Source organism: Haliotis rubra, unplaced genomic scaffold, assembly GCF_003918875.1.
Source record: "Haliotis rubra isolate DU_JTF1 unplaced genomic scaffold, ASM391887v1 Scf55, whole genome shotgun sequence".
Lineage (NCBI taxonomy): Eukaryota > Metazoa > Mollusca > Gastropoda > Lepetellida > Haliotidae > Haliotis > Haliotis rubra.
Genome location: NW_025767246.1, coordinates 312,577 through 384,665, shown reverse-complemented (window position 1 = coordinate 384,665; position 72,089 = coordinate 312,577). Strand labels below are relative to the sequence as shown.

The window sequence follows — 72,089 nt, the reverse complement described above, 5'->3', positions numbered from 1 at the left end:
GTGTAGGGTGGGAGAACAGTGTCCATATGTCCTGTATGACGGTTGTAGTGAGTGTAGGGTGGGAGAACAGTGTCCATATGTCCTGTATGACTGTTGTTGTGAGTGAAGGGTGGGAGAACAGTGTCCATATGTCCTGTATGACGGTTGTAGTGAGTTTAGGGTCGGGGAACAGTGTCCATATTTCCTGTATAACGGTTGATGTGAGTGTAGGGTGGGAGAACAGTGTCCATATGTCCCGTATGACGGTTGTAGTGAGTGTAGGGTGGGGGAACAGTCTCCATATTTCCTGTATAACGGTTGTTGTGAGTGTAGGGTGGGAGAACAGTGTCCATGTGTCCTGTATGACTGTTGTTGTGAGTGTAGGGTGGGGGAACAGTGTCCATATTTCCTGTATAACGGTTGATGTGAGTGTAGGGTGGGAGAACAGTGTCCATATGTCCTGTATGACGGTTGTTGTGAGTGTAGGGTGGGGGAACAGTGTCCATATTTCCTGTATAACGGTTGATGTGAGTGTAGGGTGGGAGAACAGTGTCCATATGTCCTGTATGACGGTTGTTGTGAGTGTAGGGTGGGAGAACAGTGTCCATATGTCCTGTATGACGGTTGTTGTGAGTGTATAATGGGAGAACAGTGTCCATATGTCCTATATGACGGTTGTAGAGAGTGTCGGGGAGAACAGTTTCCATATGTCCTGTATGACGGTTGTAATGAGTAAGGGTGGGAGAACAGTGTCCATATGTCCTGTATGACAGTTGTAGTGAGCGACGGGTGAGAGAACAGTGTCCATATGTCCTATATGACGGTTGTAATCAGTAAGGGTGGGAGAACAGTGTCCATATGTCCTATATGACGGTTGTAGTGAGCGAAGGGTGGGAGAACAGTGTCCATATGTCCTGTATGACGGTTGTAGTTAGTGTAGGGAGGGAGAACAGTGTCCATATGTCCTGTATGACTGCTGTTGTTAGTGTAGGGTGGGAGAACAGTGTCCATATGTCCTGTATGACGGTTGTAGTGAGTGTAGGGCGGGAGAACAGTGTCCATATGTCCTGTATGACAGGTGTAGTGAGTGTAGGGTGGGAGAACAGTGTCCATATGTCCTGTATGACGGTTGTAGTGAGTGTAGGGTGGGAGAACAGTGTCCATATGTCCTGTATGACTGTTGTAGTGAATGAAGGGTGGGAGAACAGTGTCCATATGTCCTGTATGACGGTTGTTGTGAGTGTAGGGTGGGGGAACAGTGTCCATATTTCCTGTATCACGGTTGTTGTGAGTGTAGGGTGGGAGAACAGTGTCCATATGTCCTGTATGACAGTTGTAGTGAGTGTAGGGTGGGGGAACAGTGTCCATATTTCCTGTATAACGGTTGATGTGAGTGTAGGGTGGGAGAACAGTGTCCATATGTCCTGTATGACGGTTGTAGTGAGTGTAGGGTGGGAGAACAGTGTCCATATGTCCTGTATGACTGTTGTAGTGAGCGAAGGGTGGGAGAACAGTGTCCATATGTCCTGTATCACGGTTGTTGTGAGTGTAGGGTGGGGAACAGTGTCCATATGTCCTGTATGACGGTTGTAGTGAGTGTAGGGTGGGAGAACAGTGTCCATATGTCCTGTATGACGGTTGTTGTGAGTGTAGGGTGGTGGAACAGTGTCCATATGTCCTGTATGACGGTTGTTGTGAGTGTAGGGAGGGGGAACAGTGTCCATATTTCCTGTATGACGGTTGTAGTGAGTGTAGGGTGGGAGAACAGTGTCCATATGTCCTGTATGACGGTTGTTGTTAGTGTAGGGTATGAGAACAGTGTCCATATGTCCTGTATGACGGTTGTTGTGAGTGTAGGGTGGGAGAACAGTGTCAATATGTCCTGTATGACGGTTGTAGTGAGTGTAGGGTGGGAGAACAGTGTCCATATGTCCTGTATGACGGTTGTTGTTAGTGTAGGGTGGGAGAACAGTGTCAATATGTCCTGTATGACGGTTGTTGTGAGTGTAGGGTGGGAGAACAGTGTCAATATGTCCTGTATGACGGTTGTTGTTAGTGTAGGGTGGGAGAACAGTGTCCATATGTCCTGTATGACGGTTGTAGTGAGTGTAGGGTGGGAGAACAGTGTCCATATGTCCTGTATGACTGTTGTTGTGAGTGAAGGGTGGGAGAACAGTGTCCATATGTCCTGTATGACAGTTGTAGTGAGTGTAGGGTGGGGGAACAGTGTCCATATTTCCTGTATAACGGTTGATGTGAGTGTAGGGTGGGAGAACAGTGTCCATATGTCCTGTATGACGGTTGTAGTGAGTGTAGGGGGGAACAGTGTCCATATTTCCTGTATAACGGTTGTTGTGAGTGTAGGGTGGGAAAACAGTGTCCATATGTCCTGTATGACTGTTGTTGTGAGTGTAGGGTGGGGGAACAGTGCCCATATTTCCTGTATAACGGTTGATGTGAGTGCAGGGTGGGAGAACAGTGTCCATATGTCCTGTATGACGGTTGTAGTGAGTGTAGGGTGGGAGAACAGTGTCCATATGTCCTGTATGACGGTTGTTGTGAGTGAAGGGTGGGAGAACTGTGTCCATATGTCCTGTATGACGGTTGTTGTGAGTGAAGGGTTGTAGAACAGTGTCCATATGTCCTGTATGACGGTTGTAGTGAGTGTAGGGTGGGAGAACAGTGTCCATATGTCCTGTATGACGGTTGTAGTTAGTGTAGGGTGGGAGAACAGTGTCCATATGTCCTGTATGACGGTTGTTGTGAGTGTAGGGTGGGAGAACTGTGTCCATATGTCCTGTATGACGGTTGTAATTAGTGTAGGGTGGGAGAACAGTGTCCATATGTCCTGTATGACGGTTGTTGTGAGTGTAGGGTGGGAGAACAGTGTCCATATGTCCTGTATGACGGTTGTTGTGAGTGTAGGGTGGGAGAACTGTGTCCATATGTCCTGTATGACGGTTGTAGTTAGTGTAGGGTGGGAGAACAGTGTCCATATGTCCTGTATGACGGTTGTTGTGAGTGTAGGGTGGGAGAACAGTGTCCATATGTCCTGTATGACAGTTGTAGTGAGTGTAGGGTGGGGGAACAGTGTCCATATTTCCTGTATAACGGTTGATGTGAGTGTAGGGTGGGAGAACAGTGTCCATATGTCCTGTATGACGGTTGTAGTGAGTGTAGGGTGGGAGAACAGTGTCCATATGTCCTGTATGACTGTTGTAGTGAGCGAAGGGTGGGAGAACAGTGTCCATATGTCCTGTATGACGGTTGTAGTGAGTGTAGGGTGGGAGAACAGTGTCCATATGTCCTGTATGACGGTTGTTGTGAGTGTAGGGTGGGGGAACAGTGTCCATATTTCCTGTATAACGGTTGATGTGAGTGTAGGGTGGGAGAACAGTGTCCATATGTCCTGTATGACGGTTGTAGTGAGTGTAGGGTGGGAGAACAGTGTCCATATGTCCTGTATGACTGTTGTAGTGAGCGAAGGGTGGGAGAACAGTGTCCATATGTCCTGTATGACGGTTGTTGTGAGTGTAGGGTGGGGGAACAGTGTCCATATGTCCTGTATGACGGTTGTAGTGAGTGTAGGGTGGGAGAACAGTGTCCATATGTCCTGTATGACGGTTGTTGTGAGTGTAGGGTGGTGGAACAGTGTCCATATGTCCTGTATGACGGTTGTTGTTAGTGTAGGGTATGAGAACAGTGTCCACATGTCCTGTATGACGGTTGTTGTGAGTGTAGGGTGGGAGAACAGTGTCAATATGTCCTGTATGACGGTTGTAGTGAGTGTAGGGTGGGAGAACAGTGTCCATATGTCCTGTATGACGGTTGTTGTTAGTGTAGGGTGGGAGAACAGTGTCAATATGTCCTGTATGACGGTTGTTGTGAGTGTAGGGTGGGAGAACAGTGTCAATATGTCCTGTATGACGGTTGTTGTTAGTGTAGGGTGGGAGAACAGTGTCCATATGTCCTGTATGACGGTTGTAGTGAGTGTAGGGTGGGAGAACAGTGTCCATATGTCCTGTATGACTGTTGTTGTGAGTGAAGGGTGGGAGAACAGTGTCCATATGTCCTGTATGACAGCCAGTTGTAGTGAGTGTAGGGTGGGGAACAGTGTCCATATTTCCTGTATGACGGTTGATGTGGGAGTGTAGGGTGGGAGAACAGTGTCCATATGTCCTGTATGACGGTTGTAGTGAGTGTAGGGGGAACAGTGTCCATATTTCCTGTATAACGGTTGTTGTGGAGTGTAGGGTGGGAAAACAGTGTCCATATGTCCTGTATGACTGTTGTTGTGTAGTGTAGGGTGGGGAACAGTGCCCATATTTCCTGTATAACGGTTGATGTGAGTGGGGGAGAACAGTGTCCATATGTCCTGTATGACGGTTGTAGTGAGTGTAGGGTGGAGAGAACAGTGTCCATATGTCCTGTATGACGGTTGTTGTGAGTGTAGGGTGGGAGAACTGTGTCCATATGTCCTGTATGACGGTTGTTGTGAGTGAAGGGTTGTAGAACAGTGTCCATATGTCCTGTATGACGGTTGTAGTGAGTGTAGGGTGGGAGAACAGTGTCCATATGTCCTGTATGACGGTTGTAGTTAGTGTAGGGTGGGAGAACAGTGTCCATATGTCCTGTATGACGGTTGTTGTGGGAGTGTAGGGTGGGAGAACTGTTCCATATGTCCTGTATGACGGTTAGAAGTTAGTGTAGGGTGGAGAACAGTGTCCATATGTCCTGTATGACGGTTGTTGTGAGTGTAGGGTGGGAGAACAGTGTCCATATGTCCTGTATGACGGTTGTAGTGAGTGTAGGGTGGGAGAACAGTGTCCATATGTCCTGTATGACGGTTGTTGTTAGTGTAGGGTGGGAGAACAGTGTCCATATGTCCTGTATGAGGGTTGTAGTGAGTGTAGGGTGGGAGAACAGTGTCAATATGTCCTGTATGACGGTTGTTGTTAGTGTAGGGTGAGAGAACAGTGTCCATATGTCCTGTATGACGGTTGTTGTTAATGTAGGGTGGGAGAACAGTGTCAATATGTCCTGTATGACGGTTGTAGTGAGTGTAGGGTGGGAGAACAGTGTCAATATGTCCTGTATGACGGTTGTTGTTAGTGTAGGGTGGGAGAACAGTGTCCATATGTCCTGTATGACGGTTGTAGTGAGTGTAGGGTGGGAGAACAGTGTCCATATGTCCTGTATGACTGTTGTTGTGAGTGAAGGGTGGGAGAACAGTGTCCATATGTCCTGTATGACGGTTGTAGTAAGTGAGTGTAGGGTGGGGAACAGTGTCCATATTTCCTGTATAACGGTTGATGTGGAGTGTAGGTGGGAGAACAGTGTCCATATGTCCCGTATGACGGTTGTAGTGAGTGTAGGGTGGGGAACAGTGTCCATATTTCCTGTATCACGGTTGTTGTGAGTGTAGGTGGGAGAACAGTGTCCATATGTCCTGTATGACTGTTGTTGTGGAGTGTAGGGTGTGGGGAACAGTGTCCATATTTCCTGTATAACGGTTGATGTGGAGTGTAGGGTGGGAGAACAGTGTCCATATGTCCTGTATGACGGTTGTTGTGAGTGTAGGGTGGGGGAACAGTGTCCATATTTCCTGTATAACGGTTGATGTGAGTGTAGGGTGGGAGAACAGTGTCCATATGTCCTGTATGACGGTTGTTGTGAGTGAAGGGTGGGAGGACAGTGTCCATATGTCCTATATGACGGTTGTAGTGAGTGTCGGGGGGGGGGGGAGAACAGTGTCCATATGTCCTGTATGACGGTTGTAATGAGTAAGGGTGGGAGAACAGTGTCCATATGTCCTGTATGACAGTTGTAGTGAGCGACGGGTGAGAGAACAGTGTCCATATGTCCTATATGACGGTTGTAATCAGTAAGGGTGGGAGAACAGTGTCCATATGTCCTATATGACGGTTGTAGTGAGCGAAGGGTGGGAGAACAGTGTCCATATGTCCTGTATGATGGTTGTACTGAGTGTAGGGTGGGAGAACAGTGTCCATATGTCCTGTAAGGACGGTTGTGGTTAGTGTAGGGTGGGAGAACAGTGTCCATATGTCCTGTATGACTGCTGTTGTTAGTGTAGGGTGGGAGAACAGTGTCCATATGTCCTGTATGACGGTTGTAGTGAGTGTAGGGCGGGAGAACAGTGTCCATATGTCCTGTATGACAGTTGTAGTGAGTGTAGGGTGGGAGAACAGTGTCCATATGTCCTGTATGACGGTTGTAGTTAGTGTAGGGTGGGAGAACAGTGTCCATATGTCCTGTATGACTGTTGTTGTGACTGTAGGGTGGGAGAACAGTGTCCATGTGTCCTGTATGACGGTTGTTGTGAGTGTAGGGTTGGAGAACAGTGTCCATATCTCCTGTATGACGGTTGTTGTGACTGTAGGGTGGGAGAACAGTGTCCATGTGTCCTGTATGACGGTTGTTGTGAGAGTAGGGTGGGAGAACTGTGTCCATATGTCCTGTATGACGGTTGTTGTGAGTGAAGGGTTGTAGAACAGTGTCCATATGTCCTGTATGACGGTTGTTGTTAGTGTAGGGTGGGAGAACAGTGTCCATATATCCTGTATGACGGTTGTAGTGAGTGTAGGGTGGGAGAACAGTGTCCATATGTCCTGTATGACTGTTGTTGTGAGTGAAGGGTGGGAGAACAGTGTCCAAATGTCCTGTATGACAGTTGTAGTGAGTGTAGGGTGGGGAACAGTGTCCATATTTCCTGTATAACGGTTGATGTGAGTGTAGGTGGGAGAACAGTCCATATGTCCTGTATGACGGTTGTAGTGAGTGTAGGGGGGGAACAGTGTCCATATTTCCTGTATAACGGTTGTTGTGAGTGTAGGTGTGGGAAAACAGTGTCCATATGTCCCAGTAAGACTGTTGTTGTGAGTGTAGGGTGGGGAACAGTGCCCATATTTCCCCTGTATAACGGTTGATGTGAGTGCAGGGTGGGAGAAACAGTCCATATGTCCCGTATGACGGTTGTAGTGAGTGTAGGGTGGGAGAACAGTGTCCATATGTCCTGTATGACGGTTGTTGTGAGTGTAGGGTGGGAGAACTGTGTCCATATGTCCTGTATGACGGTTAGTTGTGGAGTGAAGGGTTGTAGAACAGTGTCCATATGTCCTGTATGACGGTTGTAGTGAGTGTAGGGTGGGGAGAACAGTGTCCATATGTCCTGTATGACGGTTGTAGTTAGTGTGCTAGGGGTGGGAGAACAGTGTCCATATGTCCTGTATGACGGTTGTTGTGAGTGTAGGGTGGGAGAACTGTGTCCATATGTCCCTGTATGACGGTTGTAGTTAGTGTAGGGTGGGGAGAACAGTGTCCATATGTCCTGTATGACGGTTGTTGTGAGTGTAGGGTGGGAGAACAGTGTCCATATGTCCTGTATGACGGTTGTAGTGAGTGTAGGGTGGGAGAACAGTGTCCATATGTCCCTGTATGACGGTTGTTGTTAGTGGGTGGGGTGGGGAGAACAGTGTCCATATGTCCTGTATGAGGGTTGTAGTGAGTGTAGGGTGGGGAGAACAGTGTCAATATGTCCTGTATGACGGTTGTTGTTAGTGTAGGGTGAGAGAACAGTGTCCATATGTCCTGTATGACGGTTGTTGTTAATGTAGGGTGGGAGAACAGTGTCAATATGTCCTGTATGACGGTTGTAGTGAGTGTAGGGTGGGAGAACAGTGTCAATATGTCCTGTATGACGGTTGTTGTTAGTGTAGGGTGGGAGAACAGTGTCCATATGTCCTGTATGACGGTAGTGAGTGTAGGGTGGGAAACAGTGTCCATATCCTGTATGACTGTTGTTGTGAGTGAAGGGTGGGAGAACAGTGTCCATATGTCCTGTATGATGGTTGTAGTGAGTGTAGGGTGGGGAACAGTGTCCATATTTCCTGTATAACCTGGGAGAACAGTGTCCATATGTCCCGTATGACGGTTGTGTGAGTGTAGGGTGGGAGAACAGTGTCCATATTTCCTGTATCACGGTTGTTGTGAGTGTAGGGTGGGAGAACAGTGTCCATATGTCCTGTATGACTGTTGTTGTGAGTGTAGGGTGGGAGGGAACAGTGTCCATATTTCCTGTATGACGGTTGATGTGGAGTGTAGGGTGGGGAGAACAGTGTCCATATGTCCTGTATGACGGTTGTTGTGAGTGTAGGGTGGGAGAACAGTGTCCATATTCCTGTATAACGGTTGATGTGTGAGTGTAGGGTGGGAGAACAGTGTCCATATGTCCTGTATGACGCATTGTTGTGAGTGAAGTGGGAGGACAGTCCATATGTCCCATATGACGGTTGTAGTGAGTGTCGGGGAGAACAGTGTCCATATGTCCTGTATGACGGTTGTAATGAGTGTAGGGTGGGAGAACAGTGTCCATATGTCCTGTATGACAGTTGTAGTGAGCGACGGGTGAGAGAACAGTGTCCATATGTCCTATATGACGGTTGTAATCAGTAAGGGTGGGAGAACAGTGTCCATATGTCCTATATGACGGTTGTAGTGAGCGAAGGGTGGGAGAACAGTGTCCATATGTCCTGTATGATGGTTGTACTGAGTGTAGGGTGGGAGAACAGTGTCCATATGTCCTGTATGACGGTTGTAGTTAGTGTAGGGTGGGAGAACAGTGTCCATATGTCCTGTATGACTGCTGTTGTTAGTGTAGGGTGGGAGAACAGTGTCCATATGTCCTGTATGACGGTTGTAGTGAGTGTAGGGCGGGAGAACAGTGTCCATATGTCCTGTATGACAGTTGTAGTGAGTGTAGGGTGGGAGAACAGTGTCCATATGTCCTGTATGACGGTTGTAGTTAGTGTAGGGTGGGAGAACAGTGTCCATATGTCCTGTATGACTGTTGTTGTGACTGTAGGGTGGGAGAACAGTGTCCATGTGTCCTGTATGACGGTTGTTGTGAGTGTAGGGTTGGAGAACAGTGTCCATATCTCCTGTATGACGGTTGTTGTGACTGTAGGGTGGGAGAACAGTGTCCATATGTCCTGTATGACGGTTGTTGTGGTGAGTGTAGGGTGGAGAACCAGTGTCCATATGTCCTGTATGACGGTTGTAGTGAAGTGAAGGGTGGAGAACAGCGTCCATATGTCCTTGTATGACGGTTGTAGTGAGTGTAGGGTTGGAGAACAGTGTCCATATGTCCTGTATGACGGTTGTAGTGTAGTGTAGGGTGGGAGAACAGTGTCCATATGTCCTGTATGACGGTTGTAGTGAGTGTTGGGCGGGAGAACAGTGTCCATATGTCCTGTATGACGGTTGTAGTTAGTGTAGGGTGGGGAGAACAGTGTCCATATGTCCTGTATGACGGTTGTTGTGAGTGTAGGGTGGGAGAACAGTGTCCATATGTCCTGTATGACGATTGTTGTGAGAGTGTAGGGTGGGAGAACAGTGTCCATATGTCCTGTATGACGGTTGTTGTTAGTGTAGGGTGGGAGAACAGTGTCCATATGTCCTGTATGACGGTTGTTGTGAGTGTAGGGTGGGAGAACAGTGTCCATATGTCCTGTATGACGGTTGTTGTGAGTGTAGGGTGGGAGAACAGTGTCCATATGTCCTGTATGACGGTTGTTGTGAGTGTAGGGTGGGAGAACAGTGTCCATATGTCCTGTATGACGGTTGTTGTTAGTGTAGGGTGGGAGAACAGTGTCCATATGTCCTGTATGACGGTTGTTGTGGTAGTGTAGGGTGGGAGAACAGTGTCATATGTCCTGTATGACGGTTGTAGTGAGTGTAGGGTGGGAGAACAGTGTCCATATGTCCTGTATGACGGTTGTTGTTAGTGTAGGGTGGGAGAACAGTGTCCATATGTCCTGTATGACGGTTGTTGTGAGGAGTGTAGGGTGGGAGAACAGTGTCCATATGTCCTGTATGACTGTTGTTGTGAGTGTAGGGTGGGAGAACAGTGTCCATATGTCCTGTATGACGGTTGTAGTGAGTGTAGGGTGGGAGAACAGTGTCCATATGTCCTGTATGACGGTTGATAGTGAGTGTAGGGTGGGAGAACAGTGTCCATATGTCCTGTATGACGGTTGTAGTGAGTGTAGGGTGGGAGAACAGTGTCCATATGTCCTGTATGACGGTTGTTGTGAGTGTAGGGTTGGGAGAACAGTGTCCATATGTCCTGTATGACTGTTGTTGTGAGTGTAGGGTGGGAGAACAGTGTCCATATGTCCTGTATGACGGTTGTTGTGAGTGTAGGGTGGGAGAACAGTGTCCATATGTCCTGTATGACGGTTGTTGTGAGAGTGTAGGGTGGGGAACAGTGTCCATATGTCCTGTATGACGGTTGATGTGAGTGTAGGGTGGGAGAACAGTGTCCATATGTCCTGTATGACGGTTGTTGTGAGTGTAGGGTGGGAGAACAGTGTCCATATGTCCTGTATGACGGTTGTAGTGAGAGTAGGGTGGAGAACAGTGTCCATATGTCCTGTATGACGGTTGTAGTAGTGAGTGTAGGGTGGGGAGAACAGTGTCCATATGTCCTGTATGACGGTTGTTGTGAGTGTAGGGTGGGAGAACAGTGTCCATATGTCCTGTATGACGGTTGTTGTGTGAGTGTAGGGTGGGAGAACAGTGTCCATATGTCCTGTATGACGGTTGTTGTGAGTGTAGGGTGGGAGAACAGTGTCCATATGTCCTGTATGACGGTTGTTGTGAGTGTAGGGTGGGAGAACAGTGTCCATATGTCCTGTATGACGGTTGTAGTTAGTGTAGGGTGGGAGAACAGTGTCCATATGTCCTGTATGACTGGTTGTTGTGAGTGTAGGGTGGGAGAACAGTGTCCATATGTCCTGTATGACGGTTGTAGTGAGTGTAGGGCGGGAGAACAGTGTCCATATGTCCTGTATGACGGTTGTAGTGAGTGTAGGGTGGGAGAACAGTGTCCATATGTCCTGTATGACTGTTGTAGTGAGTGTAGGGTGGGAGAACAGTGTCCATATGTCCTGTATGACGGTTGTTGTGAGTGAAGGGTGGGGGAACAGTGTCCATATGTCCTGTATGACGGTTGTAGTGAGCGAAGGGTGGGAGAACAGTGTCCATATATCCTGTATGATGGTTGTACTGAGTGTAGGGTGAGAGAACAGTGTCCATATGTCCTGTATCACGGTTGTAGTTAGTGTTGGGTTGGAGAACAGTGTCCATATGTCCTGTATGACTGCTGTTGTTAGTGTAGGGTGGGAGAACAGTGTCCATATGTCCTGTATGACGGTTGTTGTGAGTGTAGGGCGGGAGAACAGTGTCCATATGTCCTGTATGACAGTTGTAGTGAGTGTAGGGTGGGAGAACAGTGTCCATATGTCCTGTATGACGGTTGTAGTTAGTGTAGGGTGGGAGAACAGTGTCCATATGTCCTGTATGACGGTTGTTGTGACTGTAGGGTGGGAGAACAGTGTCCATGTGTCCTGTATGACGGTTGTTGTGAGTGTAGGGTTGGAGAACAGTGTCCATATGTCCTGTATGACGGTTGTTGTGAGTGTAGGGTGGGAGAACAGTGTCCATATGTCCTGTATGACGGTTGTTGTGAGTGTAGGGTGAGAGAACAGTGTCCATATGTCCTGTATGACGGTTGTTGTGAGAGTAGGGTGGGAGAACAGTGTCCATATGTCCTGTATGACGGTTGTAGTGAGTGTAGGGTGGGAGAACAGTGTCCATATGTCCTGTATGACGGTTGTAGTGAGTGTAGGGTGGGAGAACAGTGTCCATGTGTCCTGTATGACGGTTGTTGTGAGTGAAGGGTGGGGGAACAGTGTCCATTTGTCCTGTATGACGGTTATAATGAGTGTAGGGTGAGAGAACAGTGTCCATATGTCCTGTATGACGGTTGTAGTGAGTGACGGATGGGGAACAGTGTCCATATATCCTGCAAGTCAGTTATTTGATTTGTGGGAGACTTGGAGTTAATCGGGTCCATAGCGAGACGGTGTGCACTGTGCCTGTGACGTGGAGTGGCAATTATATCAGTGCTAACTTCAGATCGATGTAATGCCGCCATTCCCCCAATAATCCTTCCTCCAGACCTTCTCCCCTTTGAAGTTGTCCTGATTCTGAATCAGACCCGCCAGCAATTACCGTTAGGATTACTCTCTATTTTCTCCAGCTTGTGCTTATTATTCAAACACTTTTTTCTAATTTGAAAATGACACATTAAATCGATTTTATCTTATTTTATTGCTTCATTTAATGGCAATAGAGGTATTTTATCTAAATACAAACAAGTTGAAATGAAGGAGCACTGATGTTGTCATCCTCGATATGACTATTTCACACAACATTAGCTGTGTTGTGGGTATTATATTTCAGCACGTTTATGAGTTTTCTTGTTTCTGTAGTTTTTGAACATGTGTTACATGGACTTGTACATAGCTAATGTTATTGTTGGTGCAATAAGGTCATGTAAACTGGTTGTTACTGGTACAGAATTATAGAACATCACTTTAGATTGTATTGAAACTGGTATTGCCAAATTATAGATCATCACTTTATACTGGATTAGTACAGGTATTGTCATATTATGGAATGTCATTCCAAATTCTATACTGTATTATATAGATATTATATTATGTTATATCATAGAATGGACCCGTGAAGATCCGGGGTAGAATAGGTCTTCAGCAAACCATGCTTGCCACAAAAGACGACTATGCTTGTCGTAAGAGGCGACTAACGGGATCGGGTGGTCAGGCTCGCAGACTTGGTTGACACATGTCATCGGTTCCCAATTGCGCAGATCGATGCTCATGCTGTTGATCATTGGATTGTCTGGTCCAGAATCGATTATTTACAGACGGCGCCATATAGCTGGAATATTGCTGAGTGCGGCGTAAAACTAAACACATTCACTCATAGAATGTCATTTTAGATTATGTTAATATTAAAATGGATTTTGAAGACAAATTGCCAGAAGTCTTGTTCATTTTTTTAAAACCAGCATAATCATTCACAGAATATATGCATACCATATATTTTGCAAATATCAGTACTTTTAAAATGTTATTAATATGGCAGAATCTTGTAAATCACAATCTACTATCGAGTCTGTGAAACAGATGGACCTATATGGACATATTGTGCCACCGTGGAGCAGGATCCGCTGACCTTTGGTCAAGTCCATATAGTGATTCAAAACACATACTCATCCTATCATCAGAATCATACAATGGAACCTGCTTTTAGTAGGCTTTCTTGTGATTATGAAATGTGTTTTCGCTTTTTACTTCAATCATAAATGGTAATGTTTGTTCGAGAAGGTAAATGCCGATGTGACAATAAATCTTAACTCATTCGAGAAGGCAATATACAAGAATATTTAAAAAATACTTATCCTCCACTGCGCAGTCAAAGTGCATAATCAGTCTCAAGGAATGTATTATATGAATCACTTTTGGAAGTTGTAATGTTGCTTTGAATCCCCTTTGGTAAATTGAACATACGTTCGATAATTGTAATGTTCAGTTTCTTACGTGTCCAAAGAAATTCGAAGATTGAAAACATTTTTGTTTCCAAGTATAATGTGATAAGAACATTGACAATGTGTCAGTTTTCTCATTTCGATGAATTTGTACGTCGAGAAACAGATTCCCTTCAACTAGTTTTTGCTTAACACTTTCCTTTTACAAATAATCATGATTTTAACAATAGTTCAATGATTATGGATGGTTTTATGGACATTCGCCATTTGGTTTCCAAATTTTCTAGATGCTATGTTAAAATTTCAAGAAAAAAATAGAAAGCAAATGTCCTTGAAAGGTTTCCGTAGTTTGTTTCAGGTGACATGCGGCACTGGTTGCAATGTATTGAAATACACGTGGCTATTTCATTCAACCGACCCCTCCCCCGTCCCTCCAATCAAATATGTACTTTGTATATTATTCGAATATTTCATTTCATCATCGATATTTATGATGGGACCATTTCCCGATATTTGGTATCGATTAAAGAATGTAGACATTTTGACGTCATTAAATTATAGGATCAATGTTTTTGTTGCTGTTTGAAGTTTCTGCGTGTCACACATAAATACAACACTGTCTGGGCCGAAGATCCTTTAACTAGGAGAGAACTGTTTTTGTGAATTTCACACGAAACAATTCAAACTTCAGTAATAAAAGAATTATTTCGGCACTTGGTGTATTGTGCACACAGATTGCGTTCTGGTTAGGTAATAAAGTCTGCGTAAAAATTAATAACCATTGATTTCTAATCATTTTCAAAATGGAAATGAGAATTGTCTGCAAAAGTTCTTACTAATTAGTAAGCATGTGGTCTAAAATTATTGAAATTTGAAAACAATTTACAAGCAACTGCAAGATAGATCCAAGCTAGATAATGCTTTGCAGATAAGGATGGTTATGACGATAAAAAGTACGTGCCACAAGTGCTATGAATCCCCTTTTGTAAAATGAACATACATTCGATAATCACCAAAATCCAAACATGTTGACGTAGTCACATATTTCAGCTGGTAATCAAATCTTCCATTCTACTGACTGATTCAGTCTATTCCGTCATTAAATAGGACAGTGTGGACGTGATGAATGTCTGATAACGATAAACATCCCAAGCCAATACAGAAGGCTCTTAACATGCAGAATAAAAGCACATATGAAATAGAATGCGGCAAAATACACCCACAGTTGGAGTAAATGCTCCACAACCCAGAACAAAAGCACATATGAAATAGAATGCGGCAAAATACACCCACAGTAGAAGTAAATGCTCCACAACCCAATAAAGAAACCACAAACGGTTAACAAAAGGAGAATCTTTGTTGAAACCATGCGATTTGTAAACATGGATATCTCATGGGAGAATCGCAAAACCATTTGGGAAATAACCTGCAAAAACGGAACAAACAACTGAAGTTTCGCCTTGAAATATCGACTCAATGCTTTTATGCCATCACTTCAATATCTGTTAATCTGTATAGCCAGATCAGTACACGAGGCTTAATACCGACAATATCACTATGGAGTACAAACAGGGTAAAACAGGCAGGTCTTCACTATAATCTGCTTATGTAATCATCAGCATTGGATGACGGAAGGATCTGGGGAAGATGGAGTGTGGGGAAGGTTGTGTCCATTGTCTTGCTACTTAAACTAACGCCAGTGGTGTGAATTAAGCCCTCAAGGGATTACAGCCTGGAATAGGCAGAGATGATTTTCAATTATACTGAGTAAAAAATACTATTAATAGTCTTCGTGCATCAGAACGGGAATTGTATGGAAGAGACATGGCTGTAAAATTAGATTCCGGGGGGAAACAGAGGTAGACTGACCCCAGTCTAATCATGGTGTTGCACTAAACATGTGTGGCATAGTGGTGTTTGAGGACAACAGAGGTTGACTGACGCCGGTCTAAGCATGGTCCTGGACTGAAAATGGCTATATTGGTAGATGATTTAAAGTGAGTTTGGAAGTTAAAATGTGAAAAGTTGAAAATTGTTTGTGTAGACGATAACGCATTGGTCAGGGGTGAACTAGACAGTGCTATGTGAACTTGTGAGCATTTATTTTGAACAGCTTTTCTTCACACTTACTTTCAGGAAACATTGACTCTAATCGAATTAAGCGAAGTTATGTACAACATGTCTGAAGTTGAGTTAGTAACTCTGGACATAGCTTGAACTAGAAGTTTAACTGCAAGTGATTTTTTCCTTCAACACCATTAAAAACCATACTGATCTCGCAGCATTTCAGTATTAGAGAGCGCCACTGTTTCCCAACTGACATGGCACCATAGATGACCTGATGGCTAAGACATCCCGTTTGTTACACTCAAGGGCGTAAACCTATGACTTAAGGTTGTCTTAAACTCCAGGGCTTAGATTTTCGAAGCTCTCTTAGCGCTAAGATAGTCGTTTACGTAAGTGCCATACATGTAACATTAACTTACGACTATCTTAGCGCTAAGAGAGCTTCGAAAATCTAAACCCTGAACAGCTGACAAGTGAACAACGTCTTCTTCAAATAATTTCCATGACGTCAGTTTTAATTGCCAAGCCCAAAGTTGGCACCAACACGAGCTCGGGCAATATGAGTCGCGCGCAGCGAGTACGGTATAACAATGGTGCATAGTTTCAAATTGTTGAATTTACGTGCGTTTAGAGCTGATCAGTAACACATGTTTTACACAGAGAAATTAAAAATAAACTAAAGTTTTTATTGCATTGCACACACTGACATTGTTGATAGGTTGGCAGAGCCAGATCTTGTCTGCTGTAAACAACGTGCGGTTTGATGTTTGGTTGCGAGGCATATGTGGGGCAGTGTTGGTTGTATAAAATTAACCTACTGTGATGTCAGCGAGATATGTTACTTTGATGAGTGATGGGTTTGATATGCATCTAATTATTAGTGAGTGAGTGAGTGAGTGTGGTTTTACGCCGCTTTTAGCAATATTCCAACAATATCACGGCGGGGGACACCAGAAATGGGCTTCACTCATTGTACCCGGATCTTCGTATTGACGAGAGGACGCTTTAACCATTAGGTTACCCCACCGCCCCCATGTTATTATGAACCGTATTTGACTCAGGGGCGGTGGGGTAGCCTAATGGTTAGAGCGTTGGTTCGTCACGCCGAAGACCCGGGTTCGAATCCCCACATGGGTACAATGTGTGAAGCCTATTTCTGGTGTCCCCCGCCGTGATGTTGCTAGAATATTGCTAAAAGCGGCGTAAAACCAAACTCAGTCAGTCAGTCAGTCAGTATATGACTCACCCATAGATGTAAACCTGAATCAGTTATGAAAGCGGATTCTCCCGGAGATTTTTAAAGAAGCTTGTTGTAGTAGTAGTAGTAGTAGTAGTAGTAGTAGTAGTAGTAGTAGTAGTAGTAGTAGTAGTAGTAGTAGTAGTAGTAGTAGTAGTAGTAGTAGTTACAGCAGCAGCAGTAGTAGTAGTAGTGGTGGTGGTGGTGATGGTGGTGGTTTTGGTGGTGGTAGTAGTAGTAGCAGCAGCGAAAATAGTAGTAGTAATAGTAATTGGTTGGTTGTTTAACGCCACACTCAGCAATACTCCAGCAGTATGACGGTGATCTCTATACAATCGAGTCTGGGCAAGACAATCCAGTGATCAACGGCATGAGCATCGATCTACGCAACAGCAGCAGCAGTTGTAGCAGTAATAGTGTCGTGGGCAGCCAAACGTACATCTATAGTACAAGATTATTAATAATCATAAATATTTGTTTTTAAATTGGAAATATGGGTTAACTTTTTGCCAAACAATGACTTTCATGATGTGGTTAGGCGAACAGTGGCAATAGCTATCATTATGCTTTACAGATGAAACGGAAATGCTGAGAAGAATGGTTGGGTGGTCCTGGAAACGTGAGGCTTGGGAGGTTCATAATCAGCTCAGGACACTTGCTAGTAAAATATCTAGTGATGTATGTCGACGATTAGGCTCAACTCAGTTCCGCTCAGCTCAGGTACCCTTGCCCCTTTTCAAACACAACCCAGAAGCAAACATGGACTTTTGCACCCCGGAAGTTTAGTCTAACCCACCAAGAATTTTTGGAGAATGTGAAAATTGCCCAACACTTCAGCCTTCTGTGATCTCCAGAGCTCAGAAGGGCAGTTTTTAGAAGGCCACCTGGGTCCACTGCCAATGTTAGTCAACAGATTGTGAGGTACGAAACTTGACACATCGAGAGCAATGAAGAACCGGAGCACTTGGTCCATGGGATGCAATCTTGACATGTTTGCAGTGTTTGTTCATCAATCAAGTCAATCTCATTAGTGTCAAAAGGGACAGAGAAGTCAATGGTGTTTATGAGTTCATTGGATCTATTTCAAAGGACAAGGTCGGGTTTGTTGACCTTGATACTCCAAGGCGGTGTACAGCCATAAGCCCAGTAAGTCGGTTGTATTGAGCGGCACACTGGTCTGCTTGGTGCCTGGCATCAGAACATCAAGAAGAGTAATGACCATCTGGACCTGGGAGTCTGCGGGGGTCAATACAGCGTCCTAGTTGGTGAGATTAGGGGTCAGTGGAACACTGGTCAGAGACCGCAGGACCTATAACTCACATCCCGATGCCTATGTGAACATAGGCTTGCACAAGTCTTTGGGGCAATCATTTCAAGTTTAAGTCAAATTTTTAGATTCTGTAGATAATAAAATTGAATAAAAGCGACGAAACCCTTTCCTCATCCATAACAAATCACCCCTAAAAGCAGAGTGTATTGAACAACTTTAACATGTATTTGTGTTTGATTAACGCCACACTTAGCAAAATTACAAATGTTTGACGGCAGTCTGTGAGTCATCGACTCGGACAATCCGGTGATTGACATTATGAGATACGTTGACAGAGAATGACGCTTTGAATCACTATCGCGGTGTTCGCGAAAAGATGGCAATCCGTCATAAACATAACGGGTACGCAAAGATCAGTCATTTTTTCACCTGACTAATTCGGGAACGTCTGGTACAAGTTATAGTCTGTCTCACAGTCCCTGAACCACATTATGTCCCGTACTGCCTAGCCCTCTCTTCAATGCTAAAACCCTAAATGAAGCAAGTCCTCGGGTTCAGGGATCTCAGGTCTCCCTTGGGTTCCTTTTCAATTTTAATGGGTTTATTTGCTACAAAATTATACATTCAGAGACTAAGCGTTAGTCTAGGAACAAGTCAAAGTGGATAATTTCTGTCACTGGTATATCAAATTCCACGTTGACGTAGACTTGTAAGAACCAGATTTGCACCGAGACACCGATATTGATAATAACAATGAAGGTCCTTTCAGCTCTTTATTCCTGACAGTGGCGAACGGCAGAACGAACGCCAGATCTGATGCCAGACACCTTCCCAGGCTCACAGACATATAGATCTGCTTGTCCCAGTGCTGTATTGCTTGATTGATGCAATGGATCTTTGTGATAACATTCTAAAGAAAAATTCCAAAGAAGTATTCAATTAATACTACAGTGCTGTCGGCTTATCTAGATTTGCCTGTTACAGGGACAGATTGACTCATGCTGTTGATCACTGGATTGTCTGGTCCAGACTCGATTAGTTCTAGACCGGCACCATTTAGCTGGTATATCTTTAGTACGGCGTTAAACAACAAACAAACAATCAAAAATATATAATTCTGAACAGGCTGAGAGCAAGGCTAATGCCAGCAGAACGTGTACTGCTCAATACAAAATGGCTGACGCCTTAACTCAATACTTTAAACCAGTTAGAAGGTTATTACATTGCTTCGTTCTTGGGCTGTTTTATCTCGAGAACCCACCAGGCTGTACTTGTGTTACAGAGTTCTTGTCATAGACCGCGGTAACATCCAGCTTCACGTCAACAACCCGTGATATGTTCAATACGACATCGTCGACGGTCGGAACTGTTCTTGGTTTCTAATTACTTCAACCGTGCAGTTAGTTTATTAAGTGAAACGACGCAATTGTCTCCGTCACGTGCTGGTGTGGTTCTAGAAGCCCGCGAGGAGTGTTCCAGCGTTCCCGTCCAGGAGATGAGAGTGGGCGGCACGTCAGACGCAAGTGAACGAAATGGAAGCCTATTTTGCTCTTAACTCCCAGTTAGACACTCAAAAGCCTGGAAGCCTTATTTTTCAGAACTGCTCTTCAGGAACCGATGTTTGTTACAAGAGGGGACTAACGGAGCCAGGTGTTCAGGATGGGTGACATGTTGATGCATGCCGTATCGCAACTGCGTAGAGGGGTGCTCATAATATCAATCAGTGGATTTTCTGGTCCAAACATATGATTGAAGTGGCAAACGCGCCATATTTTCAGTGGACACAACACGGAAAATCAAGCAGCTAAATAAGGGTTTTAGTAAAGGATACTTGTTGATCTTTTTGTGGCCTTAATGATATTTGTTACTGGTGTAACTTATCACAAGAACAATTAGTACGTGGTAAATTCGTCAAACAATAAAGTACGTTTATAACGATCACGCTTACAAACAAAACTGACGGATATATCGAACTAAACTGTTTTCCTCGACCACTTGCTGTATGTTATTCTAAATGCGTATATAACGAACTATTAAATTGTGCTTTTCATAGTTAGCCATTTTCATGCGTCGAAATGCGTTTTACTACGCGCGATTTGATTGGTTTGCCACGATTCTTGACAATAATGGCGTACGATAGGGGTACGAGTCTTCTTGTAGGTCACGGAAAGAGGCGAGTAGTTACGAATGCTAGAGTTCGTTATTACTGTAGTTAGTTGTATTAGACTTTGGTTGAGTTGTTCTGTGCACGTAGACCCTCTGGGGATGGAGCAGCAAACAAGCCCCATGTTGCAGACAGACAACATCCAACGTTTATTATACAGATAAGCTAGGATGAAGATGCAGTACAACTGTTGTGTTGTCCCTCGTTGTGGGGCCTCTATCTAACCATGTATGACATTCATCATATTCTTACAGTTGGTTGGTTTGTCTAACGCCGCCCTTAGCAATATTCCAGTAATATGGCGGCAGTCTGTAAATAATCGACTCTGGACCAGACAATCCAGTGTTCAATTGCTGGTGCATCGATCTACGCAATTGGGATACTTCTTACAGAAACTCTCCGATCCCAATCTGGGTTAGAAATTGCCCAAGCAGCGTTTGCTTGTCATTTGGTCATTTAGTGGATCGGGTGGCCAGGATTGGTGAATTGGGGATTGTGTGTCTAAGTACCCAAATGCATTGGACGTTGGTCTATATACCACTGGTTTCCAGGTCCAAACTGATAAGTTCATGTCGCCGTTGGATTTGAATATTGCTGTCCTCGTAAACACACAAACACCTTTCCGTCAGGTGATTGTAATGAAGACTTAAATAATTTATGCGGATGGAATGGTTGAAGAATGTTTTGCTACTTATTCATACGGTGACGTCATATCACACATTTCTTGGGGATCGAACCGGGGTTGGCGTGTTACAGAAACTCGTAAACAGCTCTAACCTGTGTATCTAGACATGAGTAGCAATTGTATCGGTTGTTTCTGATTTAGATCGAAAAACGTTAATCTGAAACCCGGAATTTATTCTGGGTGCTTGGAATTAAATGTATATACGTTTACTGACCGGGAGGACAGTGTCCATATGTCCTTTATGAAGGTTGTAGTGAGTGACAGGTGTGTCTGTAGAGAGATGTGATGACTGCACCAAGGACATCAAGTAGACTGCGAGGAGAGGCAATTATCTCAAATCGATGCATTTTTTCACTTCTACTTCTTTCAACTGAAGAACGTTTCTCCTAATTGTCTGCCCAGAGAGCTTAACATGTTGTGAACTCCGTTTGACGTTTGGCTCTTAAGTGTGAAGCAATGGAGGTGAAGCGTTTATATGAAACTCAATTAGATGTATAACGTATACGAATATGTTCAGCTTGTTTACACAACCTAAAACAGGAAATGACATCTGGACTAAATAATAATTTGTGAAGCAATTAAAATGTCCACCCTGTGCTGTTATACAACAACTAGTGGCTTTGAAAAATGTGTGATGCCACTCTCTGCCGTTAAAGAAGCCTGCTTTTACAATCTGATGTTTCAAACGTGCGTTGCCACCCTCTGCTGTTGTACACTCTGCTGTTACAAACGTGTGCTGCCCAAACGTGTGCTGCCACCCTCTGCTGTTACAAACGTGTGCTGCCACCCTCTGCTGTTACAAACGTGTGCTGCCACCGTCTGTTGTTACAAACCTGTGCTGCCACCCTCTGATGTTACACAGATTTGCTTCCACCCTCTGCTGTTACACAGATGTGTTCCCACCGTCTGCCATTACAAACGTGCACTGCCACCCTCTGTTGTGACAAATCTGTGCTGCCACCCTCTGCTGTTACAAATCTGTGCTGCCACCTTCTGCCGTTCTGCCGTTTCAAACCACACTCCGGCGCATTGATGACTTAGAATAACATCACTGCCACAGGCTAATTTGCATATCACGTGACCGGACTTTTCTCTTGTTTGTAAACAAACGCACTTATACGTAAATCAGGAGAGACTGACCTTATGCCAGCTTTTCGGTGCGCTCTTCATATTGCTTTACATTGTTATATAGATATTCTTCTTCAACTGCGACAGTCAGATTCATGACTACATATTTATGCATCAAAGTTACTCCACCGGCTGCTCTGCATGGAGCTTCGATAACAGCACCTGGAACCGCATAACGTACCTAAACAAAGGATCGCTACGCAAATCGAAATAGTGTTACACGTTTTTTGTGGATATTTTCTCAGTGACAGCAAACCATTCAAAGAAGATTAAGTAGATGTGTAGGCTCGTCAAAAATGAAAGCGTTAAGAAATATATACGATATTTGGAATGGACTGTGCAAGATGTGAGGAATCGTCACATCTTTCTGGCCTGTGGCAGAAGTACTATGCTGTCTGGCCGCATGGAACTCTGGGTAGGAGAGTGGTTTCAAACGTGCGTTGCCGCCATCTGCTGTTACACACATGTGCTGCCACCCTCTGCTGTTACAGACGTGTGCTGTCACCCTCAGCTACTATAAACGAGTTCCACCACCCTCTGCTGTTACAAACGTTTACTGCAAACCTCTGATGTTGCATAAATGTGCTGCCACCCTCTGTTGCTACACACGTGTGCTGCCACCGCCCGCCATTACATACGTGTGCTGCCACTCTCTGCTGTTACAAACTTACATACCTTTAGTTACTGTGTTGCCACCGTCCGCTGTTACAAGAGTGTGCGGCCACCCTCTGTTGTAGCAAAAATGTCCTGTCACCCTCAACATTTACACAAATGTGCAGCATCCCTTCGGTTTAACGAACGGATGTACAGCCAACCAACCGCAGTCACTGGTAGTAATGCCTTTACCTGTAGTCACCTGTAACGACAACCCTAATTCAGGTTACCTGCAGGCGAGTTAAACGTGACTGAAGATGGACGAGAACATAAGTCATTACTTATACAGACGGAGCAAATGCCTCGTTCCAAGCCAAGACAAGGTAAGACCCGTGTTTAGTAAAAAAAAAAACAGTGATTGTAAACTTAGGTTGTCTTTACTTACAAGAACTTATTAAACTCGCCATTCCCAAACATTAAATGGAAGGCTTTACTCGTTTTACGTCCATGAATTCCCGGCAGAAATACAACTGCACGAACTGATTGGCATATTTATTTAACAAAATAGTTCCGGTATTTTTACTTTAACCACAGAATTACAACGTGCCCCCTTACAGCGAAACAGTGGCTCTGGTTAAAACCCACTCTCGTGTTCTTCCCCTAGGACATTTGTAGTGAAGGATTAAAGTCATATCAGCAGGGTTGTGCTCGCTAAACAGTGCAATGACGTCATTGGCCACTTTCAGGAACAAGTGTCAGATCCGGGGAAGTAAATAGCCCGAGCCTGTATGAGCTCGAATGGGTAGCATCGAATTAGTTTTATGAACTTTGAGATGAAACTTTCGTTTTCGACTCAATTGCATTTTCTACTTTACCATTTAGAGTAGAGTGGGACTTAATGTTGCGAAACGCTTCGCTGAGGTATTCTTTATGTCCATTGGAGTTTTTACCAGGCGAACATGTGACTGGATGCCAAACAGATGGCCAATACAATGGAGGTGTGATCAGACACAATGGGTTGTTATAGGACCACACCAAATGACCAAATCCCCCTCCCCCTTTAAAAGCACTCAATTTGGATCCTGGTCCTTTCTCTGTGTGAAGTCAATACAGTACTTCACGATTCACATTTTTGTACGGAAATAAGTTGAACATAAATTAATAAATCTTTAAAATGTTGTTCAAAGTACAACTGTTGTTTCTTATTTTGTTTCTTCTAGATACGCCGCCTCCGTGGTGTAGTGGTTAGAGCGTCCGCCCGGAGAGCGGAAAGTCGCGGGTTCGATCCCCGGCCGCGTCATACCAAAAGACGTTAAAATATGGTACTTGTTGGTCGCTGCCTGGCGCTCGGTATTAATGGGTACAACAAGGACTGGTCGGCTCAGAGTCAGTATAATGTCTCTGAGTGGGGTATTCATGCTTCACTGCGGCATGGTATCTCAGTGAGCTAGCACTATAAAACCAGTCTGGGCCAGTACCGACCAGTCAGACCAGCTCCGGCCACAATAGTGGACAGCGAACCATGTGAGATAGGTGTCTACACCATGCACCTTTCCTTAAACCTCAGTTCCAGCAGTGGCAGATCTTAAATTGCAAATGAACCTCAGCATTCTTCTTCCGAAATTACCTGATACAGTTATCTCTGAGTATCCACACATGGCCTCACAAAATGAAATGATGTTGGCTTCAAATATTCCAAGCTTTCTCCTTAACACAATCAAGGACAAATCATTTGAGACAACAATATACACAAAATATGACACAATATGAGATAAACGTCCTAATATGAGATCAAATGTTTGATTACTTGAAGGCAAGGTCTATGAAAGTTGGACAAATAATTTTAGAAAGCAAACCACACAGTTCAAAGCCAAAATCTTCTGCCCTCCCACCGTCCTTCAGTGATGTTAACCATATGGAATAGACAGGAGCAAGGATGGAAAGTTAAGGATGCAAGGATCAATTGTTGGTTCAAAACATAACCATCACAAAGAAGGGATTTTTTTCAATGTGTAGGATAAAGTGCAGCAAAGGTTGTGATTCTTTACCTCATGACTGGATTTTGAGGTCAATGCATTGACCACACCCGGAGATGTGGTTCTGGTCAGCAGGAACTCAGTCTTTTAAAGGAAGGCCATCTGGCCACTGCACCGACGTTTATGTGCAGTGATGCAGCATTCTGTTTGCTGATCAATACCAGTCTACTCCCACGCGAAAGCGTCAATGTGTGATTTTTCATCAAAATGTAAATATAAAATTTTAGATTATGCTATGAATTTAATGCTACACATTGTCAGTGGCACAAAATCATTATACTAGGCGGCATGGTGTCGTGGCTCGTAGCTTCCACCACGTCTTGCTGGTTATCTTGACCACCAGGTAACCCCATGATTCGACCAAGAATATTCAGAGGTGTTATTAAAAGTAATTGTAAAATTCTTTGGAATAGGCCTGTGCATTGCCTCAGACGTATTCGGGTAAAAACAGACACCTAACGTTGTCATTTTTTATAAATTCATTAAAATATATTATTACTGAATTCTCTCCGTTTTGACAGAAGTGTGACTGACAAGATTCAAAATAAGATTCAAGAAGAACGTGGCAAATGTGCAGACCTCGCGTACAAAAAGTCTCGCTTTCATTCCAAATACCAAGTTGTCCGACTAGCCATTGTTCTCGGTACCAAATATCTATGTTTTTTCGAATAATTGGCATTGCAGACTTCTGACATCGATCTGCATACAATATAGACTTAGCTGGCATGTAGCAAGCCCATATTTTCGTGTAAGCCCGATAGGTTACAAAGCTATACATTTAGATAGTATTGAGAGCTTGCAAGCTTCCATTTTCAAAATCATGTGTACGCCCGGTCTTTATTTCATAATGGTAGCTACGCCCCTGCATGTAGACCTGGATCAATGAAACTTCTTGTCGCTGAAACGATTCTGCTTTTCCAACCAATTAACTCCATTATTGTCTGTATGTGAGTGAGTGAGTGAGTTAAGATTTAAAGTCACATCGGCAATATTTCAGCCATATCGTGACTAAAACTAATTCTAAAATTAATACATTACTTCCTTAAGTGGCATTTAGCATACATATAATATATAAAACATACATGTAATATATAAAACCCTGTCAACGAAGGACAGTAAACCCACTAGATTACCACAGAATGAGTTAAAACTAGCTAGCATATATCTTTAAAAGCAGAACATTATTTTTGGACAATACAATGTAAAACTAGGCTATAGATCGCCAACAACTGAAGGTAGATCACCATACTAGGGACCATGGGGGCTTACAGTGCCTTTGCTACCTGCATGGACCTTACCTGGTTTTACACCATCCCCTCAGCCACTGGCGATTGTAGGAAAATTTAGCCGAAAATTAAAATTAAAATAACAGAAATGTATGTATGTATGTATGTATGTATGTATGTATGTATGTATGTATGTATGTATGTATGTCAGTGTGTGTCTGTCTGTCTGTCTGTATGTCTGTGCATGCTAGCGTGCATGTATGTCTGTATGTATGTCTGTATGTATGTATGTGTATGCATGTATGTATGTATGTATGTATGTATGTATCTATCTATCTATCTATCTATCTATGTGTGTATCTGTGTGTATGCCTGTGCATGCTAGCGTGCATGTATGTATACATGTATGTCTGTATGTCACACACATACATATATGTGATATATTATTCGAAGTGGACGAGTGCATGCTATGGATACGTGTAAGTTTCAATTTACTGTGCATTAATTGCCGGCTTTAGAGGCCATCAGTGGGATATATCAGTTCGCTTTAATTGAACTTGTAAGCCGATATTGACAAAGTCCTGTCACATTGCCAAGGGCTATCAATCATATTCGCTCCAGTTGACATATATAGACTTGTGTTTCACTCAGGCCGTATATTGCAAGACAAAGCACTGCTGGATCAAGCACAAACAAAGGGACACATACGCATACATGAGTACTTGTGTTCTGGTATGCGTGTGTGTGTGTGTGTGTGCGAGAGAGAGAGAGAGAGAGAGAGAGAGAGAGAGAGAGAGAGAGAGAGAGAGAGAGAGAGAGAGAGAGAGAGAGAGAGAGAGAGAGAGAGGTGGGAAGCTTTTCTGAAATCATGTGTCTAACATAATCAGTAAATCGAAATATTGCTTTCAAATATTAACGAACCACTTTGGCATTCCCCGTATTCCACGGACCAGATAGGCCATGAAATAATTGAAATAGTGTAAAACAGAGTTAGGTCTCCACTAACATCATCTACAAGGCCATGTACGTCTCCATCGTTATCTACATCTACATCAATAGGACAACAAACAGCAGCATGCACTGGTCGGACGAGAACAGGCCTCGCACCTGCAAAATCTTGCGCACGAACTCATCAAATATCCAACATCGAATCTTGAAGAAGTGAGGATGTATTTTTCTGCATATAGATGCCAAGCTGTTTTTCTGAGAAGGAAGATGCTGAGTCTGGAACGGCTGCAGCGGCTTGGTCCAACATCCAGCTGACTGTAGGATGCTCCAAGACCATCTCTGTCTATCGACCGCCAGCCACACAGCTCCGCGTTCTGCCAGCCTCTGCAACGAATACAATACGTAGAGTCAACAGAGCGAGGCGCTGCTTCGTGGGTTCATTTGAGACGCTGAGTCCGTCAGGGTTGGTCGCAAAACTACTGCCGCGCTGTGGCAACGACGTTGGAGTTGTTGGAAACTACATAGTGCTGGAACAACGTCAACAGTGTACTGGGAGATGTACGTCTGACACAAGCCAGGTGTGTTTGACAGGAAAGGTTTATTGGAATACGCAACAGACAAATATTCCCGGATGCCTACATGGTAAGTATACCATTGTTCAAAACCATTAGTTCCGTTAGGCTTTGTTTGATTCGGTACATCGATATTCTTTAACGTTAAACCGATCGCTGATTTAAAAGAACTTAGTTCTTTTGTCTATGAATGAAATTCTCCTTACATATAGGTGATTTTTTGTCATTTGAACTCCAGCTCAAATCCATACTTTCTCGGCATTAGAGAATATAGTAACAGACCTTGGGGCGTGGTTGGATCATGGATCTGCACGTGCTTAGTGAAGAACTAGGTCACCAGGTATATGTTTCTGGTGGAAATGAGTTGTGAAGACAGAACGCTGGCACCTACACCCCCTCTGATTGTGAGTGACGGTGGAGTATATACACACACACCTCACCACTGTAAACACACAGGCTGTGTTTAGACCCAATACGCTCTGAGCAACACTGTATACTTTTAACTGTACCACATTAAGGAACTATTGGGCGAGGCTTTGTTGTCTAAATTTGCAACATGGCCAATATAGAGTTAATGGAAGACACAGATGCTCTCAGTAAGTTAATACCGTTTTTAGTTATCACTGCCATGGCGTATTGCCAATATATTCTGCATATATGGCAACTATAATAGGACCAGCTGGTTTAGAGTTCAGAAAACGTTAGAACATATCTAAAAACAAACGTTGACATGAGCCCCAGTGTGTATGTCAGAAATTGACGCTCAAATGACTATATACTGAGTATGGCAATCCTCATCCCTTGAACAGCGCTGGCCGCATGCAATCCTCATCCTCATCCGAATCCTCTAACACTTCCACCCCAACCCCCATCCCCACATACACACCCCTTTCCCACCTTCACAATATCTTAAATCCTAACTGAACTCTCGGTCAAACGAAAAGAAGTCACTTCAGGACTTAGGTACCGTGTACATCATTCTTGTTATCCGTCTCTGGTCTATGTCGAGTAGCGTACAGTTAATCCGATTATTGCTCCCCATACTGAATGGCGGCCGTTGCCATTCTTTTATCTCTTTCAGAAACCTTGATAATTTGACTTCAGAGCTGTGACAATGTATATGTACGGGAAAAGCGTCGTTACGAAGTTCTTATAAAAGTTATATATTTATTTCCATGATTATACCATTTTCCGAGACCATTCGAGTGTTTATATTCTCGACGTTTCTTGAAACGGTTTAAACTTCATGCTTCTATATGATCAGCTCTGGTCATCTGGTTTGAGTAGTTCGGTCTTCTTAATTAACTGAACAATACCATCTCGGAATTTAACTCACCGGTATCTCTCCATCACTGTTCCAGTTCATGGGTAGCCCCATTGTGAGGCTTTGTCGTAATGCAGTAACGATGTTCTCAGAGAATCCGATACGATCTGGAGCCTCATTACAACGCCGACGCTGTCACGGCTACTGAATCAGGTTCTGTTGTAAATGAGAGACAATGTGTTTATTTACCTTGTATTTACCCTTTACCCTCTGTGGACAGAACTAGATGAAAGCCATTAAGCCGAAGCATTGTAAGGGAGGACGCACGTACCCTGGTCAGGAGTCCGTAGCGTTACTGATGGCATGTGTATAATGATATACTGACAATCATAATGATCATGTGTATAATGATAATAGTCACAATCATAATGGTCATGTGTATAATGATATACTGACAATCATAATGATCATGTGTATAATGATATACTGACAATCATAATGATCATGTGTATAATGATAATAGTCACAATCATAATGATCATGTGTATAATGATAATAGTCACAATCATAATGATCATGTGTATAATGATATACTGACAATCATAATGATCATGTGTATAATGATAATAGTCACAATCATAATGATCATGTGTATAATGATAATAGTCACAATCATAATGATCATGTGTATAATGATATACTGATAATCATAATGATCATGTGTATAATTATAATAGTCACAATCATAATGATCATGTGTATAATGATAATAGTCACAATCATAATGATCATGTGTATAATGATATACTGACAATCATTATGATCATGTGTATAATGATAATAGTCACAATCATAATGATCATGTGTATAATGATATACTGACAATCATAATGATCATGTGTATAATGATAATAGTCACAATCATAATGATCATGTGTATAATGATATTCTGACAAACATAATGATCATGTGTATAATGATAATAGTCACAATCATAATGATCATGTGTATAATGATATACTGACAATCATAATGATCATGTGTATAATGATATACTGACAATCATAATGATCATGTGTATAATGATAATAGTCACAATCATAATGATCATGTGTATAATGATATACTGACAATCATAATGATCATGTGTATAATGATAATAGTCACAATCATAATGATCATGTGTATAATGATAATAGTCACAATCATAATGATCATTTGTATGATGATACTAACAGTCAATCATAATCATAACAATCGTATTTGGGTGCTAGGTATTAGCTAAAGCGGTCGCTCGTCACTCGAAGGATGAATTTAGGTAACGTGTGAAGCCTATTTCTGGGGCCAACCATCGTGAGATTGCTCCAGTATTGCGGCATAAAACCCTATTCAGTCACAAATATATATGTCAATCAAAGAAATACTTCCAGCCATCCATCTAAGCTTGAATATTCATTTCAGCAGATTGTAAGTCAGGAATGCATCCACATGGTCCATGTAAATTAAATAAACGGCAAAGCTCTTTGAATATTTACATCAGATCTCAGTTAAAATTGAGTCGGTGGTCGGATTCCGACTAGATCAGAGGCAGGTTTATATGACTCACTGTAAAATAGTGATGGTTCCAGATGTTCGCGATAAGGTGAACTTTTTACACACAGTGTTTGAAGTCGCACACCAAACGCTAAACTATTACAGACAATCCCAGGCTGTTACATTCCCAGTAGAGCTGTATTATACCGAAATCGTCAATGTAAGTCATTGATAGCATTAGTCAATGTTCCTCGTCATATGTGCCTCGGTTTATTTAATTATTTATATATCTATCCATTTATCTTTCAATCTATTCATCCATCCGTTCATTCATTCATTCATTCTTTCATTTTTGGAGAAGGGGTGCGACGTTTATACTCAAGAAATATTATATTGGGACGTTGAACAGGTCATTTTCATCCTGAAAGGTGCGTGCATTCACAAGACGTGATTCACATTCGTTAAAGGCGGCCTATGCTCGGTCAAACTGGCAGGCCGATCATGTAGTCTGAGTTTGGTTTTACGCCGCTTTTAGCAATATTCCAGCAACATCACGGCGAGGGACACCAGAAATGGGCTTCACACATTGTACCCATGTGGGGAATCGAACCCGGGTATTCGGCGTGACGAGCCACCGCTTTAACCACTAGGCTACCCCACCGCCCCTCCGATCATGTAGGATGGCGTTGTTTTAACACTGATTCTGTTGTTGGTTCGCTAGTATTTTGTTATGCATATCAATCCACATGAAAACCTTGTACCAGTAACACACAAATCATTAATTACCACCTCAGCTCTATGAATAAAGGGACTGGACCATGGTATGACATGCTATCCTAGTAAGTACGGGGAACAGCGGGGTAGTCCATTGAAAGCGTTCTTTCGTCACGCCAAAGCCCCGGTGTAGCAGCCCAGAATACCCCCCCCACACACACACACACACCAGATTATACCCCGGGGTAAACTATAGGTTAGCCCAGTTTATACCACGGGGGTATATTCTGGACCAGGCCAAAGTATACCCCTTCATCCCAGACTATACCCTTAAAAAATTATGTTGACAATTCACTCAATATGAGTGTGTGACTCGGGCAATGGTCTTGGTGTCATTTAAAGGAATTTGTAGGTGCTTTTCATTTACATTACTGCATAATACAAAATGTATAAAGTATTTGTTGAGTGCCTCTCTGCAATATGATATTTTCGACTTTGCGTAACCCAGCCATGCTGATATATCAAGGTTAGTAGTTAGTTATTTGCTTTATTTAGCGTCGCACACACAACTAAGGTAGTTTGGCAACGGGGTAGTACAACATGAACAGATTAACTACGGGCACACTCTACTCATCAATCTAATTAGAGCTGTACCATTATGGAGGTGGGTGTTGTCTTCATTAATACCGTAATCCACTGTTCTTTTCCCCGCATGGGTACAATGTATGAAACCTATTTCTGATGTCCCCCGCCACGGTATTGCTAGAATATTGCTAGAAATGGCGAAAACTATACTCACTGTACGAGGAAATGTCTTGAAATGCAAGAAACACTTATTTTGAAACAAATTATACAATTACTAATCTAACGCAAGAACAGGACACACAGAATGTAACGTATTTATATCCATTCATTGAGGAGATAAACGTACTGTGTTTGAAAATTATATGAATGTTAGACCGAATTGATTGCCTAGCTTGAGGTTTCAAATGATTAATTTTGAGACTTAGTTATTTTCTTAATAGTAGTTGGGCGGTGGGGTAGCCTAGTGGTTAAAGCGTTGGCTCGTCACGCCATAGACCCGGGTTCGAATCCCCACATGGGTACAATGTGTGAAGCCCATTTATGGTGTCCCCCGCCGTGATGTTGCTGGAATATTGCTAAAAGCGGCGTAAAAACCAAACTCACTCAGTCAGTCAGTCTTAATAGTAGTTGTTGAAATTTGGAAAGAGGCAGACAAGCCAGTATTTATATTTGGCGAAAGATTGAAATTTGAAGTGACAGTGAAAGAAAATACTTGACTGACTGTTGAATCTGATCCCTGCAGAATCGAACGATCCATCGACCTACGAATCAGTGTTGTAACTCATTAGGGACTGTTGATTTCAATGACTGGTGAGTTTCGATCATTGTAATTCAATTTGAATATTCTTTTAATAAAAGGTAATATGATAGTGACGTTCCATAATAATTGTGGAGGAAATATTACATAATTGCATATTTCGAGTTTCAATAAATGTTTTATTATCAACATTTCCATCACGTCTGTTGCGTTGATGTAAGCCATGCTGGTGGTCAAGCTGAACCTAGTGCGACAGTGTTGTGTACGTGCGCAGCGAAGCGGTCCTAAAAACAGACATTTTCAATCCAAATTGATAGTGACTAATTTTATGCAGCCTAAGTAAACTTAGCCTCAGTATTATTTGTTCATTGATTGACCAGTCAAATTCGAGTATTTCACGTAGCCATAGTAGAATATAATTTCCATCCATTGTACGACATCACAATCATGCTATGTCGCCATATACCTGGAATATTGCTGAGTGTGGCGTTAAACAACAACGACATAATGTTACAAACATGATGTACTGCTACCGAAGGAGCGGGACCTCCTTTTCGCTAACACCTGGTGTCATCGCTGATTTTCAGTGATTCCTTCATATACTTTTCTTCACTGTTTTGCCATTTACTCCAAATGGAATCCGTTTCGTCCGCCAACTCGTGAAGATCCGGGTTAGAATCGATCTTCAGCAACCCATGCTTGTCGTAAGAGGCGACTAACGGGATCGGGAGATCAGGTTCGCTGACTTGGTTGACGCATGTCATCGTATCCCAATTGCATAGAACAATGTTTGTGCAGTTGATGACAATATTGTCTGGTCCACACTCGATTATTTACAGACCGCCGCCATATAGCTGAGTGCGGCGTTAAACAACTACGAAACCAAACCGAACCAAACGTTTCGTCCGCTAATCAACATGGGTTGTTCTACAATACTGACGTTGTATATTAAATTGTGCAACTGGTACACATAGTCCCACGCAGCTGCAACATCTGTTTGCTGCATTCATGTGCTGCAGCCGCAACGGAGTGTAATTACATGGAACATGTAGATAATATTTCATAGAAAAGGACCCGGAAATCAATATAGTTGAAGCTGATTCCCTGAGTATTGATTAGAAACAATCCTACATTGTATTTAAATGGATCCTTCCACCGTATAAAGTTTGTATTAACTTCACGTGTTCACAACCTGGGGTTTCTGTATCCGTGTATAAGGCTTGGGTTGGGATGTTACTGCACTCATGTAATTAAATACCTATCTTTATATGAATGAAATCAAGGTATGTGTACGATATTAAAAGTGTGGCATTGTGTATTTTTTTGTCTGTATGATCATTATCAGTATTTCTGTTATTATAGATTTTTCCTTTTTTTCTTCTGGGTACAATGAGAGAAGCCCATTTCTGGTGTCCCCCGCTGTGATATTGCTGGAATATTGTAAAAGCGGCGTAAAACCATCCTCACTCACACATTGACCTGAAATCAATTTAAAACCGTTATGCATTATTTCTTCGTATTGACCGGCACTACTGCCATTCTAAAGACAATAGTGAATCTGAAGCATCTGTGTCGTTATTGCATTCACGGATATATACAGTACAGGATTGAAGTCGATAATCAATGGCCTTAGTCAAGGAGGTAGAAACTAGTGACGCTTCCTATGGAAGCAGACAATCTGTAACTGTTGTCAAGGAAGTAAACAATCTTTAACCGTGGTCAAGGAAGTAGACAATCTGTAACCGTGGTCAAGGAAGTAGACAATCTGGGACCGTGGTCAAATAAGGAGACACTCTGTAACCGTGGTCAAGGAAAGAGACAATCTGTAACAGTGGTCAAGGAAGGAGACAATCTGTAACCGTTGTCAAGGAAGTAGACTGTCTGTAACCGTAGTCAATGAAGGAGACAATCTGTAACCCCGGTCAAGGAAGTAGACTGTCTGTAACCGTAGTCAAGTAAAGAGACAATCTGTAACAGTGGTCAAGTAAAGAGACAATCTGTAACAGTGGTCAAGGAAGGAGACAATCTGTAACCGTGTCAAGGAAGTAGACAGTCTGTAACCGTAGTCAAGGAAGGAGACAATCTGTAACAGTGGTCAAGGAAGTAGACAACTGTAACCGTAGTCAAGGAGAAGGAGACAATCTGTAACAGTGGTCAAGGAAGGAGACAATCTGTAACCGTTGTCAAGGAAGTAGACTGTCTGTAACCGTAGTCAAGGAAGGAGACAATCTGTAACCGTAGTCAAGGAAGGAGACAATCTGTAACCGTTGTCAAGGAAGGAGACAATCTGTAACCGAAGTCAATGAAGGAGACAATCTGTAACCGTGGTCAAATAAGGAGACAATCTGTAACAGTGGTCAAGGGAAGTAGACAAACTATAACCGTAGTCAAAGGGAAGGAGACAATCTGTAACAGGGTCAAGGAAGTAGACAATATGTAACCGAGGTCAAGTAAAGAGACAATCTGTAACAGTGGTCAAGGAAGGAGACAATCTGTAACAGGGGTCAAGGAAGTAGACAATCTGTAACCGTGGTCAAGTAAAGAGACAATCTGTAACAGTGGTCAAGGAAGGAGACAATCTGTAACAGTGGTCAAGGAAGGAGACAATCTGTAACCGTAGTCAAGGAAGTAGACAGTCTGTAACCGTAGTCAAGGAAGGAGACAATCTGTAACCGTCAGTCTGTAACTGTTGTCAAGGAAGTAGACAATCTGTAACCGTGGTCAATGAAGGAGACAATCTGTAACAGTGGTCAAGGAAGTAGACAGTCTGTAACCGTAGTCAAGGAAGGAGACAATCTGTAACCGTAGTCAATGAAGGAGACAATCTGTAACAGTGGTCAAGGAAGGAGACAATCTGTAACAGTGGTCAAGGAAAGTAGACAATCTGTAACCGTAGTCAAGGAAGGAGACAATCTGTAACCGTAGTCAAGGAAGGAGACAATCTGTAACCGTAGTCAAGGAAGGAGACAATCTGTAACAGTGGTCAAGGAAGTAGACAGACTGTAACCGTAGTCAAGTAAGGAGACAATCTGTAACAGTAGTCAAGGAAGGAGACAATCTGTAACCGTGGTCAAGGAAGTAGACTGTCTGTAACCGTAGTCAAGGAAGGAGACAATCTGTAACCGTAGTCAAGGAAGGAGACAATCTGTAACCGTTGTCAAGGAAGTAGACAATCTGTAACCGAAGTCAATGAAGGAGACAATCTGTAACCGTGGTCAAGGAAAGAGACAATCTGTAACAGTGGTCAAGTAAAGAGACAATCTGTAACAGTGGTCAAGGAAGGAGACAATCTGTAACTGTGGTCAAGTAAAGAGACAATCTGTAACAGTGGTCAATGAAGGAGACAATCTGTAACAGGGGTCAAGGAAGTAGACAATATGTAACAGTGGTCAAGTAAGGAGACAATCTGTAACAGTGGTCAAGGAAGGAGACAATCTGTAACCGTAGTCAAGGAAGGAGACAATCTGTAACCGTAGTCAAGGAAGTAGACTGTCTGTAACCGTAGTCAAGGAAGTAGACAATCTGTAACCGTAGTCAAGGAAGGAGACAATCTGTAACTGTTGTCAAGGAAGTAGACAATCTGTAACCGAAGTCAATGAAGGAGACAATATGTAACAGTGATCAAGGAAGTAGACAGTCTGTAACCGTAGTCAAGGAAGGAGACAATCTGTAACCATAGTCAAGGAAGGAGACAATCTGTAACCGTGGTCAAGGAAGGAGACAATCTGTAACAGTGGTCAAGGAAGTAGACAGACTGTAACCGTAGTCAAGGAAGGAGACAATCTGTAACCGTGATCAAGGACGGAGACAATCTGTAACCGAAGTCAATGAAGGAGACAATATGTAACAGTGATCAAGGAAGTAGACAATCTGTAACCGTAGTCAAGGAAGTAGGCAGTCTGTAACTGTGGTCAAGGAAGTAGACAGTCTGTAACTGTGGTCAAGGAAGTAGACAGTCTGTAACCGAAGTCAATGAAGGAGACAATATGTAACAGTGATCAAGGAAGTAGACAATCTGTAACTGTGGTCAAGGAAGTAGACAGTCTGTAACTGTAGTCAAGGAAGTAGACAGTCTGTAACTGTGGTCAAGGAAGTAGACAATCTGTAACTGTGGTCAATGAAGGAGACAGTCTGTAACTGTGATCAAGGAAGTAGACAGTCTGTAACTGTGGTCAAGGAAGTAGACAGTCTGTAACTGTGGTCAAGGAAGTAGACAGTCTGTAACTGTGGTCAAGGAAGTAGACAATCTGTAACTGTGGTCAAGGAAGTAGACAATCTGTAACTGTGGTCAAGGAAGTAGACAGTCTGTAACTGTGGTCAAGGAAGTGGACAGTCTGTAACTGTGGTCAAGGAAGTGGACAGTCTCTGTGCATACTCGCTCTTTCTCAGATATCTCGATTGTGATATCAAATATTAAATATTTTGAGAAAGAGCATATTTTGAGAAAGAGCAACCGAGTTATTACAGCTTGTTCCTAATCCTTATATTTGTAAATAATACATGTTTAAATCGAATCTAGGGAGTGGAGATCCGTCGTCATGGAAGCAGGTGATCTGTTACCGTAGTCAAGGAAGTAGACATTCTCTAGTCAAGCTTGAAGATAAAGCCAGTTTGTTACAATAGACAATGTACCAGCTAAATGTATATACTCAAGTCGGGACCAGAAAAAACCCAGCTGTTGTATAATACACAACACACAACCCTTCTAGGTACAACTACATTCCACCCGTTTAATATACCCGACCGCTACGTACGCCTTGCGTCGATGGTCTGGCTGAGTTTCCTTTAAAGACGTGTTAATATAAAAGCAATGTAGATATTTAATTACATTAAAATATATCAGGAAATTTGAAATATCATTGATCCACAGTGCGCAATCAGTTGATAATGTTTGAGTCTTATCGACCTTGGAGGTTACATCTGTATTCTTCATCGAACCTCGACGCGGAAGAAGAACAACTCTGGCTTGAAATTTGAGCAGATTATGCCACGAGTTAGTATTGAATAATGCGATGCGGTTCCGTTGCATTTATGGATGGAGTCATGTCTGAAATGGCAATATGTTAACACTGGAAATTTATTGCACTTGTCAGTTGGTTGCCAGGCTCGAAATAATCTGCATTGTAAACACTACACGCCATCATCCTTGTCAACGCCCACCTTTTACGACGACCATAGTTTGGCGGTGACCAATTTTAACTCAAACACCCATGGAATTGTTGAACGGTAATCAAACGTTTAAAACGGAAGACTGAAATATCGAAACAGGCCTTTTCTTGTGACTGAGTTTAGTTTTACGCCGCTTTTAGCAATATTCCAGCAATATCAGACACCAGAAATGGGCTTCACGTTGTACCCATTTGGGGACTCGAACTCGTGTCTCATTAGCATACGCGTTAACCACAAGTCTACCCAACACACCGCTCTCTTTTAAAGGGTGCGGTGGGGTAGCCTAGTGGTTAAAGCGTCCGCTCGTCACGATGAAGGCCCGGGTTCGATTCCCCACATGGGTACAATGCGTGATGCCCGTTTCTGGTGTCCCTCGCCGGGATATTGCTGGGATATTGCTAAAAGCGGCGTAAAACCATACTCACTCACGGGTAAAGTAGACGGCACTGTAACAATGTATAAAATATTTACTCTGTCTGTTTTATTGTCTATACGACAGGTATAGTGCAGACAGGAAGCATTTCAAGTGACAGTCAGTTAGATTTGCTCCGATGAGTATTTCTCGTACCGTCAGCAAGCTAGGATATATCTGAATCAGCAGAACTCAAGGGGATATGTGAGCTTAGCTTAACCCAGGCACGGAGAACAAAGACGGGAACAGGCCGTGGGGTCCAGCATACACCCAGAGGGGGTATCGTGTAACATGGGGGTGAAGGACATAATGTAGAACTCATTTATACAATCGGAAAGAGGAGACATTGATTAATACCCGCTGGGACATAGCATGATTTAGTTGTGTTTTGAGATGAGTAGTTTTGTCCCGCAGAGTATGTGTTCGCTCAAAATAAATATAGAACGTCATCGCCACAGAATAATCAGTCCTGGTGACCTGTCGAAATATATTCAGATGGGCGTAAAATATAAATGTATGACGACGATGATGATGATGATGATGATGATCTGATCTCATGAGCATTAGCGTACCTGTTGGTGGAGCTATAATTTAAGATATCTATTTCTGAGGTGAGATGGGGTTTAAAGTCTCAATCAAGAACTCTCCACATAAAGCATGCATATGTGTGTGCGTGCGTCTGCGTGCGTCCACGTGTATACGTTGTGTGCGTACGTGCGTGTGTTTGGCTGGATGTTGCAGTTCAGACTAATGCCTTTTAATAGGTTTGCCCACTGAGATTCCATTACGCAGTTTGACACGGATACCCCACGCACAGCCTTGGTTTATTCCTTCATGCACAGTACCAGCCAGGGTAACAACAAGTACCTTCTTTCAACACATTTCATACCCGTGAAGATCCGGGTTAGAATTTGTCTTCAGCAACCCATGCTTGCCATAAGAGGCCACTAACGGGATCGGGTGGTCAGGTTCTCTGACTTGGTTGACACATGTCATCACATCCCAATTGCGTAGATCGATGCTCATGTTGTTGATCACTGAATTGTCTGGTCCAGACTCGATTATTTACCGACTGCTACAGCTGGAATACTGCAGAGTGAGGCGTGAAACAACAGACCAGCCAACACATTTCAGTATGACACGGCCCTTGGTCATATCACCACCCACCTTCCATACACTGGTCACACTCTCTGTCCACCTGACAAAAGATGACGTCAAACTCGGCCCATAACGCTTTCACTCAATCATGTAGAGTTGTAGATGCTCAAAGCCAGAGCCAAGGTTACAACTCTGCAGCAATTACATCGTTACGATCTGGGTAAACATAGCGTCATTCGTCATCGATTCAAAGAATCTGTCAGTACTTGACTATCTCTGACTGCACGTGTTGACGTTGCCTTTCGAAGACCCGTGTAACTGGGAGATGTGACAACTATTTTCTGCGCTTCCAACTGCGTCTGTGCAAACAGTAAATCATTGACGTACACAAATGTCGTGGTCGACGAGGATGCACTGCTGTGTGGTTGACGGACGTTGGTCGGACTCCGTGACCTGGAGGGCTAAGTGGGAAGGTTGTCCAGACGTTGGTCAATAAAAACATGCTGTAAGCCACTTAGTTCAGATCGACGGTATCAGCTCGGTGCGAGTCATTTGATTTGTTTTCATTTCTTAAAGTAACAACACCGCAATAGTCAAACCATTATGGCCCTACACTTCAGGAGAATCGGTGTGGTATGCAGAATGAGTGAGTGAGTAAGTTTAGTTTTACGCCGCACTCAGCAATATTCCAGCTATATGGCGGCGGTCTGTAAATAATCAAGTCTGGACCAGACAATCCAGTGATCAACAGTATGAGCATCGATCTGCGCAATTGGGATACGATGACATGTGTCAACCAAGTCAGCGAGCCTGACCACCCGATCCCGTTAGTCGCCTCTTACGACAAGCATGGGTTACTGAAGATCCATTCTAACCCGGATCTTCACGGGTTATTCATAATGAAGACCAGGTTGGATCCCTGCATTCGTTTTGATGGACTTATCCAGCTTCATCTTGATGGATGTAACATCACGGTTTTGACGGTGTAACATCATTCACACTTACTCCTGTAACCAATGGCGGAATTGTTTTTTAGAATCTGGCTTTCTGAAGGATCAGTTACCATCAAGTAAATAACCACTTCAGTCTCTGTCTGGACGAATATAATGACGTCAGAATGTTTGATGTGGCGTCACTTTCCTACACGTCATAATCTGGTTCTACGTTCATTCATCACACTGAGAGTTCGAAGGGAGTTATATACTTGTCTGTCTAAGCTTGACAATAGGATGTGTCGTACCAACGTTAAGGGTGTGATGAAGATACCAGGTTACCAATGTGTCTCTGTGGGCAAGCGGTCAGTATTTATATACTTATGTACACTCGTATAGCATCCTGCACGTGTGTCACACAATGTACACAGGTGGTAATGTTTCTCACAATGTTCACATGTGGAAATGTTTGACACAATGTACACATGTGGAAATGTTTGACACAATGTACACATGTGGAAATGTTTGACACAATGTACACATGTGGAATTGTTTCACACAATGTACACATGTGGTAAAGTTTCACACAATGTACACATATGGTAATGTTTCACACAATGTACACATGTGGTAATGTTTCACACAATGTACACATGTGGTAATGTTTCACACAATGTACACATATGGTAATGCTTCACACAATGTACACATCCGTGAATGTTTCACATAATGTATATATACATGTTGAAATGCTTCATATAATGAGACGTGGATAATGCTTCACAGAAAGTACCGACACAGAATATGCTTCACATAATCTACTAGTATATGAATGGAAATGTTTGACACAATTAAAGTTCAAATACGGAATGTGCTTCACACATTGTAGAGAAATCGAAATGCTTCACAAAACTTCCTCTCATGAAATATGTTTCACATAATGTCCACAAATGTTAAATGCTTCAACAATGTACACATTATGTAAATGTTTAATTAATATGCAATAATGTGTAAATGTTTGACAATATGTAAAGAAATTATACATGCTTCACACTTCCTTCACCTAAATGAAATATCCTTCACGTAATGCACCCATTCGTAAATGATTTCAATATCAAATGTTCTCGTCACGATATGGCTGAAATATTGCCGATGTGACGTTAAATTGTAACTCACTCACTCACTCGTAAATGATTTATGATAATGAGATAGTTCAATGGACTTAGCTTTTGGCAGCATTTCTTCAGATTAGTGAAACAGTTTTGCCCCTTTTATTCACACAGGAATCAATATGGAATATGCCTCACATGCAAGCTTCACCCATATGGAATATGCTTCTAGCACTATGTTTCAGCCATTTGGAATATGCTTCACAAATGTGCTTCATCCATATGGATTATGCTTCACCTGAGGGTACTGCCAGGAACCGATCTTCAAATCAAGTAATAAGTCACCGAAGACAACGTTGCTATTGATCGTGGTGTTAAACAGAAACCGTCGTTACCGAAGCGGCGTTGGGATGTTTACAGGAATAAAAAATGCATGGGGCGTTCTCGGACATTTTATCAAGACGCTTTTAAATGCTTTGTTCTGGAACTCTTCGTTTTCCGGGTATATTTTTTTTAACATCGAGTTAATGATTTTCGCAAGGTTGGCATTCAGCAAGTGACATTGGATTTTTTTTTGAGAAATGTAAAGTGTTTTAGTTCAATTATCAGCTGGCATCGAACGTTTTACTGTAGCTCGAAGTTTGCTTGTGTATACTGGAAAAAATACATTGATGTAGTTTATACAGAAAACATTTTCCCACGCCGATGGTTTGTAAACTGTTTTCATTGGCAAGGGTTCCTAAACGCTGGTCGCTAATGAAACAACTTTTAAAGCAAAGTATTGATTGCTTGGAAACTTTGCTGATGGATTGGTTGTTCAGTAACTATGCGGAAAAGATTCGGAAATTGTGTTGTTGTGTTTTTAGATTGTTATGATGAACAAGAGGCTGAATGATTTGTTTAAGGAATCTCTTTTTGTGGTAATGAGTTCAGAATGTCACAATGATGTATGTTGACCTGTAAGGGGACATTCATTATCGATGTTCTTTTACTCCCGAACATCTGTTAACAGTTTTGTCAGTGAATGCATTATGTCGAACTCGTATAAACCTATCGAAACGTTCGACTTATCCGAGTGTTCGACACATCCGAAGTTTCTCATCGTTCACAAGTAAAAAAGAATCATATTGCAGGGTGACTACAAAAGTTTCGATAGGGAAATGTTGACTTTAAATCGACTAAGGAATAAAGACATTCGAGAAAACGGAATATATTCGAGACACCCGACTGTTCTACAAAACAGTATTCAACTGTATTTCAAAGCAGTTTTTTATCAGTCGGTGTAACATACAAAACTATCTGACCGAACCACGATGAACCGTGAACTTAGGTTCAAGAACAGCTTGTATGTTATTCCGTGTCAAGTAATGTTTAATCTGGTCTACTCAATAATGACTTTGCCATCAGTTCCGTTATTGTAGGTTGTGTAAGGTGGTTTTAGCAATATTCTAGCCTCACCAAAGCAGGAGTACCAGCAAATGTTCTCAAGTGGAGAACCGAACCGGTCAAGGTGACGAGTCAGCGGCTTAGCAACCTGTCCATTCCGCCCTTCTATATGATAGATATTGAATTAGTATTCGATCTATATCAAGTATATACATTTAAGGAAAAGGAACATTGACAGTTTCCTGTGGGAAGCCATTAAATGTGAGTGAGTTCATCAACGAATCATTCAACAATGAATAATGTAATAGAACTCGAGAATATGAATATTATATATTTGTGTTTGTAGTTTTTTTTTCTCATTATATTCTTTTTGGAACATTTAGTGTATATTAAAGTTAGAAAGGACGTAATACGAGACAGAAGTTCGACCGTTTTCGTAGAAGTATCGACATCACGATTCTTTTTTATAAGTAGGGCATGGTACTTCTTGGAGAAGCTACATCTGAGCTACCCAGCAAATCTCATCCTCGCCCTCCATGGGCCCCTATAGCCCTAGCCTTTCATATAGACCCTGAAGCAATATATCCAAGAAAGCCCATGCAAGTAGAGAAAATGTGGCAAGTCTAGATTTCCACAGCTTCAAGAAATGAAGAAAGTCTCAGGGGTCCTTTTCATTATATTTTTTTTTTACTATGAACTTTTTTTTCTCTAAAATATGTTCATTTCAGAGACTAGTAGTTAGTCTACTTGAGTTCCAGTAATAATAAATTCTCCCAACGTTAGGATACAACAGGGTGACGTCACTGTTGGCGGTTGCACCATCTGACTTTCCACACTTCGAAACAAGTTTCGCCACCGTGTGTATCGACCGTCCACTACGGAGACGTGATCGTTCATGCAGTTTTTAATTGAATGCTGACATCAACGCAGAAGGTCCAGCGCCCTCCTCTTTCTATTCGCGAACCCAGAGCTCGCAATTCCCAGCTGGAGTAAATAATTGATGGATTCTGATTAGTTCCAGTGAGGAGGCCCAAAAAAACTTCCCTGCTCCGCATATTTGGGTCAAATGGCTGTTGAAAAAATATATAACCCTGGTCCCATTGGCTTCAAGACAAATCGGGCGGTGGGGTAGCCTAGTGGTTGAAGCGTTCGCTCGTCACGGATTCGATTCCCCACATGGGTACAATGTGTGAAGCCCATTTCTGGTGTCCCCGCGTGGTATTGCTGGAATGTTGCTAAAAGCGGCGTAAAGGTAAACTCACTCACACACTCAAGACAAATCAGTAAGTGTTCTCTGTAGACGCTCCCAGTATTTTTATATGTATTTGAAACGTTAGGGCATTTGTGTTTGGATAACATTAAGTCCTACAGAACTAGCAAGGTGTTTGCGAGTAATTGACCTATGTCAGAGACAAGGTCAGTATAAAGTCAGTGTGTGTGTGTGTGTGTGTGTGTGTGTGTGTGTGTGTGTGTGTGTGTGTGTGTGTGTGTGTGTGTGTGTGTGTGTGTGTGCGTGCGTGTGTGTGCGTGCGCGCGCACACACTTTTCAGGAGTGAATGGTTTGTTAAACTCACTTATCCCGATGTAATTACAAAAGTTAATACTTCAAAAATAGAGGACCTAGATCATGAAACAGTGTTTTATTGACCGACATCATGGTGTCCACCTACTCACGATCCGGTATGAACTGTATATCCTCTAAGAATTATGAATTATAGACATGTTGGTGATTCACGTTGGTGATTCACGTTGGTGATTCATAAGTTGTCCACGAACCACCCGCGCTGTACGGTGACATTAGTATACCAAGTCACCGATCCTGTCCACCCGATCCACAATTCGCTTATCATGAATCACCACCATGTCTAGAATCTGTTATGGGACATTGCTGAGAACGACGTGAAACAAACATACAAACAAACACGATACGTCTGATGACTGTTTATTAAGTACAGAACCGTAATCTAAATTCATGGATAACCTTGATTCGTGGATCGCGGAAATTATCATGCTAGCTCTTAAATTAAGTCTCGACTGACGTCACGGAGCGGTACTTTTGATGTGCATGCAATGCCACGCCTCGCTGACAAAAAAGTTCCGAATCTCTGCATTACACGCCAGTACACTAAATATAATTGTCCAGCATTGAGGTAAATAGCCCCAGATCACTAATACCACCATTACCAAATTTAATTTTTACAAAATGTCAAGTAAAAAAGATACCGTTAGCTCCAACCTTCTTACTTCTGGTTGTCTGCTTTCCTTGGTGTCAATACTTACTGCAGTGGGATGTCGTACATAGTGGGGCGGTGGGGTAGCCTAGTGGTTAAAGCGTTCGCTCGTCACGCCGAAGACCCGGGTTCCATTCCCCACATGGGCACAATTGGGGAAGCCCATTTCTGGTGTCCCCCGTCGTGATATTGCTGGAATATTGCTAAAAGCGGAGTAAAACTAAATTTACTCACTCACTCACTCGTACATGGTGGTATAAAGTACCCGACTACGTAAACCACGAAACAAGGTGACGTCACATTTTGTGGGCACACGAATGGGTGATGATTGCAAATGGTTCCCGTAAACAAACGTTTCATTCACGAGTGGAATATTTCGGTTTGCTGAATCAATGAATAAAATAATCAGTGCGTATACAAAATGAAATCATGCATTTAAAATATGAATTTCGCCGCACTATATCCACGAATCAAGGTTACCCGAGTGTATACATTAGTTGCCAGTAATATATTGTAAGCCTTCGGTGTCTTGCGTGGTATGGTTTGCTGATATCCTCTTCCTCGATCCACCTCCTTACTTCATACCCTGTAAGATGTGCCTCCAGGTTACATGACTTGGAGTTTTTCTTTCCTAATTTCCGTTCTGTTAGCTGATCTTTGTGAGCGGCTGGTGTTTTCGGAAATTGCTCTGTTATTGAACACTTAGCTGGGCGAGCCCTGTGTTGTAACACGCAGCTGAAAAAAGTTGTGGATTTTGTAATCAAGCAAAACTTTTGAAAACAAAATTCTTGATTCGGAAATACAAGTTGGATTTAGATATGCTGTTCATTACATGATGGTGAGTGTAGAATGCAGCCTGATATTGCTGTTTAGGGCATGTAGCCACTCTGTCATCTGTTTCAATGTGATACATCTTCATCAAATATATTTTTGTTATTGACTTCGCGAACTATTGTCGGGGTTTGATGTAACCACTAACGCTGATCAAAGTCACCATTGACTTCGTTCAATCTCGCCGTTAACCATGTTTAACGTCATCATTAACCCTGTTAAACGTCACCACTGACCCTGTTTAACATCATCATTAACCCTGTTTAACGTCACCACTGACCCTGTTTAACGTCATCATAACCCTGCTTACGTCATCACTGACCCTGTTTAACGTCATTAATAACCCTGTTTAACGTCACCACTGACCCTGTTTAACATCATTAACCCTGTTTAACATCACCATTGACCCTGTTTAACGTCATCATTAATCCTGTTTAACCTCACCACTGACCCTGTTTAACGTCATCATTAACCCTGTTTAACGTCACCACTGATCCTGTTTAACGTCATTAATAACCCTGTTTAATGTCATCATTGACCCTGTTTAACGCCACCGTTAACCCTAATTAACGCCACCATTGACCCTGTTCCACGCACCCATTAACGCTGGTATTTCAACCTTCTGATCCAGCTGTTCCTAGCCGTAACGACACATGAACCAGCTTCCACTGCGATATTAATCACGTCTGGTTCTTCTGTGGTACAGTTAATTCAGATGTGACAGATCCATCGCGTTGTTATTGAATGTTTAACCTAGTGTCCCAAATTCCTCACTGATTAGGTTGATAAAATTGCTTTTATGGAAGCACGTGGCATTGCTGCCGCATGATGGCAGTCGCGGTAAGTTATGGAATGGGAGTTGCTTGTTTGCTTGTTTGCTTGTTTGCTTGCCTGATTGGTTTGTTGCCTGGTTGGTTGGCGGGTTGACTGACTGACTGGTTGGTTGGTTGGTTGGTTAGTTGGTTGGTTGATTTATTGATTGATTGGGTGAGTGAGTGGGTGGGTTGATGGGTTTGTGGTTGGTTGGCAGGTTGGTTAGTTGGTTGGTTGGTTGATTGATTGATTGGGTGAGTGAGTGGATGGGTGAGTGAGTGGATGGGTTGATCAGTTTGTGGTTGGTTGGCTGGTTGGCTGGTTGGTTGGTTAACGCAGAGCTGGACAATATTCCACCTATATGACGGCGTCCTATATATAATCGAGTCTGACCCTTACACTCCAGTGGTTGATATTGCGAGCAACCGTCCCCGCACGATGACGTGCAATCATCCCGGACATATGATCCATGCATCTGACGACCAGCAAAGGTTGCCGGGCACCTTCCGTAACCCCGACTCCCCTCCAGGAAGTGTAATTTCAAGTGACGTCGTAAGACATCGGTTCTTAAGCTGTCAATGTCAGCCTCTGAACCTATCCTGCCCATCATCTTCTTGCAAGGACACAGTTAATAAAACGCTGAGTCGGTAGATTTATCATGCCTTGACTGTTCGTTATTAATCCTCGTGTCGTCGTGTATATGATTACAACACTGGGTCGCAATCGATGTCGTTGTGAAGCCGGAGACGTCGCCACCGTGTCTCGGGTCATGCCGTTATATATACTCGGTCAATACACATCCGTGTAGACCCGAACATCACCTGAGTTGGTGATCTTTATCTTCATCAATACAGAGAGTGTTATCCGCTGTTTGTCGGTGGAAGGATGTACCCCAGCAATCAACTGATTGTAGACAGACTAACATGGTTTAGGAAAACCTCAGATTGCTGACACAAATATAGTCAGAGAGTCAGATTGTTGAAGTCAGGTGTAGAATATTCTTGTAACGTCATGTCCATGAATACAATTAATTGATTCACATATTGCATGCTGGATACCAATGCTGCTGAACTGCCTGGTATAAGGAGCTTTAAGCGCAAGGCTACACCGCCGAAGGGCTGTTGTCAAATTGGTGTTGTCAGAGTCAGATAGGTACAGTCAGAGAGAACGGTGACTGCGGTCCAGAGATCAGACTGAGAAGATCACTGATATCGGTGATGAACGAGGTCTAATGTCCATAGCCAGAACAAGTTAACTCCGATTATAGTCTGTGCCATCCAGTGCTGTTGTGTCCGATTATCGAAACTGCGACTTCCTGTCAAGTCTGTTAACGACACTGACTCTCCTTGTTAACACTGTTAACTACAAGATAACTTCCTCGTTAACACTGTTACCACCACTGTGACTTCTTGTTAACGCTGTTCATAACACCTCGACTTCCTGTCAACTCTGTTAACGACACTGCGACTTCGTGACAGTCAACTCTGTTAACGACACTCCCACTTCCTGTTAACGCTGTTAAAGACGCAGACTGCCTGTTAACACTGTTAATGACACTGTGACTTCCTGTTAGCACTGTTCATGACATTCTGCTAATGACTTCCGTAAGTATGACTTCCTGTTAACACCGTTAACTACACCTTGACTTCCTGTTAACAACGTTAACTACACCTTGACTTCCTGTTAACACCGTTAACTACACCTTGACTTCCTGTTAACACCGTTAACTGCACCTTGACTTCCTGTTAACACCGTTAACTGCACCTTGACATCCTGTTAACACTGTTAACTACACCTTGACTTCCTGTTAACACTGTTAACTACACCTTTACTTCCTGTTAACACCGTTAACTACACCCTGACTTTCTGTTAACACTGTTAACTACACCTTGACTTCCTGTAAATGGCATAGTAAAAGACAACACCTTTCAGTGTAGAAACCAAGAACATCAGTTGGTCATGTGCTTGTGGAAGGTTTAACTCCTGGTCAAGTGTCATACAGTTGCTGGGTACCCATAGCAACGTATCCTTTGTACAACACCTGTTTCTTAAATCCACTTAAAGACGTCGGATGTGTCTATTGTTGTAGATGCCCCTTCCAAGATTGTTGCCACGTATACTGGTAGGCTTCACGTCCTAACACGTTCATTCAACATCAAAGAATTGTTCAGAATCGATAGACACAAAAAGACTACTGACTTCGATATGGATGGTTTGAACTTAACTCTCCTCTATTAGTGAGGTCAAGGCTCTCTGAATACATACGTCAACAACAGGGTATAAACAAATGATTATAACATCCCCTCTTCGTTGGAAATTTGTTGATGCAATGATTTGTTTGTTGAGTGCCTTGTGAATAATGGACCGCATTATTATCTCGGAGATGCTAAATTATTCAGTGTTCTTCTTGGTGTCAGAGACAAATGGTAAATGTGTACATAACAGTTACTGTTAAATATTTACTGTGGACTTCCTGTTTACTCTGCTTTTACAGTCATTGATGAGCGAGAACACGGGTGATCACGACTGAATGGGTATTGATCAGTGTCTTGTCATTGGCTGATGAATAAATCGATATTGTTCTGGATTATTTTTGTACCGTGCCCATTCAGTGTCTACCAGCATGTCCACTTCTATATGTACCCATTCGGTGTCTACCAAGATGTGCACTTCTATATGTACCCATTCTGTGTCTACCAAGATGTCCACTTCTATATGTACCCATTCTGTGTCTACCAAGATGTCCACTTCTACATGTACCCATTCAGTGTCAACCAACGTGTCCACTTCTATATGTACCCATTCAGTGTGTACCAACGTGTCCACTTCTACATGTACCCATTCAGTGTCTACCAAGACGCCACTTCTCTATGTACCCATTCAGTGTCTACCAAGATGTCCACTTCTATATGTACCCATTCTGTGTCTACCAAGACGCCACTTCTATATGTACCCATTCAGTGTCTACCAAGATGTCCACTTCTATATGTACCCATTCAGTGTCTACCAAGACGCCACTTCTCTATGTACCCATTCAGTGTCTACCAAGATGTCCACTTCTATATGTACCCATTCAGTGTCTACCAAGACGCCACTTCTCTATGTACCCATTCAGTGTCTACCAACGTGTCCACTTCTATATGTACCCATTCAGTGTCTTCCAAGACGCAACTTCTATATGTACCCATTCAGTGTCTACCAACGTGTCCACTTCTATATGTACCCATTCAGTGTCTACCAAGACGCCACTTCTACATGTACCTATTCAGTGTCTACCAAGATGTGCACTTCTATATGTACCCATTCAGTGTCTACCAAGATGTCCACTTCTATATGTACCCATTCAGTTTCTACCAAGACGCCACTTCTATATGTACCCATTCAGTGTCTACCAAGATGTCCACTTCTATATGTACCCATTCAGTGTCTACCAAAACGCCACTTCTATATGTACCCATTCAGTGTCTACCAACGTGTCCACTTCTATATGTACCCATTCAGTGTCTACCAAGATGTCCACTTCTACATGTACCCATTCAGTGTCTACCAAGATGTCCACTTCTATATGTACCCATTCAGTGTCTACCAAGATGTCCACTTCTATATGTACCCATTCAGTGTCTACCAAGACGCCACTTCTCTATGTACCCATTCAGTGTCTACCAAGATGTGCACTTCTATATGTACCCATTCTGTGTCTACCAAGATGTCCACTTCTCTATGTACCCATTCAGTGTCTACCAAGACGCCACTTTTCTATGTACCCATTCAGTGTCTGCCAAGATGCAACTTCTACATGTACCCATTCAGTGTCTACCAAGATGTCCACTTCTACATGTACCCATTCAGTGTCTACCAAGATGTCCACTTCTATATGTACCCATTCAGTGTCAACCAACGTGTCCACTTCTATATGTACCCATTCAGTGTCTACCAAGATTTCCACTTCTATATGTATCCATTCAGTGTCTACCAAGACGCCACTTCTATATGTACCCATTCTGTGTCTACCAAGATGTGCACTTCTCTATGTACCCATTCTGTGTCTACCAAGATGTGCACTTCTATATGTACCCATTCTGTGTCTACCAAGATGTCCACTTCTCTATGTACCCATTCTGTGTCTACCAAGATGTCCACTTCTATATGTACCCATTCTGTGTCTACCAAGATGTCCACTTCTATATGTACCCATTCTGTGACTACCAAGATGTCCACTTCTATATGTACCCATTCAGTGTCTACCAAGACGCCACTTCTCTATGTACCCATTCAGTGTCTACCAAGATGTCCACTTCTCTATGTACCCATTCAGTGTCTACCAAGATGTGCACTTCTATATGTACCCATTCAGTGTCTTCCAGTGTGTCCTCTTCTACGTGTACCCAAACGCATTTCTCGTTCGTTTCATTTTACCACCCATGAAGTATTGTTTGGTACCTTGCCCGTTTGTGTGATTGACATATACTTTGCCAGAAAAGAAACGCAAAAATAGAAAAATGGAAATATCTGAAGGAGCTTTTTTGGAAGGTCATACGAAATGAATGCCAAAATACAGATTTCTCATGTATGCATGCATGGGGTGAGAATTATGCGGGTAGAAGAACGCCAAAAGTAGCGAAAATTGGGGGAAACGCAACAGCCCGACCACGCGACACACCAGGTTGAAAAGGAAATCATCACAACTGTACAGCAATTGGAAAATTAAAACATGCTACGGCTGTCAGAAGCTCAACGTAACAACGTTTTCCACGTATCGACAAGCACAATCATAAGACTATGGAACCGTTATCTGACACGTGACCTACCCAGATCCGGTTACAACTGCAGTGGAAGACAGGTTCATACGGGTTCTTCACTTACGGAGACCTCTACAGCAATGCGAGGATTGCGTAGGATTTCAGCCAAGACTTTGAGTAATCGACTACACGCCGCAAGTGTTCGCCCGAGACCACCAGTTCGAGACGTCATTCTGATTGATCAGTATCGGCGACTGCGAAGTCAGTGGTGTCGAGGACACACAGTATGGCCACATCAGCGATGGAGACGCGTTTGGTTCAGCGATGAGTCGTGGTGTTTTTTGTTCTATTTTGTTCTCCGTACAGACGGAAGACGTGATGTTTATAGATGTCGTAGGGAATCGTATGCTCCAAACTGCATACAGGCAGTGGACTGGATTGGTGGTGGGAGTGTAATGATGTTGGCCGCCCTCCCCCCTGGTAGAATAGACTTGACAGATGCCAGCGCAATTTAACAACGTTACACAGATAAAATTCTTCGGCCAAACGTTCTCCTAATATGCAAAAAGCAAACGTCACTTTTGAAAACGGCAACGCCCGACCTCACACGGCGAGGCTGAAAACATGCAAGTACTGACATGGCCTTCAAGGTCTCCAGAACACAATCGAACATTTATTGGATGCTCTTGATCAACATCTGTGATCACGTCAGCAACAAGCACAGAGTCTCAAACAGTTGTCACAAGCACTGAATGCAGAGTGGGTGAACATGCCCCAGGCCACATTTCGTAATCGGATTGGTTCAATGTCCGACGATACTAGTTCTGTATATATACTAGTTCTGTGTCTACCAGTGCATCTACCAGTGTATCTACCAATGTATATGCCAGTGTATATACCAGTGTATATACCAGTGTATCTACCAGTGTATCTACCAGTGTATCTACCAGTGTGTTTCTACCAGTGTATATACCAGTGTATCTACCAGTGTATATACCAGTGTATCTACCAGTGTATCTACCAGTGTATCTACCAGTGTATATACCAGTGTATCTACCAGTGTATCTACCAGTGTATATACCAGTGTATCTACCAGTGTATCTACCAGTGTATATACCAGTGTATATACCAGTGTATATACCAGTGTATATACCAGTGTATACACCAGCCGGTTTCCAGTGTATATACCAGTGTATATACCAGTGTATATACCAGTGTATATACCAGTGTATATACCAGTGTATATACCAGTGTATATACCAGTGTATATACCAGTGTATCTACCAGTGTATCTACCAGTGTATCTACCAGTGTATATACCAGTGTATCTACCAGTATATACCAGGTGTATCTACCAGTGTATATACCAGTGTATCTACCAGTGTATCTACCAGTGTATCTCTACCCAGTGTATCTACCAGTGTATCTACCAGTGCATCTACCAGTGTATATACCAGTGTATCTACCAGTGTATCTACCAGTGTATCTACCAGTGTATATATCCACCACCAGTGTATCCAGTGTATCTACCAGTGTATCTAGTGTATATACCAGTGTATATACCAGTGTATGTGTATACCAGTGTATCTACCAGTGTATACCAGTGTATCTACAGTGTGTATCTACCAGTGTATATACCAGTGTATCTACCAGTGTATATACCAGTGCATCTACCAGTGTATCCATATACCAGTGTGTCTACCAGTGTATCTACCAGTGTATATACCAGTGTATCTACCAGTGTATACCAGTGTATCTACCAGTGTATCTATCTACCAGTATATCTACCAGTGTATATACCAGTGTATCTACCAGTGTATCTACCAGTGTATCTACCAGTGTATCTACCAGTGTATATACCAGTGTATATACCAGTGTTTTTACCAGTGTATCTACCAGTGTATATACCAGTGTTTCTACCAGTGTATCTACCAGTGTATATACCAGTGTATATACCAGTGTATATACCAGTGTTTCTACCAGTGTATATACCAGTGTATATTCCTGTGTATCTACCAGTGTATATACCAGTTTATCTACCAGTGTATCTACCAGTGTATATACCAGTGTATATATCAGTGTATCTTCCAGTGTATCTACCGGTGTATATACCATTGTATCTACCAGTGTATATACCAGTGTATCTACCAGTGTTTCTACCAGTGTATATACCAGTGTATCTACCAGTGTATATACCAGTTTATCTACCAGTGTATCTACCAGTGTATATACCAGTGTATATATCAGTGTATCTTCCAGTGTATCTACCGGTGTATATACCATTGTATCTACCAGTGTATATACCAGTGTATCTACCAATGCATCTACCAGTGTGTATCTACTAGTGTATATACCAGTGTATATGTGGCTATACACTTTGTACTTTGATACAAATATTTAATGTCTGTAAGCTAACTCTGGGTGTGCTCCAGTTCGGTATCGTTGACTTAGTCACTAACTGATCCGAGGTAAATAATGCTACAATCGTGTGATACTGATTTTCAATATACAACTGTCTTTGGGTCTTCCGTGAAATCCTCATTTATGTGTCTCGACAGGAGTCTATACTTTTAAGCAAATCTTGTACTAATGATAATCTAATTCTTATAACATGAGGCCCGAATGGCACCCTGTCTAAGGCACCGCATTTCGCATGCCAAAACCTATGGTTGTGAGTTTCACCAAAGTGAAGAACGTCTATGTTTTGTAACACCTGGGATTGACGTCCACGCCATACTGACGTGCGGTGATGTAACTTGAAAACTCTTCAAAGCTGGTAAATAGAAACTCTTGACACTTTCGTAAGAAATCTCTGGTAAAAGCAGAGACGATTGTACAATTTTGACTATATCATGAGTACGTGTTTGACGTTCACACTCACATATTCCATTATACAGATCTCATTCGTTGAACACTGACAGGAAAAGGAGTGGGGCGTCACCTACAATATCCATCCATTAAATATACAGACAGACAGCACGAAGACTGACGTCACGAGCTGGACATCAACAGCTTGTTCTCGTGACAGTGTTCATAGTGGCGTTGTGGTACTTTCAGGGGCTAGGTCGCAATCAAATCTCGGAGTTTGTCTATTTGTCTATTAGCAAGACTGAGCTCCAGACTCAGAAACAAATTAGATAGGAATCACTTACTTTGGTCTGTCTCAACGGCAGGTGGAGTTGTCACATCGTTGTACTAATTAAGTACTGTTCAAAGACGTGCTGTAAAAATCCATTCTTCGTCCACGACCTTTGCAGACTGAGCAACATAGCTTTGGGATTATAGTTCCATTTTCTTACTTTGTGTTAAATTCTTTTATTTTCTTTCTTTCATTCATTCATTCATTATTATTTATTTGTTCGTTCGTTCGTTCTTTCGTTCGTTCGTCCATTCATTTATTTATTTCTTCGTCTTTCCTTCCTTCCTCCCTTCCTTCCTTCCTTCCATTGTTAGTTCCTTCGTTCGTCTGCCCCTACGTTCGTTCCTTCGGGGCCGGGGGCGGTGGGGTAGCCTAGTGGTTAAAGCGTCCGCTCGTCCCGCCGAAGACCCGGGTTCGAATCCCCACATGGGCACAATGTGTGAAGCCTATTTCTGGTGTCCCCCGCCGTGATATTGCTGGAATATTGCTAAAAGCGGCGTAAAACCATACTCACTCACTCACTCCTTCGGGGGCGTTGCGGTAGCCTAGTGGTTAAAGCGTTCGCTAGAAACACCGAAGAACCGGTTCCCCATATGGGTACAATGTGTGAATCCCATTTCTGGTGTTCCCCGCCGTGATATTGCTCAAAAAGCGACATAAAACTAAATTCATTCACTCACTCACTCGTCCATTCGGTCCTTCCTTCCTTCCTTCAATCATTCATTCATTTTCGCTGACAGTTAAAGACGAGCAATATATTTGTTTTCGTTACTCCCAGCTTAAAACGTGGAATACTTCCTTATACCGTTCAAACACCCCTCAGGGCAGTCGCCGTTGTTCAGGTCGATGATGTTGCACCCGGTGGCACCGGAGGCACACGACAGTGTAACTCGCCAATCACCACTCTTTTATCTCAGTGCGTCCAAATCGATTCTTCGATCACTATTTTTTGTTTTGAATACGATCTAATTCTGATCGATATGTTTTCTGTCACAACTTCTGTTAAACCCGATCCACAACGCTTATTTTATTCAAACATTACCGAGCGAGTATAATTCTGTTACAGGATGTCAGCATAGATTATCTAGTTCCATATGAACGGAGACCGTCATAAATACGGTCTCTTAATTTCCAATATGATGGTTTGATGTAAACATCTAGCCAATCTCACGATCACAGGAAGCAGTTTGAAGCATCATTGATTTCAGTGTTCAAATCATTTGAGCAAGCGTTCGCCTGTTTGCGTAACATCATTCGTTATGACTGAGCTCAAAGGCAAACAATGTGTCCACAAATGGTCTGTGCCTCGAGGCGTTCACACCATGTCGAATATATATATAAAATATTTGGGGTTCATTTCGAGAGAGTTTATTTGAGTATATCAGCACTTTTAATTAAACGACAGTGTCCCTTGTTTAAGGGGCAAGAATGAGTGAGTGAGTTTAGTTTTACGCCGCTTTTTGCAATATTCCAGCAATATCGCGGCTTCACACATTGTACCCATGTGGGGAATCGAACCCGGGTTTTCGGCGAGACGAGCGCACGATGGAACCACTAGGCCACCCCACAGCCCCCAACTTCTTCCTTCTTCCTTCTTCTTCTTCTTCTTCTCTTCTTCTTCTTCTTCTTTCTTCTTCTTCTTCTTCTTCTTCTTCTTCTTCTTCTTCTTCTTTCTTTCTTCTTCTTTCTTTCTTCTTCTTCTTCTTCTTCTTCTTCTTCTTCTTCTTCTTCTTCTTTCTTCTTCTTCTTCTTTCTTCTTCTTCTTCTTCTTCTTCTTCTTCTTTTCTTCTTCTTCTTCTTCTTTTCTTCTTCTTTCTTCTTCTTTCTTCTTTCTTCTTCTTCTTTCTTCTTTCTTTCTTTTCTTCTTTCTTCTTCTTCTTCTTCTTTCTTCTTCTTCTTTTCTTCTTCTTTCTTCTTCTTCTTCTTCTTTCTTTTTCTTCTTTTCTTCTTCTTCTTCTTCTTCTTCTTCTTCTTCTTTCTTCTTCTTCTTCTTCTTCTTCTTCTTCTTCTTCTTCTTCTTCTTCTTTCTTTCTTCTTTCTTCTTCTTTTCTTCTTCTTCTTCTTCTTTCTTCTTCTTCTTTCTTCTTCTTTCTTCTTCTTCTTCTTCTTCTTTCTCTTCTTCTTCTTCTTCTTCTTCTTCTTCTTCTTTCTTCTTTCTTTCTTCTTCTTCTTTCTTTCTTCTTTCTTCTTTCGCATGGTTGTATATATACGTTAAGTATGTGTATATATACCGGGTTTTTTTTTGGTGAGTAGTCACGGCTATCTTCGTCTCCAATCCAAGGCTTATATAACCCTGGTCACGTGACACGTATTACGTCATAAAAATAAACGACAGTACTTAAAGAGAACTGACCCAACTTTTTCAGACTAACTTATAGCGAATGTGCAATATATTGGAAATGAAGAATTCCAATGGGGATTAGCTTCCTGCAAGTAATGGCAATTAAGTGATTCCAGACATATACACGTCATAGCTAAGTGATAATTAACCTTAATTACTGTTCAATCAGACAAACGTCATGCATCGGTCGCCATGACAACAGCAACGCATGACATTGTCCTTATAATCTCCACGGAGACGAACTTAATTTTAGTTGTAATTATTCTTAACCAAATCAAACATGCGAGATATGTCTTCATGCTCATTTACATTCGTCATTCGTAACTAATCGTAACATTCCGGCATCGGATGGCGCCTCGTGCCATGTTTACGACTGGGCCCTGACTAAGCGCAAACGGGCATTGGTATGAAAATAGTCTAGTACTATCACCAAGGAAAGATAACTCTGAATTTCCAAACATGGCTCTAGAATATCCTACAGCCCGTGGGCAAAACAGCAATACAGTTACATTTCCTCTGTAAATATTTTTCAGTGTTTAAAGTTTCTGATCCTTTAGCTCAAAGTTTATTATTAAATTGTCCTTTGCATAGTTTAGCGAAGTTTCAAACATCAACGTTCCGCCATTTTCATGCTTCGAAATGCGTTTTACTACGCGCGATTTGATTGGTTTGCCACGATTCTTGGCAAGCCGAATGGCGTCTTCTTGTAGGTCATGGAAAGAAGCGAGTAGTTACGAATGTTACATTCGTAAGTAAGGATGTCGCGCATGCGCATCTATAACCGGATACAGTTCAAATTTTGAACGACCTTTCTGCATCAAGGCCTACCGACTTAAGCGCTGAGCTTACTGCGCCAAACAATAATGGGACCAGTTTAACATCAATGGCAATGATCAGGATTAGACTTACGAAGGGATTCTAGCTGTACATCTGAGATCTAAGGCGCTTATTCCGTTTGAACTCTTACCAGCATGCTACCAATAGGTTTACAGAGAAACCTTTATATATTTCTTAGTTTAATTTAGTTCTGTATTCCATGCAATAAAGTTGTATTTAAGGCAACGAATGGTAGTTTGGGCAGGCGATTAGTCGCTGGCGATGCCATCCCAAACACAAACAGACGTATACACATTCTCCGGGGACATGTTTTTGTTATATATCGATTTTTTTCATCGGGGTTTATCCCTTGTGAATCGTTATTGAGAAGAAAGATTGACATGTCTGTATTCGTGCGCGTGAAATTACTTAACTGTTATTTGAGTTATTCTGGACTGATCTGAACTTCCAAGAGAATTGTGAAGCGGGCGATGAAGTGGAAGAACTGGACGGGCAATATGTGGGTATAGGTGTGTGGTGGCGGGGAAGGGGGAGGGGTGGCTGCTTGAAGGTAGGGGGGATAAATATTAGACAGGCAGACACTTGTATTGCGTCAGAAGTGGGTCGGATGTTAATTCTCACGCTACAAGAGACTCTGTCGCCAGAGAACCTAGTGAGAGACTGTTAACTGTATCCTCAAGTAAGAGGGGTTATTTACGCCAAGAGCCCAATTAAATTATCCTGAAACTTCACATGTGTGTCCGCGTAGCCAGGAACTTAATGTTTACAACAATGTCGATGTTGCCTTCCTACCGATGTACGAGGCTGTAAAGTAACTATCAATCTCCTCACCATACCCTCAACCCCCTCCACCACCACCCTTTCATCCTCCAGCCTCTCCCCACAAGCGATCCAGGTATTACACGACACTGGCATTCTTGAAGGAATCACGCCCCTTCCCCACTTCCAATTTCCATCCCGGTAACATACCACCCACCACATACCACCCCCACCCCATCCTCCACGTACCAGCCCCACCATACCCTCGACCCCTACAAGGAACGTAAGTATTACACTACAATGGCGTTGGAGGAATCTAGTCGCTCATGCCATGTAATGTTAAAGTTTTGATGTATGACTTCATGGAGCTCGGAGAACACCTGTGGTCTAATGCATTCCTGACTCTCGAAAACAGTTAGACTGTAAGCTGGCGTTAGTCAGTAAGTGGGGCATTTGTGCTTGTTTTGCTGAGTATTTTGTATGAAAGGTGAGGAACCTCTAGCCTACTGAACAGTAGAGCACCACATGCCTCAACACCATGACTGACTGACTGAGTTTGGATTTACGCCACTTTTAGCAAAATTCCAGCAACATCACGGCGGGGGACACCAGAAATGGGCTTCACACATTGTACCCACGTGGGGATTCGAACATGGGTCTTCGGCGTGACGAGCCAACGCTTTAACCACTAGGCTACCCCACCGCCCTCAACACCATGATATAAGCATGGCAATACATTGGCAACACAGCACAACACAACACAACACAACACAGGCCACAACAAAGCCTATAACAGGCCACAACAAAGCCTATAAAACCACGCCACGCCACGCCACGCCACGCCACGCCACACAACTCAACACCACTCTCACCATCTCATCACTGAACAGCACAACGCAATATGACACTTCCAACACTCCAGGGTGGTGGGGTTAGAAGAGGAGTTAAAACGTCCCTCGTTCGAAAAAAGACCCGGGTTCGATTCCTCACATATGCACTAGTGTAAAGCCCATTTCTGGTAGTGTTTTCTTCTAGCACTGTGTGTAGGCGTTGGAGTGTGGAGGTGGTGGTTGTATGAGTGAGTTAGTGATTGAGTTTAGTTTTACGCCGCTTTTAGCAATATTCCAGCAATATCACGGCGGGGGACACCAAACATGGGCTTGACACATTCAGCGTGACGAGCGAACGCTGTAACCACTGGGCTACCCCACCGCCCCGGCTTTGAAGGAACAGACAGTAAAGGGTGCATAAATTATAACGGGGTTAGAAGGAAAATACGGTACTATAATTAATACCCCTACTGTAGCTCCCCATGTCCCTAGTATGGTGATCTACCTTCAGTTGCTGGAGACCGGTGAAGATCCGGGTTAGAATTGATCTTCAGTAACCCATGCTTGACGTAAGAGGCGACTAATGGGGATCGGGTGGTCAGGCTCGCTGACTTGGTTGACACATGTCATCGGTCCCCAATTGCGCAGATCGATGCTCATGCTGTTGATCACTGGAATGTCTGGACCAGACTCGATTATTTACAGACCACCGCCATATAGCTGGAATATTGCTGAGTGCGGCGTAAAACTAAACTCACTCACTCAATCGCTCAGTTGCTGGAGATCTATATCACTTTGTTTAAAACTGTCTCTTTCTGAAAGGTTGGAATAGTGTACCCCTCCCACACTTGACGCACACACAACACAAATGTGACATACATCATCTAAACAATAGGGGCGGTGGGGTAGCCTAGTGGTTAAAGCGTTCGCTCGTCACGCCGAAGACCCGGGTTCGAATCCCCACATGGGTACAATGTGTGAAGCCCATTTCTGGTGTTCCCCGCCGTGATGTTGCTGGAATATTGCTAAAATCGGCGTAAAACCAAACTCAGTCAGTCAGTCTAAACAATAGATTAAGCTCAAATCATGATAAACATTGTTATACTTCTATCGATAATCTGTGACTGATTAAGAGATCATTGATTAATCATATCACGTGACGATACAATAAATTTGAATTGTCCACTAACAATAGGAAAACTGACCCGAACAGGTTTGGTCTAATAACATTACTGACGCTGGCCGCAGTATTGACAACTGACGTGGTCAATATTGGCTTGGTCAGCAAGAACACAGGATAAGGTTTCTACCGATCTTTAAGGAAAAGAATTCGATTGAATTGTTATTGAGGCATAATGAAGGCTGAGACACTGAATTAAGTTCTTAACGAATTCCGGTCCAACAAACAATTGAATACTCTAAGATAAAGGTGCGGTGGAGTAGCTTAGTGGTTAAAGCGTCCGCTCGTCACGCCGAAGATCCGGGTTCGAATGTGTACAATGTGTGAAGCCAATTTCTGGTGTCCCCCGCCGTAATGTTGCTAAAAGCGGCTTAAAACTAAACTCAATCACTCACTCACTGAGAAGTGTACACACAGAATGTAGATGACAGGGGTGTACAGTCACTGTACACACAGGATGTTGATCTTAGAACTGTACACATAGAACATAAATCGTAGAATTGTATGCACAAAATGTTGATCATAGACCTGAACACACAGACCCACGTACGAAAAGAACCAAAAACTTATTCCATAATACAATTACACACACATCAAAAACTGCTGCCCATATTTGAACACTCATTTATCAAAGAACCACGTTCAATATTTATTAATCCAACAACAAGATAGTCACTCAGGGACTGTTTACACATCTTTCACTGCCTAACACTAAAACAAATTCCAACAAATTAGATTCCTTCACAAGGATACACGGGGTTAATCATATTAGTCTTCCTGAGTATTGATTTAACGTTTAATATGATATGTGATGTTGGAAAATCACATTAAGAGGATGCGGTGGAATAACGGGGAAAGTAGAGCACTTGGGACGCATACAATCTCTCTCCGAAAGAGGGCGGAATAACGGTGGAATGTGTACTTGGGACGTAGTGTGACAAAACGAGTAATAATGGAGATCTAGGTGAGGTGAGGTGAAATTGGTTTTAACGTCGTACTTGAGAATATTTCGCTCATATGACGACGTGTGTATGTGTATGTGCGGCTGCTTGTACTAGCCCAGACTTAAGCTGGTTTTATAGTGCTAGCCCACTGAGATACCATGCCGCAGTGAAGCATGAATACCCCACTCAGACACATTATACTGACTCCCAGCCGACCAGTCCTTGTTGTACCCATTAATGCCGAGCGCCAGGCAGGGACCAACAAGTACCATATTTTAACGTCTTTTGGTATGACGCGGTCGGGGATCGAACCCGCGACCTTCCGCTCGGAGATCTAGGACAATTGGAAACATACAGTGCTATGGAACAAAGGCGGAATAACGGGGTGAAAGTGAACTTGGGACACATGCAGTGGAATAACGGGGGGAGCTGGGTACTTGGGACTTTAGCAGGTGACCTGAACTAGGTGTAATAACGGGGTAAATGCTCTTGGGACACGTGTAATGTTACCAAACAGGTGTAATAATGGGAGAAGGGGCACTTGGGACACATGCAGTGTTACCAAACAAAGTGTAATAACGTGGGGAGGGCACTTAAAAACACATACAGCGTGACGGCATGAGGGTGGTTTAATGAGGGCTAGTGTAATCCTAACACGGAATGAGGGCAACCTCACGTGCCGGAGACTGACTTGCAGAAACATGTCATATTAATGTTTCATGGAATTATTTCCCAAAGGGGACATACTTCCTGATTTAGTTGGGGACCTTATTCTTACAACAACAAGTCAGCTTTCGGTCATTTGCTTCAGTGGTCAGTTGTCTTATAAGCCTTTGTTGTAATGTCCCAGTCAAATGCTGATTGGGATAAATCTCTTTAATATACACCATATAGGTTAACGAAATCCTGACATGTTAATGAACTGTGATGTGTATTCGTCCCAAGACATGTCAAGGCCGGTGAGTCTCAAACCAACCCAACAAATTAAACTTAGCCAATCCGGGCCATAAGCTGAGTGAGTGAGTGAGTGAGTGAGTGAGTGAATTTAACGTCCATGTTAGGAATAACCCTTTTATATCACGGCTAGGAGACTATATTTCCCAATTAAATTCTATATGAATATGGACCTAATTAACACTTCCTACAAACGAACCATCTACCCTACTAGGCATACCACCCGGTGCTTCAAACCACCTATCCACCCGATCAACCTTCCCTGCCTTCCGATCTCACACACAGACAGTTTATTCAGTAAAGAGGTCATAGGCCCATAATACAGACAATGTTTGGTTGCATTAAACAGGCATGTCAGTGAAGTAATTTCCCTTAGCTGCTGGACTTATCAATAAATATATAAATATAAAATACATGGATTTTCAGCATCTCCATCCCTCATCCCTTATGTACGATCCGAAATACAACCCTGCTTGCTTTGGCCACTTTCCTGACGAACCCCTTTGCACGAGTATGGCTTTATGCCGCATTTAGCAAATTTCCAGCAATGTCACGGCTGGGGACACCAGAAATGGGCTTCACATACTGTACCATTGCGGGGATTCGAACCCGTGCCTTCTGCGTGATTACAAAAAGCTGAAACCACTAGGACCTTCAACCCCTGTGGTGTTTCCTCATGATGACAATTCTGTGCATGTAATGCGAGTAACACAATACATTAATGTTTCGAAAACACTTTTGGGGTAACTGGTATCAAATATATGTGTGATACTGAAAGGGTGGTCCGTGATTGGCTGCTCCATGGCGATGACCTTACGTCAGGAATCCTCTCCGGACTGTAATTCCTTGAGCTTATTGGCTCAGTCAAATTCACCTATACGCCTGTGTCATAACGTTTTGGAGTTTCATAATTGTCCTTTGGTCGAATCTAGTTTCATCTCCACATTGAAAATCCACACATATGACTGAAAAAGGACTAAAAAGGTATAAGGTAAAAAGTATACCTGATGACGTCACTAATGACGTAGTGGTATGTATTGATGCGCCTCTGCATTCACGAGGATATACATCGATTCCATGGTGAAATAGTGCAGTTGTAGGATTTTAGTATATAAGAGTGTGTAAGAAACAAAGACAGATTACTGGTCTCGTTCAGAAACGTAACGTATGTTTCAAAACGCAACTCACTTACTTCACACGTATGATCATACGTTTCGAAACAACTCGTTGTAAGATGAATGGTATTTGACAGTCCGATGTGTTGCCATCGCTATATACACTATCGTAGTGTAATACCACGTTCACAATGTTTGTGACTTGTTGCAAGCAAAACACTTTTGAAAATAGATATCTTGGGTTTTTTGTCATTTCCAAACACACACATATAGGGGGCGGTGGGGTAGCCTAGTAGTTAAGCGTTCACTCGTCACGCCGAAGACCCGGGTTCGATTCCCCACATGGGTTCGAATGTGTGAAGCCCATTTCTGGTGTCCCCCGCCGTGATATTGCAGAAATATTGCTAAAAGCGGCGTAAAATTAAACTCACTCATACATACCCATACATATTCCTGGAAATGAATAAGGGAACACATGAAAGTACAAGTGTTCCTTTATTCTTTTCCAGGTTTCTTCACAAGCTTTGTATTGCACTGTGGGTGAAATTCTAGAAAAGAATATAGGGGTGAGTGAGTGAGTGAGTTTGGTTTTACGCCGCTTTTAGCAATATTCCAGCAATATCACGGCGGGGGACACCAGAAATGGGCTTAACACATTGTACCCATGTGGAAAGAATAAAGGAACACTTGTACTTTCATGTGTTTCTTTATTCGATTCCATGAGTATATAAACTGTGCGCGTCACAGTTGGTCATTTGAATGATATGATAAAAAGCACTTTACGATATTGAAAGGGCCCGGGTATCTTATCTGTCCCTCCGTATGATCGGAATTGATATAATCCTGCCTCCGCAACCATGATGCTGCGTAAAATACAACCATGATGGCACGACCCGCCATCCATATACCAGCTTGCTGTCTTTACAACTGACCAGCCCTGGTCGCCCAGTCGTACTATCGAACTGAGCCATGGTACAATGCCGACCCTTACAGCGGTGATATACCCCAAGGGAAATCAAGCAAACGTGGGGACCACGCCGTCAGGTTTACATTAGCGGTGTTGTGTACAAGAGGCCACTGCTTCCGTTGTAATCAGATTAACCATGACACCGCATGCAGTCGAGCCAACGTTGCCAATGCAACATTAATGTTGGCTTTGAATCACCATGCGTACATCGTATCTGTCATACGTGCAAAGGAAAACTCTTGTCGGTGTGCTGAAACTACATCGGATAGTGATGACTTGGAGAGTACTCCTTAAACGACATGCCTTTTAAAGGTAAGAGTGCCTTGTGAGTTAGCTGAAAATGAAACAAAATCGTTTTGTCCAGATGTGGTCTAACTTGTAGGAAGTATGATTGTTCGACAAAAAATATCTTCTTCATCCATATATTGAAGGGCGAAAGTTGGGGTGGGGACCATTGACTTCTTGAGGACTTAGGCTCCTGTAGAACTTGAGACAACATTGACGTGTATAGGAGACAGGCTCCTGTAGAGCCTGGGGTAAGATTGACCCTTTAGGGCACAGGCCTCTGTTCAGCTCGAGGCAACAATGACTTGTATAGGAGATAGACTCCTTTGAAGCTTGAGGTTACATTGGGTGTTTAGGTCACAGGCTTCTATAGAACTTGGGGTTACATTGGGTGTTTAGGTCACAGGCTTCTACACAGAACTTGAGATGGAAGAGAAGGCTGGGCTCCTGTAGAGAGCCTTGAGGTAAGATTGACCCTTTAGGGTAACATTGGGTGTTTAGCCTCTGTTCAGCTCGAGGCTCCCGTGATTGAGGTTACATTAGGTGTTTAGGTCACAGGCTTCTAGAACTTGAGGTTTACATTGGGTGTTTAGGTCACGGAGGCTTCTATAGAACTTGAGGTAACAGGACTTGGTCAGGACACATGCTCCTGCGAAGCTCGATGTTACATTGGGTGTTTAGGTCTGAAGGCTCCTGTGGAACCCGAGGTAACATTGATTTGTTTTCGTCCCTTTAGCTAGCACAGGCCTCTGTTCAGCTCGAGGCAACAATGACTTGTATAGAAGACAGGCTCCTGTAGAGCCTGAGGTAAGATTGACCCTTTAGGGCACAGGCCTCTGTTCAGCTCGAGGCAACCTTGACTTGTATAGGAGACAGGTTCCTGTAGAGCCTGAAGTAAGATTGACCCTTTAGGGCACAGACCTCTGTTCAGCTCGAGGCAACATTGACTTGTTTAGGTTATTGACTCCTTTGAAGCTTGAGGTTACATTGGGTGTTTAGGTCACAGGCTTCTACAGAACTTGAGGTTACATTGGGTGTTTAGGTCACAGGCTTCTATAGAACTTGAGGTAACAGGATTTGGTCAGGACACATGCTCCTGTGAAGCTCGATGTTACATTGGGTGATTTGATATGTGATTTGTTTTCGTCACAGGCTGAAGTTGCGCTAGATGTAACGTTGACTTGTTTAGGATTCAGCTTGATGTAACATTGACTTGTTTAGTATTCAGCTCGATGTAACATTTACTTGTTTAGGATTCAGCTCGATGTAACATGTACTGGTTTAGGTCACAGGCTCCTGTGAAGCTTGAGGTAACATTACCTATTCACATATTTTATATTAGGGGTTGATGGATCCTAGCCCTCTTGAAACTGGCGGAGGTATAAATCACTGGCTGAATTCCCGTGTATATTTGTACAGACAGACAGTGTGTATGTCGTTCATCTCACCAGAGACACTAGGGAATGTTTCATACGCATTCTTCCTGTGCAGAATAATGCATTGGGCAGCAGCTTGCTGAGGTCACTGTCTGTGACCTGCTTGAATTTGGCTCTTGAATAATTAATACAAGCTGTTTTAGGTGTGATGTAGACTGACGCTTAGTCTCTCAATATATATAGCTTGATAGAAACAAACAATTCCTTTTGAAATGAAAAAGAGACCCAGCGAGGGGAGACTTTTCACGCAGAAGCGGATCAAGTCTTTCTCCAAGATCATACTATCTTCACAGATACGGATCGTCGTCACTATCGGACTCAGATTCTCATCGGGAGCCAGCGCCTCAAAGAAGACTCTACCTCAAGGAGGTGCGATGGAGTGATCCGTGGTTTTATGTAGTGCTTCAGGGACTTGAGGGCAGACTATCAGGAGTGACCATGTCATAAATATCATTTTTATATAACTAATATTAAATATTAAATCATATTTGTTATATGGTTTCTGCTCTTATCACGGATATGCGGGATGAGATTTGGGATAAGGATAATAAATGTTCACTGGATCTCAGATGAATTGGTGGGTAGGATTGGTAATGGGAAGGTGGTGGGCAGGGCCTGACGTGGATGTGGGCGTGCCTGCGTGCCTACGTGCCTGCGTGCGTTCCTGCCTGCGTGCCTGCGTGCTTGTGAGTGTTCACTGACAGGGATGAGCGTGGTGATGGGTGGTCCATGTTTATTGACACAGATGGTGAGTAAGTGAGTGAGTATGGTTTTACGGCGCTTTTAGCAATATTCCAGCAATATCACGGCGAGGGACACCAGAAATGGGTCTACACATTGTACCCATGTGGGGAATCGAACCCGGGTTTTCGGCATGACGAGCGAACGCTTTAACCACTAGGCTACCCTACCGCCCCTTGACACAAATGGTAATTAATGGTCCATGTTCACTAACACAGATGAGAACGCCAGGTGCAACCATGTTATGTACCGACACAAACCAGTAGTCACGTGACAGGAAGTCCGGATGGAGAAAGGACATGTTGATTATAGTCAACCATCTGCCTTCTGCCCATTCAGGGAGTCCAAGAAAAATAATTACAATCTAATTTGTTCCTGTAATACGTAGCTGCAACGTCTTGCTAGCAGATAAGTAAGTGTTCGGACGGGCAGATCAGATTTCGACCGAGCTACTGAAAATCACAGGGTCGGAATGAAGCCACTTGAAGACACGTCGTCTTTCAACACCTGACATAGGTTTTCGCACTGGCTGTATCTCTGATGGATTGACCTTGAAGGTGATGTTCTATCCTTTGAGAGTCTGTCTTCAACTTTATGAGATCTCTAAACTGGATGGACATCCTACCCTTCACATATGTAGATGTGAGAGTTAGATTTAACCCCATTTAAATAGTATATCTGGTTTAAAACGGTGAGATGCGGGAGAAATGCCCACAAATTGCAGGTCTCAGAGTTTCACCATTTTGGGAGAACCTGCCAGGAAGGGTTGCCGCTGATGTCTTTCAATGAAATTATCTATTGTTTGCAAACTGAGAAAAATATTAATTCGAATGTCTCGATCTAAACGGGAATGAGGAACAAGACAAGGGAATGAGTTATAATGGGTAAACGTTTCCTTTGGACTACATGCCAAACACTAAACGCATACCCTTCTTATCAAGCCTACTTTCTATATCTCAAGGCTCTTACACATCACCAAGTGAGTGGGTATAAGTTTACTCCGCTTTTAGCAATATACTGGGACACGAAAGGAGGCTTGCACTGTACTTATGTGGGGGTTCGAACCCCTGTCTTTGGTGTGACGAACACGCTTCAACCACTAGGCTAACCCCCCGCCCACGTCACCAAGTGACTGCTATGTAGACTCTGACAGACCCGAGGCATGTTCAGAACCGCGAGTGCCCGCGAACGCTAGCGAGCGCTCGATCCTGAACGCCTGTGCCCGTTCGAGCGCCCCCGCGCGCACGCGAACCATTCTCACAGCTGCCTCGCCAAGCGAACCAAGATGGCGACCATGTTTAATGTCATTCGTCACCACTCGCCCCTTTCCGTAACCTCCAAAATGAAGGCATGGAGGATATTTTGTTAATGTTGTCAAATAACATGTATATTTCATCGAGTGTTCTGACAAAGTTGATATATATGTTCACGAGTGGCGTAACCATTGACAACATTAACAAAACATTCTATTTATTATAATTTGATCTTTGTTTATAAATGATCGAGACATCGATTTCGTAGTTCGCGTTTCTTAGTTCCAGGCAAAAGTGATATTCTACTCAGTGAAAATGAAAATACCATGTTTCTTTTCACCAATATTTACAGTATTTCACCCTTAAGAATATAATAAAAGAAGCTATTCGGCTTGTCCCGGAACAACACGAGTTGGTCACGAATGGTTTATTGTAACCAAGCGCTCGCGTCCGTTCAGGGCCGATGCGGGCGCTCGCGGTTCTGAACCCGCCTCAGAACACGTCTGTAAGATGAGACTAATCTTTTCTCGTCAACCATAGGCTAGTCTCACTACCAAGTACGCGGTAGTCGCATCACTATCAACCAGAAGCTAGTCTTTTCAACAAATCCACAATTTACGCTTCTGATCCCAAGCCATCTTACTATCGACCATAGGTTAACATTTTAAATGTGAAGGTCCACCGACATAAAGGATGGAAGAATATCGAATACCAGATTCCCTTCACGTAAACAGAGGCGTGATTATTGGTGTGTCGCAATGACTCCCGCAGTCCTGTACATTCTTACAATAATCGATAGTAACTCGAGTCGACAGGGTGATATCTCTGCATCTGTGTGGGGTCTTATGTCGTCACAGTTTGAGACAGCTTCATAATCAAACGTCAAAGGGGAGGCTATGGTGTTTTATCTGTTAAAGGCGAGGGTAACAGTAAAGACCCTTGTCGAACGCATGTCCAAATCTCAAGAGTTGTAAGTATACTGCCTGCATTCCAGACATGTAAAGGTTATACTACGCCAAATCAGAATCCGTAGTTTAGCAAGCCTTCAGTGCAGACTGGACCGTCAGACAGATGTGGGTGATTTTGTGTAAGATTTTTTAGGATTTAAAATGTACACCCATCCAGTAATTTTGAAATTAAAACTGACTTTTTTTTTAACTATTTAGCGCTGTTTTTACTGATGACTTTTGCTGAATGTAACCAAAGATATTTTCAAGCGGTTGACATTTTCTGCGAAACTGGGGTTGGTCTGTTTAGCTTCCTGTACTCGGAAAAGGAGCTGGCTAAGGTGGTAATGTTTTTATATTTTTATTGCTTCTTGCAGGCCAGGCTATTTAACATGTACATGTAATAACTGTTGATGGCTGGGTTAAAAATAAATAAAATAAAATGTCACTATAGAAGTCAATGGGAACATATTTGGTTTTGTTCAAGCTGAAGGACAGTCTATACCACACTGGCGGGATTACTCCTGGATAATGGAGTTTTGCATTGTTCCTGGTTGATGGGGGTGTCTACCTGGGTTTAATTATTGCACTTGCGCGCTTGTGTGTCTGCACGTGCGTTTGCGTTAGCGCTAATCCGGACAACTACAATCCGTTTCATAGTTCGAGCCTACTGATCTACCATGCTGTACACCCTGAGTTCTTTTCTTTATACAGTAAATGTCAAGCGCCAGACAGGGTAACAACCATTCGTAACTACTCGTGTCATTCCGGCAAGCCGGATGGCGTCTCGTACCCCTCTCGTGGCCATGTTTACGACTGGGCCCTGACTAAGCGCAAACGGGCACTGGTATGAAAATAGTCTAGTGCTATCACCAAGGAAAGATAACTCTGAATTTCCAAACATGGCTCTAGAATATCCTACATCCCGTGGGCAAAACAGCAGAACCCTTTCATGGTGTGAGCGTTCAAGACTATGGGGCAATCAGTATTAGAACAGAGGTTAGTAGGAAGATATGACAAGTAACCTTCTGTGGGAAGAGACAGAATGTCTGTAAATATGTTGACAACGGACAAGCTCAGTGTTTAAAGTTTCTGATCCTTTAGCTCAAAGTTTATTATTAAATTGTCCTTTGCATAGTTTAGCAAAGTTTCAAACTTCAACGGTGACGCCATTTTCATGCTTCGAAATGCGTTTTACTACGCGCGATTTGATTGGTTTGCCACGATTCTTGGCAATAATGGCGTACGATAGGGGTACGAGTCTTCTTTAGGTCACGGAAAGAGGCGAGTAGTTACGAATGGGTAACAACAAGTAACATATTTAAATGTCGTAGGGAGGGCGCAACTCCCGGAAAACATGTTTTTCTCAAGGTCTCGGAGGCGGTGACTTAATGCGCAGTAATGTTACAGGGCCACAAGACTCGGGCCTTTGGGATCTACGTGCTGTTGGTTGGTTGGTTGGTTTTGTTTGTGGGTTCCATTTTACAGAATGGGTTTTCGTTTTACAGAATGGGTTTTCGTCTTAGGAAGTGCCCAACACGGGCACAATATGATACAGCGCAAGCGCAGCCTACCCAGCAAACCAGGCTCATACATGACCTACCGTAGCGATATTGTTTGCAAATGACTCCAAGGCGAAAATAAGAACAACTTGGTGATTAAAGTAATCAGGTAAAAATTAACAAGTTTGAACATACATTTGTGCACAAGATTATTTTTCCAACACATTACTAACCACGTTTGTTTGTTTCAGATGGGCGTGTCCACCCGTGACCTCACAGAGCTACGTGTGAGGGAGGGGCTTGTGTAGCCCCGACCCCGGCATGCCTCCTGCGACCAACCTACGGATACCATGCTCTACCCTCTTGGTCACCACCGAAGTCTACAACACCACCAGTCGCGACGCCGCCATCGACAACGACGACCGCAATGCCCTGTTATACATCGTCGTCACGCTTCTGTTCTACTCCCTGGGTATTGTAGTCGGTATCATAACCTACCTGAAGCGCGAGAAGCGCGAAATGGAAGAGACCAAAACTTTTGAAATGTTCATGAGCCTCAAAAGAGATCCATTCACTGCAACGAAACTACGTAGGGTTCAAATTGTAACAGAAAGACTAGAACAACTTGAAAAATCCAGGCTTGCTATGGAGATGTCGCAGGGCTCTGAGCTTGAAAGGTTGATGACAGATCGAAATGAGGAGGAGGTGGCAGTTCATGGAGAGGAGGATAGAAAAACGGAAGAAGAACAGATAAGCGTTCAGTCAGCGGAGGACACTGACGGGTCTGAACGACCAACTGTTTTAGGTGTATCTGATTCCAGTTCTAACTCAGAAGACGATCCAAAGAGACTTCAGTTACAGAAACAGGCCAATGTATTTCAAGTGTCTCCATCGGGAGAACCTATATCATCAGTAGTGGCCAAGATATTTGACTCTGAGAGACGAGGCGGTCTTCCTAACTCACCTAAAGCCCTGCATTTATTCAATAGCCGTGGTCGGCTAAGTCGGGATCAATCTTTAGACTCTGGTTCCGCTAGGGGGCGCTTGAGCAGAGACCAGTCTGTTGACCTGACACCTACTTCCGCTATTTCCGGAAGTAGCGCCGCCGAAAGCAAGACGCCCCCTGTGGAACCAGAAGGTTGTCTCGTCACCAACGTGTGATGTGGTCCTGTAGGATTTTTTGTGTTCGTTTGTTCTTCTCCGAGCGGCCAGTCACAACACAGTTTAGTTTGACATCACCTCTATGCAATGCCCAGACAGTTACAAACTTGAATACCATCTTAGCACCATCACTCTTTTACTTGTTTTTTACTCACGTTGTTTACGAAGTTTCTTCACAGTTTATCAATTTATGCATCATTAAACTTATCTCACAATATGATTATCTTGGCTCATTTCCTTCAGGAGATAAAGTTCACATTTTTTAAATTTGTTGTTATTGAAAGGTATTTTAGCTGGAGGTTTCAAACGGCTCCACATCAAATATAGAACTCCCGATATAATAAATGGAAATTTATAGTCAAAATATACTTAACCTTATTCGATTTGTATGTTTGTATCAGATTATATGAGTACTATCAAATGTTGTGTAGAATACCCTTTGGTAAAGTAGGTTTGTTTGAAACAATCAATGTTCTGTTCTCAACCGGGCCCTTAGTTTAGCCTCAATTCTGCTTGCTTGAAGTGGACATAGATACTAGTCATGTTATACTGTGGCACTTTCTACACCTGAAACATATTCGAAATCACGTCAGTATTTTCATGTAACCCAACCTTTCGCAGACACAAGCCGAGTATTGCTTTGAAGACGTCGCGTACGTCATTGTGTCTGTCTCGCGATTGCCGACACAACATAAATAATACATTATATATGAAGACAAGCAGCTCCCAGCGCCTGCCTACAAAACTGATGATTCAGATGATTCGATTAGAGCCTACAACCTTACAG

At 42.9% G+C, this 72,089-nt stretch overlaps 1 protein-coding gene across 2 annotated transcripts; it reads left to right on the top strand.

Moving 5' to 3' along the window:
- Nucleotides 1–27,161: 27,161 nt before the first annotated feature.
- On the top strand, nt 27,162–71,519 carry LOC124253716. Of its 2 annotated transcripts, none has more exons than XM_046687527.1 (2): nt 27,162–27,408; nt 70,393–71,519. In XM_046687527.1, exon 2 carries the CDS (start codon nt 70,463–70,465, stop codon nt 71,300–71,302), a length of 840 nt encoding a protein of 279 aa, XP_046543483.1. In that variant the 5' UTR covers nt 27,162–27,408; nt 70,393–70,462; the 3' UTR covers nt 71,303–71,519. The 2 variants fall into 2 exon arrangements, with proteins under 2 accessions (XP_046543483.1, XP_046543484.1); XM_046687528.1 differs by lacking the exon at nt 27,162–27,408 and adding an exon at nt 64,270–64,289.
- The last annotated feature ends 570 nt before the right edge of the window (nt 71,520–72,089 follow it).

What these genes read in the sequence shown, in the direction of transcription:
- LOC124253716 (XM_046687527.1), top strand. Translation starts at nt 70,463, where the DNA reads ATGCCTCCTGCGACCAACCTACGGATACCATGCTCTACCCTCTTGGTC.